Source organism: Stegostoma tigrinum, unplaced genomic scaffold, assembly GCF_030684315.1.
Source record: "Stegostoma tigrinum isolate sSteTig4 unplaced genomic scaffold, sSteTig4.hap1 scaffold_458, whole genome shotgun sequence".
NCBI classification, from domain to species: Eukaryota; Metazoa; Chordata; class Chondrichthyes; order Orectolobiformes; family Stegostomatidae; genus Stegostoma; species Stegostoma tigrinum.
The window spans coordinates 5,492-70,809 of record NW_026728386.1 but is presented as its reverse complement, the minus strand read 5'-3'; the positions used below and the strand labels follow the sequence as shown (position 1 = coordinate 70,809).

Genomic DNA, 65,318 nt, shown 5'->3' with positions numbered 1-65,318 from the left:
CATGTCCATCATGGGCCTCCTGCACTGCCACAATGATGCCACCCGAAGGTTGCAGGAACAGCAACTCATATTCCGCCTGGGAACCCTGCAGCCATATGGTATCAATGTGGACTTCACCAGTTTCAAAATCTTCCCTTCCCCCACCGCATCCCTAAACCAGCCCAGTTCGTCCCCTCCCCCCACTGCACCACACAACCAGCCCAGCTCTTCCCCCCCCCACCCACTGCATCCCAAAACCAGTCCAACCTGTCTCTGCCTCCCTAACCGGTTCTTCCTCTCACCCATCCCTTCCTCCCACCCAAAGCTGCACCCCCAGCTACCTACTAACCTCATCCCACCTCCTTGACCTGTCCGTCTTCCCTGGACTGACCTATCCCCTCCCTCCCTCCCCACCTACACTCTCTCCACCTATCTTCTTTACTCTCCATCTTCGGTCCTCCTCCCCCTCTCTCCCTATTTATTCCAGTTCCCTGTCCCCATCCCCCTCTCTGAAGAAGGGTCTAGGCCCGAAACGTCAGCTTTTGTGCTCCTGAGATGCTGCTTGGCCTCCTGTGTTCATCCAGCCTCACATTTTATTATCTATGTCTTTTGCCAGGACACTTGTCCCAAAATGATTCTGATCGAGTCTGTACCACCAGAACAACTCCCTCCTTCCCCAAAGCGATGCCCATGTCCCATGAATTCAAACACCTTTCTGCCATGCCACCATTTGAACAATGCATTTACATCTTTAATTTTGTTCACACCGTGCCAAATTGCTCAGATAAGAATCCAGAGATTATAACCTTTCAGGTTCTGCTTTCTCATTCAGCACCTCGGTGCTCATAATCCCTCAGCAGAACCTCTTTCCTCTTTCTTCCATATCAATGGTACATGTGTGTACCACGATAGCTGGATTTCTACTCCTCCCACTTCAAGTTCCTTTGTTGCCGAGATGGAATATCCTGAACCTGGGCACCAGGCAGGCAACACTACTTGCGAGACTCTCGATCCTAGTCACAACGAACAGTGTTCATTCCCCTAACTACACTGCCTCTGATTATAACTACATAGAACATAGAAAAGCACAGCATAGTGCAGGCCCTTCAGCCCACGATGTTGTGCCGTGGAATATTCCTAATCCAAAAATAAAATAACCTAACCTACATTCCCCTCAATTCACTGCTGTCCATGTGCATGTCCAGGAGTTGCTTAAATGTCACTACCGACTCCGCTTCCACGACTACCACTGGTAAACTATTCCATGCGCTCACAACTCTCTGGGTGAAGAACCTCCCTCTGACGTCTCCTCTAGACCTTCCTCCGACCACCTTAAAACTATGACCCCTCGAGGCAGGCAAACCTGCCCTGGGGAAAAGTCTCTGCCTATCGACTCTATCCATGCCTCTCATTATCTTGTGATCAGGTCACCTCTCTTCCTCCTTCTCTCCAGAGAGAAAAGTCCAAGCTCAGTCAACCTCTCCTCGTAAGACAAGCCCTCCAGTCCAGGCAGCTCCTGGAAAGCCTCCTTTGCATCCTCTCCAAAGCCTCCACATCTTTCCTATAACAGGACGACCAGAACTGGACACAATAATCCAAGTGTGGTCTCACCAGGGTTTTGTACAGCTGCAGCATAACCTCACGGCTCTTAAACTCGATCCCCCTGTTAACGAAAGCCAAAACACCATATGCCTTCTTAACAACCTTATCCACTTGTGTGGCAACTTTGAGTGAGCTATGCACTTGAACACCAAGATCCCGCTGTTTCTCCACAGTGCCGAGAATCCTGCCTTTAATCCTATATTCAGCATTTAAGTTCAACCTTCCAAAATGCATCACTTCGCATTTATACAGGGTGAACTCCATCTGCCATTTCTCAGCCCAGCTCTGCATACTGTCAATGTCTCGCTGAAGCCTGCAATCGCCCTCAATACTATCAACGGCACCTCCAACCTTTGTGTCATCAGTAAACATACTCACCCACCCCTCAACCTCCTCGTCCAAGTCATTCATAAAAACTACAATCTGCAGAGGCCCAAGAACAGAGCCTTGCGGGACACCACTCAGCACTGACCTCCAGGCAGAATACTTACTATCTACAACCACTCTCTGCCTCCTGTCAGCCAACCAATTCTGAATCCAGACAGCTAAATCACCCTGTATCCCATACCTCCTGGCTTTATGAATGAGCCTGCCATGGGGAACCTGATCAAATGCCTCGCTCAAGTCCATGTACACCACATCCACTGCTCGACCCTCGTCAACCTGTCTCGTGACTTCCTCAAAGAACGCAATAAGATTTGTAAGGCATGACCTGCCCCTCACAAAGCCATGCTGACTCCCTTTAATCATGCTATGCTTTTCCAAATAGTCATCAATCCTATCCCTCAGAATTCTCTCCAAAATCTTGTTGACCGCAGACCTAAGACGGACGACTGACTGGTCTGTAATTTTCAAGCATTTCCCTATTCCTTTTCTTGCAAAAAGGAACAACATTTGCCTCCTTCCAATCTTCCGATACGACTCCCATGGAAAACGAGCAAGCAAAGATCTTGGCCAGCGGCTTAGCAACCTCCTTTCTCGCTTTCCGGAGCAACTTAGGATAAATCTGATCTGGCCCTGGGGACTTATCAATCTTAATGTTTGCCAAAATTCCAGCACATCAACTTCCTCAATCTTGATCTGTTCAAGCCTGTTTTCCTGCTCCTCAAAGTTCTCATTCACAACAACGTCCCTTTCCTTAGTGAAAACCGAAGCAAAAAACTCATTTTGGGCTTCCACTATCTGCTCAGACTCCACGCACAAGTTCCCTATGCTATCCCTGATCAGCCCTACCTTCTCCCTGATCATTCTCTTATTCCTCACGTATGAGTAAAATGCCTTCGGGTTCGCCCTAATCCTTCCTGCCAAGCCTTTTTCCTGCCCCCTCCTGGCCCTCCTCAGTCCACTTTTGAGCTCCTTCCGAGCAAGCCTGTAATCCTCTAAAGCTGTGCTGGACCCTTGCTTCCTCCACCTTACGAACGCTGCCTTTTGCTTTTTGACAAGAAGCACCTCTGTACCCGTCATCCAAGGTTCTTTAATCTTACCCCTTCTTACCTGTCTCAGAGGAACAAATTTATACATCACTCGCAACAACTGCTCCTTAAACCGCCTCCACATGTCTGCTGTGCCCTTTCTGTGGAACAATTGCTCCCAATCTCTACTTCCCAACTCCTGTCTGATAGCGTCATAGTTTCCTTTTCCCCCGTTAAATATCTTCCCCTGGTAACTGCTCCTTTCCCTTTCCATGGCTATGGTAAATGTCAGGCTGTTGTGGTCACTGTCGCCAAAGTGTTCTCCCACCACGAGATCTGACACCTGTCCTGGCTCATTGCCGAGCACCAAATCCAAAATGGCCTCCCCCATCGTTGGCCTGTCCACATACTGAGTAAGGAAACCCTCCTGAACACACCTGACAAAAACGGCTCCATCCAAACCATCTGCACGAAGGAGGTTCCAATCTACATTGGGAAAGTTGAAGTCACTCATAACAACAACCCTGCTACGTTTGCACTTTTCAACAATAGGCCGGCCAGTGAGTTCTTCGATCTCCCTACTGTGATTTGGGGGTCTGTAGAACACCCCCAGTGAGGTGGCTGCTCCCTTGCTGTTCCTAACTTCCACCCATACTGACTCAGTCGATAACCCTTCCTCGGCAACCTCAGTCCATACCACCTCAAAAGACGAGTCCTCCTCAAAAGTTCTTTCAGCCACCGTTATACGTTCATAGAACATAGATCATTACAGCACAGCACAGGTCCTTTGGCCCTCGATGTTGTGACGACCTGTCATACCGATCTGAAACCCATCTAACCTACACTATTCCATGTACGTCCATATGCTTATCCAATGATGACTTAAATGTACCTGAAGTTGGCAAATCTATTACCGTTGCATGCAAAGCATTCCATTCCCTTACTACTCTGAGTAAAGAAACTACCTCTGACGTCTGTCCTATATCTTTCACCCCTCAATTTAAAGCTGTGCCCCCTCGTGCTCACCGTCACCATCCTAGGAAAAACGCTCTCATATCCACCCTATCTAACCCTCTGATTATTTTATATGTTTCAATTGTCACCTCTCAACCTTCTTCTCTCTCACAAAAACATCCTCAGGTCCCTCAGCCTTTCCTCCATACCAGGCAACATCCTAGTAAATCTCCTCTGCACCCTTTCCAAAGCTTCCACATCCTTCTTATAATGCAGCGACCAGAACTGTACAAAATACTCCAAGTGCGGCCGCACCAGAGTTTTGTACAGCTTCACCATAAGCTCTTGGTTCCGGAACTCGATCCCTCTGTCAATAAAAGGTAAAACACTGTATTCCTTCTTAACAGCCCTGTCAACCTGGGTGGCAACTTTCAAGGATCTGTGTACATGGACACCAAAATCTCTCTGCTCATCTGCAATACAAAGAATCTTACCATTAGCCCAGAACTTTGCCTTTCGGTTACTCCTACCAAAGTGCATCACCTCACACTTGTCTGCATCAAACACCATTTGCCACCTCTCAGCCCAGCTCTGCAGCTTATCTATGTCTCTCTGCAACCTACAGCATCCTTCGTCACTATCCACAACTCCACCGACCTTCGTGTCGTCTGCAAATTTACTAACCCATCCTTCTGTGCCCTCATCCAGGTCATTTAAAAAAATGACAAACAGCGGTGGACCCTACACCGCCCCTTGCGGTACACCACTAGTAACTGGTCTCCAGGATGAACATTTCTCACCAACTGCAACCCTCTGTCTTCTTTCAGCAAGCCAATTTCCGATCCAAACTGCTATATCTCCCACAATCCCATTCCTCTGCATTTTGCAAAATAGCCTACTGTGGGGAACCTTATCAAACACCTTGCTGACATCCATATACACGACATCAACCGGTTGACTCTGATCTGTCTTTCACCAACAAAGCCACACCTCCCCCTCTTTTACCACCTTCCCTTACCTTAATGAAAGATCTAAACCCTGGAACCTGCAACATCCATTCCTGACCCTGCTCCATCCATGTCTCTGAAATGGCCACAACATCGAAGTCGCTGACTTGGGAGCAGGTCAGGACTGCAGAGTCATGTCGCTGGGAGCGGGTCAGGACTGCAAGGGCATGTCGCTGGGAGCGGGTCAGGACTGCAAGGGCATGTCGCTGGGAGCGGGTCAGGACTGCAAGGGCATGTCGCTGGGAGCGGGTCATGGCTGCAGAGGCAAGTCGCTGTGAGCGGGTCAGGACAGAGGGGGCAAGTCGCTGTAAGCAGGTCAGGACAGAGGGGGCAAATCACTGTGAGCGGGTCAGGACAGAGGGGGCAAATCGCTGTTAGTGGGTCAGGGCTGCAGGTGAAATTTGTTCAGGTGAATTCAAATATGAAATTACACGAAAGACAGCAAGGAATTTGAAGCATCAAGAGGAAAGGGATTTGGAATAGAGCATTAGTTCGTGGGGATGGAGCAGCGCTTGGAATATTGCCTTCAGTTTTGGTCGCTTCATTATAGGGAGGATGTGGAAGCTTTAGAGGGGGTGTAGAGGAGATTTAGCAGGATGCTGCATGGAATGGACGGCACGTCTTATGAGGTAGGGTTGAGGGGGCGAGGACTTTTTTCATTGGAGCAAAGAAGAATGATAGGTGACTTGGTAGAGGTATGCAAGATGATGAGAGGCATAGCTGGAGTGGATAGTCAGAGATTTTTTCCCAGAGCAGAAATGACTATTACGAGGGGGAGAAATTTTAAGGTGACTGGAGGAAGGAATAGGGGAGATGTCAGAGGTAGGTTCTTTACACAGAGAGTGTGTGGAATGCACTGCTGGCAGTGGGAGTGGAGTCAGATACATTTAGAGACTCTTAAGCGACTCTTGGATAGGCACATGAAGGATAGTAAAATGAAGGGTATGCAGGGTAGTTTGATCTGAGTGGGATAATAGGTCGGCACAACATTGCGGGCTGAAGGCCTGTACTGTTCTTTGTTCTATGTTCAGCCAAAGGTTCTTTTCTTTTGAGGAGAGGGTAATTGATTGTCGTTTTTAAAGACAGAACTGGAGGACAGAGAAAGATATCAAGGAAGGTTGCACGTTAGTGACAGTATCAACAAGTCCACAGCAGATGCACTCTGAGTAACTACACTGCTTTCAAGGCGAGAGGACCAATGATATCAGTTAAGCCCCCCTTGTTTTTGTATTGTGTACTTCTGATATATGCGCAAATGGACAACCTCACTCTCCTGCTAAGCTGCAGAATGAATAATGCGGCAATATTTGTCAACCCCCAAATGGGCATTGATACATTAGTAAATCTCACATCAATAAACTTACATCTCAAGGTTCTCACCTTCTAGGACTGTTTGTAGTGGTAAATAACCCAAGCGAGGATGTTTGGCAAAGTATTTCTTTGATCTGAAGTTATTTTTCAGCACCTTGGTGAAATCACACACATCTTCACCTGATGTGGTCTAAAAATGTAATATAAATCAAATTTAGTAAAGAATTAATAATGAAACAATCTACTCAACTCACTCTATAATCCACGCTATCCCTGCTAAATGTCTTTGAGGATGTAAAATTAAAGAGTCCAGGCGGAATATGAGTTGCTGTTCCTGCAACCTACGGGTGGCATCATTGTGGCACTGCAGGAGGCCCATGATGGACATGTCATCTAAAGAATGGGAGGGGGAGTGGAAGTGGTTTGCAACTGGGAGGTGCAGTTGTCTGTTGCGATTCATTGTGGCACTGCAGGAGGGAACCTGGGAACCCTGCTGCCTAATGGTATCAATGTGGACTTCACCAGTTTCAAAATCTCCCCTTCCCCCACCGCATCCCGAAACCAGCCCAGTTCGTCCCCTCCCCCCACTGCACCACACAACCAGCCCAGCTCTTCCCCCCCCCACCCACTGCATCCCAAAACCAGTCCAACCTGTCTCTGCCTCCCTAACCTGTTCTTCCTCTCACCCATCCCTTCCTCCCACCCCAAGCCGCACCCCCATCTACCTACTAACCTCATCCCACCTCCTTTGCCTGTCCGTCTTCCCTGGACTGACCTATCCCCTCACTACCTCCCCACCTATACTCTCTCCACCTTCGGTCCGCCTCCCCATCTCTCCCTATTTATTCCAGAACCCTCACCCCATCCCCCTCTCTGATGAAGGGTCTAGGCCCGAAACGTCAGCTTTTGTGCTCCTGAGATGCTGCTTGGCCTGCTGTGTTCATCCAGCCTCACATTTTATTATCTTGGATTCTCCAGCATCTGCAGTTCCCATTATCCTTGAAGGTGGCAGGACAGGTTAACACGATGATTAAGAATGCGTGCTGAGAACTTGCCTTTATCAGTCATGGCACAGATGGTTTCAGCTGGAAGGTTAAGTTGGAATTGTATAGAACTTTGGTTAAGCCAAAGTTGGAATACTGTATGCAGTTCTCATCACCATGCTGTTGGAAGGATGTGATTGAATTGGAGAGGGTGCAGAGATTATTCACTCGGATATTGCCTGGGGCGGAGCACTTCAGCTATGAAGACTGGCTGGATAAGCTCAGTTTGTCGTCTTTAGAGCAGAGAAGGCTGAGGAGGGACGTGACTGATGTGCAGAAGATTAGGAGGGGCAAGGTCAGCAAGCAGCTGTATCCTTAGTTGAAGGGTCAATAACAAGGAGACACAATTATGAGGTGAAGGGCAGGAGATGTAGAGGGGATTTGAGGAAAAATATTTTTACCCAGAGGGTGGTGGTAATCTGGAATGCACTACCCAGAAGGGTCGTTGAGACAAGAGAGCTCACAACTTGTAGAAAAGTACTGGGATGAGCACATGAAATTAAAGGTTATTCTCCAAGTGCTGCAAAGTGGGATTAGTGCAGTTAGGTTTGCATAGACTTGATTGGCTGAAGGGCCTTCTGTATGCCATATTCCCAAATTCAAATCATGTATCTATCTCCAAAAATCAGTGTCCTAATACTTGGGAAACTGCTAATAGCGATCTTCTCATCTATTTATCATAACTTGCTGCTTCTGTCCTTCAGCCATCTTTTTTAACCAAATTTGATAGTGACCTATATATTCCATGAATCTCAATTTTATAAATCAGTCTTTTATGTGCACCTTCCCCTCATCCTTATCTAGGAAAGATTGCATTGCTTCATGAAGGCAGGCTGAAGTAATTCAGCATTACAGCCATACTCTGGTAGTATAATGACAGCATCAGTGACAGTACAATAAGTGCCTTATATCAATTGTTTCAAAACTGGGTTCTACAGTAGAGAGGTAATTGGAGATCTACAAACCAAATCATCTGTCATAACTACAGATTAAATATATTGGAAAAAAGCATACTAACTAACGCGAGCTTCAATGGTGATAAATTAAATGTAACTAATTGGAACAGTAATATTCCTCATCCAACCTTGCTAAGCACTGCCTTTCTGCACTGATAGGCTGGAAAGCTGCAGTCAAGAAAAGATATTCACTATTTATCATCAAGTCGAAACAATTCTGGAATGCTTTTATCTATCATGCATGTTTAATTATTGCAGTTTGAAACTCTCAACTATATGTAAATCATGAATATGTGATGTGAAAAATATACAAAAGGATCCAGCCCTTTTCTTGATTTATCAGGCTAACAATAGAAGAGCATTTGGATAAAGTGGATATACATTATGAGTGCCCGTATCAAACACCAGTCCAGGGACTAACAGATATCACAGTTGGAAGCAAATACACACATCGGGGCAGCACAGTGGCTCAGCGGGTTAGCACTGCAGCCTCACAGCACCTAGTACCCGGGTTCGATTCCAGCCTCAAGTAACTGTCTGTGTGGAGTTTGCACATTCTCCCCGTGTCTGCGTGGGTTTCCTCCGGGTGCTCCGGTTTCCTCCCACGGTCCAAAGATGCGCTGACTTGGTGGATTGGGCATGCTAAATTTCCCATGGTGTTCAGGGTGGTGTGTCGGTGATAGGGGGATGGGTCTGGGTGGGATGCTACAAGGGCCGGTGTGGACTTCTTAGGCTGAAGCGCCTGTTTCCACACTGTAGGGAATCTAATCTCATCTCCATGATAAGCGTCAGGAAGGAGCTTTTTAAAAAGATGATTAGAACACTTCTTTACACGTAGCCCTTTGTATTATGAATATGCAATTAATAATAGATAGGTTAGTGATTGCTATTAATATGTAGGCATTCAATCAAAAAGGTTCGAGAACGATTGCCTACCTTAAAAGGTTAAACACTGGAAGGGGCTCACATTTAGAAGGTAGAAGGAACAATGCAAAACCCATCAGATACTTAGAGAATCACCAAGCAATACAAAATATACACTGCTCCTCAAACGGATTCAAAGAGGAAATTGGTTAATATGTTAAAGCATGTACAGTCATAGCAACAAGGAGCAGGAATAGCAAGGACAGGATTTGCTGCCCATCCATAGTTCCTCCAAATTGTTTGACTATTTCAGAGTGCAGTTAAGTGTCAACCACATTATTGTGGATCTGGAGTCATATGGAGGTGAGATCAAATAAGAATGGCAGAGCTCCTTTCTTAAAGAACATCGGTGAATGAGTCAAGTTTTTATAACAGTGAATAGTTTAACAGTGACAGTGTAACCGTCACTGAGACCAGCTTTGTTTATGATTATATCAATTTGAGCATGTGTTGGATAACTGGCCCCCTCAAGCCTGCTTCACCATTCAATAAGGTCGTGGCTGACTTGACTGCAATGTCGGCTCCACATTCCTACCTACCCCCAAAATTATATTGAACTGAATTCAAATTCCATCAGCTGTTACAGTGGAATTTACGCCTATACTCTACAGCATTGTCCCAGGCCTCCAGATTACTAATCCTGTGACATTAATAGTGCTTCACTGACTACCCCAGCATGTCAATCCCCGTTCTGAGCATACTTCTTGGCTGAGGCGCCACATTTTCTGGAGTACAGAATTACAAAGTTCACCTCTCTGTGAGTGAAGAGGTTCCTCATCTATCGCTGTTGTTACATTTTATTCTGAGATTGATCTCAGGTTCTACAGCCTGATCTCTTAATTCAAATTACAATAACTTGGCTTTTCAAACGCCCTGTCACATTATCCTTGCCAAGAGATTGAATGTTAATGTTATATATACAGCAGAAGAAATGTCCATGTTGATTTTTCTTCATTTAAGTGCCGTCACCAATCTTATAGTCACCATTCTTATACAAGTGCATTTTGTCATGGGAGAGGTTGAAGGAGCAAAATCGGACCTTCATTTCTTCCCCACCCCAGCCTCAAAAAGTTTTGTCTTCATTTCAAATTTTTCACATCCAATGGATAATTCTGTACCTTTCTGGTCGCTTCAAGAAGTGCATCCTACCCAAATTGTCCCAAGCGTCTCATCTTAAAAATGAGAATATCTTTTGACATCCTCACTGTCGAACTAATCCATTATATACTTAACATAGGATTCAGGTCAAGGTTTTTTTCCCCCCCACTGTTTGTTTAACTTCCTGGCCAATGCCCCACGATTTCTCAAGAAACTATTAGTCTCTCTCTCTGTATCAGAACATTCTTCAAAAAACTAATACTTTCTCCAAATCTTGATATAACAACTGGCCAGTTTCGGTGCGAGATGAGTTCCACAGCGCAAACTCATACTTGAACCTTTTAGCCATATAAATCATTTGACAAGCAGATTCTAGGGAGTCAATCTGCAGGATCAAGTGACATCTGAAATGCTGTACATTTACTGCAAACAGTCAAGTTCAGTTTTTCTGGCATCCACAAATCTTTGACAGCATGGCTGTGGGTGTGAATCACCTAGGTCTGGCCAAATCAGTAAAATCCCACTCCTTTTCTCATCTGAACACTGCCCCAGAGCAATATCATGTGAATGCACTGCACTTTCCACATACATGGTGGCAATGCCCAGGTCTATCTCACCACCCCCTCATGCATTTCTTCCACTGTCTCTACATAACCGGACAGTTTCCATCTATTAAATCTGGTACAGAACGAAGCCATTATCTTTGGTCCTTGAAAGGACGTCTGCTTGCTAGCTACTGGTTTTCGTTGTACCCTTTGTTATTTTGACCCAGAGTTTAAATTCTGGCCACATAGGCCTGATGTCACAAAGTCTACTTATTTTCACATCCACAACATTTGGCCCCAGGTAAGTCCGTTAGTTTTGAAACCCGACCGCATTGATTAACTCTGAACATGACCATTCTTATGAATATCAAGTTGGCCTCCCAAGTTCTCCTTTTCTTTAACATGGCATCATTTCAAAGTCCATTGACTCTGTCTTAACACGCACCAAGTTCCATTCACCCAACTTTCTCTGCGCACTCTGATCTACAATGGCTCACAGTTAAGCAGTGCCTTGGTTTTCACATTGCTGTCCTGGCTTTCATATCCCTCCCTGACCTGGCAACACCCATGCACATCCCCTGACAATGTCGAACTCATAGCCCCTCTAGGCACATTTACGCCTTTCATTCCAGCCTCTCAACACAATTTGTGCTGTTCCATCATCGACAGCTTTACATTCAACTTCTTGGAGCCTAAGCTTTATAGAATTACCTTGCTGAACCTCTGCATCATTCTTTCCTCCTTCAAAACAGTCCTTAAAATCTACCTCTTTGATGAGGTTTTAATCAATCTACCTTCGGATCTCTTTCAATACTCAGTATCAAATTTTACTCTATAAAGCTCCTATGACATGCCTTGGGATGTTTTATAAAGTCATGTCATAGAAGCTGTTGTGGCAATTGCTCAGAATATGGTTTTATTCGGGGCTGAAATTCTCCATGACACTCATCATTGAAGTATTTTTCTGTTATAAAATGGGTAAATAGTACAGTGACTTCAGGCCAAGGGATGATGTGGTTAAACGCCAAAGTTGCACTCCGTGCTATTGGCATCATGAAGACAGTGTCTCCCTTTCATTTGAAGAAATCTTCTGTATTTTCTCAAATACTTTCTTCATTGTACTTTTGTTGTTGATGGTTTCCAATGAACATAAACCATTACTTGCCTTTTCAATTTCAACCTTCCTTACGTTCTCTTAATTTCTTTTGCTGTACCTGATTTGAAACAAACCATTCCTCTTTTAATTCACTGTCCTCCTCGGTCCTTCATGTGGTTGTTTCCCAATCATTAAGAAGACATCCTGTTGCTTTCCTCATTCACTCTAGTCTAAGATGCCTGGCTGCCCTTATCAGATTGCATTTTCAGCAACTTTATAGACAAACGTCCTTTGAGTGGAAGGTTGTAAGGTCATGCCGAACTGATGTCTCAACAACTGCAAAACCAAGCTAATTGTAATCAATGACATCTGACAACAGGCAAGCAAGGATGCTCACAACAAAACACAGCACGAGATTACAAATTCTGCAATGTGTGAATGTACTCACAACAGAGTGCTTTCTGGAGTCGGCGGATCTTCATTGCTGGCCGATATGCAGAAAAACGCACGGTGTTTAAATCACCTGCATTCAAAAAAATCTTTAGATACATTTTTCCTAACTGTTAGTACAAACCATTTCAATTGGAACACATTCTCAACTACTCTGCAATGAATACAGGGGGATAAATATCTGCTGAAGAATACAAGGCACAGTAAAAGGACATGATAACTACTAGGTTCAATTTATTTCCACATATTTTCAAGGATGGGAACATCACTGACAGGACCAGCATTTGTTACCCATTCCTCATGTAGGTGGTCAAAAGCTACATGAAATTCATGTCATAACTGGCAAACAGCATCTGGTGAATACAGTGGAACTCACGGAAGTCTCACTGTCAGCTTTATAGTAGGAGAGAAAAGATTCAGATAATCATGCTTGGTGTAAAGTCTGCAATCTCGCCGCCTGGTTTTTCAGGGCCACAAAGGGTTTTGAGATCTGAAATTGTATATTTGACTCATGAGCACACATCAAATGCAAGTTGCCATGGATGCTATTCTGACAATTCTATGTTGCATGCAGCAAATATCTGATGAAATGATGTCGAGGAGGCAAGATATTGCCAATACTGTGATATCAGAGCTCAATGCTTAAAGTCCCTCAATGACACATTGCTGAACGTATGATCACCAGGAACATGAATAATCCCTCTGCCAGAGTTATTTAAAGACACTGTCAGCTACTTGCAGATTAATTACTGATGGATTCATAGAGCATACAAACATACAACAGTACAGCACAGGACTGGCCCTTCAGCCCACAGTGTTGTGCTGAGCTTTTACCCTCAACCTAACGTCTAGCTAACCTCCACCCTTACCTTATACTATCATCCATATGCCTGTCTAATAGCTGCTTAAATGCTCCTAATGAAGCTGACTCCACTCCCCTCTCTGGCAATGCATTCCACGCTTCTGCCACTCTCTGAGTAAAGAACCTACTTCTCACGTCTACCCGAGATCTATCTCCACTTACTTTTAAACTATGCCTCCTCATAAGAGCTACCTTCACCCTCGGAAAAAGTCTCTGGCTATCCACTCTCTATCGATGTTCATACCTGTTATTGCCAAAATGGATGTGTGTTGATATTTTTTAGACTTCTTTAAAGTTGCCAAGGTCCACATCTAAGTTCTGAAGGACTCTGTGAAAACTTCATGGCTGCTACGCAAATCATTCACAGACATGGATGCAGTAATAGACATCTGCAAAAAACCATGTAGGTCAATGATTCACATCCTGGCCAATGTCATAATGCTTTCAAGTTGCAAGTCTGCTTTGCCAGCCACTTTGGGCCATCAAAAAATTAAGGGATAGCTACTGAGCTAAAGAGCCAAGCCAATAACAACTGGGCTTCTGACTCTTACACACAACATAGAACATAGAAAAGTATAGCACAGCACAGGCCCTTCGGCCCACCATGTTGTGCCGTGGAATAATCCCACTCCAAAAATAACCTAACCTAATTTACATTCCCCTCAATTCACTGCTGTCCATGTGCATGTCCAGCAGTTGCTTAAATGTCACTAATGGCTCTGCTTCCACCACTACCACTGGCAAAGTATTCCATGCACTCACAACTCTCTGGGTGAAGAACCTCCCTCTGACATCTCCTCTATACCTTCCTCCTAACACCTTAAAACTATGCCTCGTGGCAGTCAATCCTGCCCTGGGGAAAAGTCTCTGGCTATCGACTCTATCCATTCCTCTCATTACCTTGTACACCTTGAGCAGGTCACCTCTCTTCCTCCTTCTCTCCAGAGAGCAAAGTCCAAGCTCAGTCAACCTTCTCAACCTGGTAAACCTCCTTTGCACTCTCTCCAAAGCCTCCACATCTTTCCTATAATAGGGCAACCGGAACTGGACACAATATTCCAGTGTGGTCTCACCAGGGTTTTGTACAGCTGCAGCATAACCTCGCGGCTCTAAAACTCGATCCCCCTGTCAATGAAAGCCAAAACACCATATGCTTTCTTAACAACCTTATCCACTTGTGTGGCAACTTTGAGGGAGCTATGCACTTGAACACCAAGATTCCGCGATTCCTATACACTGCCGAGCATCTGCCTTTAATCCTAGATTCAGCATCTAAATTCGACCTTCCAAAATGCATCACCTCGCATTTATCCAGGTTGAACTCCATCTGCCATTTCTCAGCCCACCTCTGCATCCTGTCAATATCTCGCTGAAGCCTGCAATAGCCCTCAATACTATCAACGGCACCTCCAACCTTTGTGTCAGCAGCAAACATACTAACCCACCCCTCAACCTCCACATCCAAGTCATTTCTAAAAACTACAAAGAGCAGAGGCCCAAGAACAGAGCCCAGCGGGTCACCACTCAGCACTGACCTCCAGGCAGAATATTTACCATCTACAACCACTCTCTGCCTCCTGTCAGCCAACCAATTCTGAATCCAGACAGCCAAGTCACCCTGATTTCCATACCTCCTGACTTCATCAAAGTGCCTGCCGTGGGGAACCTTATCAAATGCTTTGCTGATGTCCATGTACACCACATCCACTGCTCGCCCCTCGTCAACCGGTCTCATGACCTCCTCAAAGAACCCAATCAGATTTGTAAGGCATGACCCGCCCGTCACAAAGCCATGCTGACTCCCTTTAATCACGCTCTGTGCATGTGCAACAGCACATCCACATGAAATTTGACAGGGCAGGTCCTCGTCTTCCTGAAACAAATTTTCTGCTGTCTGGATAACTCTGGGGAGGCTTCCAGCGCTTGGCAGGGGCAGCAATTGACAGAGTTGCATGATTGGGACTACAGTAGGTGAAAATAAAGGCATCACCTACTCACTAACACTCAGTTGGGTTTCTACCAGGGCCACCCAGCTCCTGGCCTCATTGATGCCCTGGTTCAAAAATGGACAAACGAGGTGAGGGAGTGAGGGCGACAGTCATTGTTCTTGACATCAAGGCCACACTTGACCAAATGTGGCATCCAGGGAACCGAGCAAAACTGGTTTTAACGGGAATGGGGGGGAAAGCTCCCTGCTCGTAGGAGTCAGATTGAGCGCAAAGAAGATGGATATGTTTGTCTGGAGTTAGAATCTTGGTGGCACACTGCATGGAAATAAGCCTTTCTGCCCAACACATTATGCATCCAGAGATTATGACATTGAAGGCTCTGCTTCATGGTGCCAAATTCCTCATTACAACTATTCACAAACTCTTTTTTTGTCCTGCCTACAATGTCTGGATTCTCCACCTCCCACCGCAAGGTCTTTTCCCGTCTGAGCAAATAAGACCCGAAGATATATGAGCAGAATTAGGCCATTCTGCACACTGAGTCTGCTCTGTCATTCAAGCACGGCTGACATACTTCTGAACCCCATTCTCCTGCCTTCTCCCCATAACCCTTGATGCACTTACTTGTCCACAAACCTATTTATCTCTGTCTTAAATACACTCAATGACTTAGCCTTCGCAGTCTTCTGTGGCAATGGCTTCCACAGTTACAGACTCTCACTCTTTGCTACACAGAATAGTGTCAATCCCACTGATTATACTACATTGCGTTTATCAAGCCCCTTTGAAAGTGTGTTTTTTACCACAGTGCGATAGTCAATTTGCACATCCACCCTAAAGCTCAGGCATTCTAGTTCCGCTATCAGCCTCATTCAGTCACAGAAGAACATGGAAACTAGAAGCAGGAATAAGCCAATCAGCCCTTCAAGCCAAGTCCACCATTCAATAAGATCATGGCTGATCTTACATCTCGATATCATATTCCCACTTTCCTGTATACTTATTGAATCTTTTAACATCTAAAAATCTATCACAAAATCAAAGAATCCCTACAATGCAAAATGTTTTCAGCTGATTAAGTCGACACTGACCCTTCGAAGTGCATCGTGTCCAAGACTGGCCCCTCCATCCTTGCCCCGTAACTATGCATTTACCATGCCTTATCCACTTGGCCTGCATATTTTTGGACTGTGGGAAGAAACCGGAGCACCTGGTGGAAACCCACACTGACACAGGGAGAATGTACAAACTCCACACGGATAGTTACCCAAGAGTGGAATCAAAACAGGTCAGTGGCACTGTGAGGCAGCAGTGGTGAGCCACCGAGCCACCTTGTCTTGTTCTTGAATACATTCAGTGATGGCCCCCATGGTCTTCTGTGGTTGAAAATTTCACAGATTCACTCTGCTTGAATGACGAGATGTTGTCCTCATCCTAGTCCTAACTGATCTACCCCAAATTCTGAGACTGTGACCCCTGGTCCTAGCACCACAAACAGGGAAAATAGCTTCCCTGCATTGAGTTCATCTGGCTCAGTTCCAACTTTCTATATTTCAATCAGATCCCCCCCTCATCTTTTTAAACTCTCATGAACACAGGCCCAGTTGAATCCATAACTCACCACAGGACAGTCCTACTTTCCCCAGTATTAGCGTAATGAACCTCCACCATCGACCTCTCCTGCGCCTGAAGACTGACCAAATCAGACAAACACAAACTTAAGGGCTGTGACTGCCTCTTGGTGCAAAGAATCCTTCTGATGTGTCCCAGCATCCCTAGATCAGCCTCCAGCTCATAAACACAAGCTACTCAAACATTAAGTGCTTACAGCAAACATGCTTGCACCAGACCATACTGGAACACAGGAGCTCTTACATGTTGTAGCCGAGTTCTAATTAATGACTTTGCTATTTTTATTTAATTATATATATTTACTTATGTTTTCATAAAGCTTATTAACTTTACCATCAGTTGCATCATGTTAAACCATGGGAAGAGAATAAGCCACAATCACCACTTCTTCTCTAGCACTGGAAGAATCAATTACTGAAGGCTGAGAAGTTAGAAAAGGCAATCGTAATTTTTTTTCTTGATTCAACCTCGGGATGAGGGCGTCACTGGCGAGCCAGCATTTATTGCCCAGCCCTGATTACCCAAAGGGCAGTTAAAAGTCAACCACATTGCTGTGGGTCTGGAGTCACATGCAGACCAGGCCAGGTAAGGATGGCAGTTTCCTTCCCTAAAAGGCATTAGTGAACCTGTTGAGCTTTTCCAACAAGCAACAACGGATTCATGGTCATCATCAGATTGTGAATTCTGGATATTTATTGAATTCAAATTCCACCATCTGCCACAGCGGGATTTGAATCCAGGTCCCCAGAACATGATTTGTCTCTCTGGATGAACAGTCCAGTGACAATACCGTGAGGCCATCGCCTCCCCTAAGATGGACAATTTATACATCCCTAACACAAAAGGCTGAGTTAACTCAGTTGAGACTTGGGTTCATCAAGCCCAAACGCTCTTCAAAGGTGAATTTGTTAAAACTCCACTTAAAATTGGGAACTTCTGAACTTAAATTGCACAATTCAGTTATTGCTAATAAATTACAAATAAAATTAGGTTTGTCCAAAGGGTTAAGACTTTCTTACCCACAAACCACCTGTATTCAGTTCAGTGGATCTACATTCTGGCCAACACTTAGCATTCAATCAATATCACAAAGTAAGTGGTCATTTTTACAGTTCTGTTTGTGAAAGCCTTCTGCGCATATATTTGTTGCTGTGTTTCCGACATTACAAACATACTTCAAAAAATTACTTCATTGGTTATACAGTGCTTTTAGTTGTTTAGTGCCTGTCGAAGCTGAAATATGAACCAAAGTTCTTTGTTCTTGTTTTTCATTTAATGTCACAGATGTTGTCTGTCACTCCTAATTATACATTATTTCAAGTATTTTTAGCCGACATGAATGCATCTAAATAGATCTAAACACATAGGTATATTTGCCTAGAATCCAGAATTTACTTTGGTACCTTTTGGAGTCACAATGATCTGACAGTGGCACAGAACCAGAGTCCTATTATCAATCTACTGACCGAATGAGTGAAAATATTCAGTCATTTTTGGATGGTCCCAACAGGTACTCTGAGTCTGGTGGCTAGATAGAGGATGCACAAAACATAGAAGCTTCCACTATAACACTCTGAAAACATTTCTTATCAGAAGTATTATCTATTAATATATGAGATTCAATGGCAAGCCATTCAGAACTGAAATCAGGAAGCACTTGTATCTTAATACAAACAACAGTCAAGATCTCAAATACTCTCTCATAAAAGAATGTGGGTGCTGGATCAATAACAATGAGTGTAACTGAAATTATTTTTGATAGCTAAGGCTATGAAAGGACATAGAAGAAAGGGAGGTAAACAGACTGACGACAAAAAATGCCGGAGACCACAGTAGGTCAGGCAAGCAGCCATGGAGAGAAAGCAAGCTAATGTTTTCAGTCGACATGACTTTTCAGCAGGTAAACAGAGTTGAAGCTCAGACTAGCTGTGGTTTAACTGAATGGTTTATGCACAGAACAGCAAAACCGGTCTGCTTCTGCACCCATTTAGAATGGTTCCTTCTGTTTTATGTACTGTTTTTCGAACCAAACTTAACCACTTCACAATTTTCTGTATTACATTTAATCTACAACATCAACTGGTGCCTCTCCTCACCTTGACCTCCAACTTGCAGCCTCTCTCCACTCCCAAACCTCTGGGTTGTGCCCTCTCCTGCTTCTCAATCTCCAAGTAAGAGCCTCTTTTCCTTCCCTCCGTGACCTCAGGGTTGCAGTCTCTGCCTCCTCACCTCCTGCTGCTATTCAACAATAAATAAAACACAGAACACAGAACATTACAGCACAGTACAGGCCCTTCGGCCCTTGATGTTGTGTCGACCTGTCAGACCGATCTCAAGCCCATCTAACCAACACTATTCCATGTACGTCCATATGCTTATCCAACGACGACTTGAATGTACCTGAAGTTGGCAAATCTACTACCATTGCAGGCCAAGCGGTCCATTCCCTTACTACTCTCCGAGTCGAGAAACTACCTCTGACATCTGTCCTGTATCTTTCACCCCTCAATTTAAAGCTATGCCCCGTCGTGCTCGCCGTCACCATCCAGAAAAAAGGCTCTCCCTATCCACCTCATCTAACCCTCTGATTATTTTATATGTTTCAATTAAGTCACCTCTCAGCCTTCTTCTCTCTAATGAAAACAGCCTCAAGTCCCTCAGCCTTTCCTCGTAAGACCTCGTAATGTGGCAGGGGGATGGGAGCCAAATGCACAGGTTAGTGGGCAGTAACAAGATAATAACTACAGCCTGTAAGGAACTAGATAATGAAGTCAGTGTGACTAAGAGGAAGAGTAGACACAGAGCAGATGATGAACGCTGATGGACAGGTAGTCTGAGGTACATTTGTTTCAATGCAAGAAGTGTGTAGTGAGCTATCAACGCAAGGTAGCTCAACTGTGGGGTCCTGACAAAAGTTCTCAAAACTGAACGAGTTGAACTGCTGGGACAGGACAGATTTAGCAAATATCATGTGTGGCACAGCACAATTTTTGACAAAACAAATCTGAATTCTCAGACAAAGATGCATGAAAACTGATGCTATCATAAATCAGGAACTATATTCAGAATTCTCAGAAAGCTCAATGAGAAACTATGAAGAACTACTGCAATATTTATATTTTATTATCTACAATCTGATTTAAGTATTTCACAAACAATGAAAACGCATATTTTTTCACATTTTTCATTTCAGTGGTTCAGCCAGTTATTTTCTAACCACCATCTTTATCAGGCCGAAAAGCCATAACTAGTGGAGTGCCACAGGGATCAGTCCAAGGACGAGAATTATTTACTCTCTATATTCCTAACTTAGAGGAGGGGACAAGGCATAAATTCATTCAAATTTGCTGATGCTACAAAAATAGAGTAAGGGAATGTTGTCATGAGGACAGAAAGAATCTGCAAGGGGATAGACAGGTCAAGCAAGTCGGAAAAAAGTTGGCAGAGAGAGTTTAATGTCGGAAAGTACACTTTGGTAGGAAGGATCAAAAGATAGACTCTAAAGAAAATGCATGGTAGGGGACTTGGATGCTCTCGTCCATGAAACACATACTAGCATGCAGGTGAATGATTGCTTTGTTGCTGACACATGTACTGAGATACTGTGAAAAGTGTTGATTTGCATGCTGTGTAGGCAAATCACACCGTACAAAGTGCAGAATAGTGTTACAGCCAGAGAGAAGAGGCTGAGAGAGAGAGATCAGAATTAACATTTGAGAGGTCCATTCAAAAGTCACAACAGGAAAGTGGCTGTTCTTAAATCTATTTGTACGCTTATTCAAACTGATATCCTCTGCCCGACAGAAGAGGACGGAAGAGAGTATAATCAGAGTGAGGGGGTATTTTGATTATGTTGGTTGCTTTCTCAAGGTAGTGGGAAGTGTAGATGGAGTCAATGGATGGAAGGCTAGTTTGCGTGACGGATTGGGCTGTGCTCATGATTCTCTTTCGCTTCTTGCAGTCTTGGGAACAGCAACTGCCATACCACACAGTGATGCATCCAGATAGGATGCATCTACAAAAACAGGTAGGGTCCTCATGGACATGCTGAATTTCCTTAGCCTCCTTGACCATCATGTCGACATGGATTGGCCAGGACAGATTGTTGGTGAGCAACATTCCCAGGAACTTCACACTATCAACCATCTCCACCTCAGCACCATTGCTGCAGACAGAAGCTTCCTGAAAAAAATGACCAGCTCCTCCATTTTGCTTATGCTGATGGACAGATTGTTATCTTTCCATCATGCCAGCAAGCACTCAATTGCTTTTCCTGTAATCTCACTTATTGTTGTTTGAGGTCCGACCTACAATGGAAGCGTCATCAGCAAACTTGTAAATGGAGTTGGGGCCACGCAGTCATGATTGCATAAGGAGTATAGAGTAGGGGCAGCTTTGCTGGGCACCGGTGTTGAGGCTTACGGTGGAGCAAGTGTTGTCATCTATCCTTACTGATTGTGGTCTCTGGGTCAGGAAGTCGAGAATCCTGTTACACAGAGGGATGCTGAGGCGCAGGTCTCAGAGTTTAGAGAGGAGTTTGTTTGGAATTACAGTGTGGAAGGTGGTGCTCTGATCAATAAGTAACAGACTGATGTAGGTATCCTTGTTATCCAGACATTCCAGGGATGACTGTCAGGCCAGGGAGACGGTATCAGCTGGAGACCTGTTGCAGTGGTAGGTGAATTGCAAAGGATCAAAGCACTTTGGTAGGTTGGAGTTGATGTGAGCCATGACGATGGTGATGCAAGTAATTAAGAAGGCAAATGGAATTTTGGCCTTTATTGTAAGGAGGTTTCAGTTTAAAAATGGGCAAGTGTTTTTGCAACTGATCAGGCTATTGAGGAGGTCACACTTGGAGAAATACAAGAAAGGATACACAGCCATAGGAAGCAGTTCAAAAGAGACTCACTGGGCTGATTCATCGGATCATGATTTATCAAGAATGGTTGCACAGAAGGTCTTTATTCATTCAAGTTTAGAAGAATGAGGGGTGATCTTACTGAAACACAAAATTTTGAGAGGGCTTGACAGGCTAGATGTGAAGACAATGTTTCCATTACTGTGGAAATCTCAAACTCAGCAACATAGTTACAGAAGAAGGGAACATTTATTGAAACCTGAGATGCAAAGGAATTTCTTCTTTCAGCAGGTAGCGATTGTTTAGAATACAAGAGAATTGTGAAAGGTAGATCACTGGAAGTATTTAAAGAAGGTGGTAGATAAGATTTTTGAAATAGAGAACTTGAGCGGTCTGAGAAGCTGGTATAGAAGAGGAGTTGAGTCCTGGGCAGGTCAGCCATCTCTTATCGGATGGTGAGGTAGGGTCAAGAGGTAGAACATCCAGATCCTGGTGCTATTTATGTTTTTGTCTGCTTGCTAGAACCGATAAGGAGTTTTATTGTGCTACATGGCCAAGCGAGCTGCTGACACAGAACAAGACTGAAATAATTTGCTCAATAAAACATTTCATGCGGCTTTATGGGATAAATAAAACTTTCATCTACTACTTTGCTGACATCAATCAAAATCTGCTCAATTGAAAGAAATACATGCAGTTCAGACAACTTTATGTCATTCTTCCCTTCAATGCATCAAGTATATCTTTGTTGTAATTCATTAAAGTATGTCTTTCTCAGGGACTTAAAATATGAAACAATACATAATACTGAAGTGTACAGCAGTGAGCACAATGTTCCAATTCCAAATTCTTTTAGATGGATCGGGAAAAATACCTGCTACCTGCAGCTTCATCCTGAATATATTCAAATTGTTCCAGTCCTGAACCATTTCAGACTGTAGTTCGGATGCTCACATCTCTCACTATTTGGATTTTGTTTTGCGATTACATTCTAAAGTGCAAACTACAGACAAGAACATTGTATTTTTGAAAAAGTAATATGATAAAATTGGATAACTTCATAAACCATGATAATAAAATATTAATTGCTTGCTTCAGTTGAAAGGGTTCTTTATCTTGCTCATATATTTGAAGCCAAATTATTTGGACATACTTTCTTCAACAGATTGGCTAGTTTAGAAAATGTTTTCACTGTTACCTGTATAAATTTCAACCTCATATTTAGGTCATCAAGCTGGTGAGAAATCTTTGGAGAGAAAGAGACATCAAGCGGAGATAACTGACATCCCAGATCATTTAATATTTTGACTTCTTGTTTGACTGGGGCAATTTCTTCTTTAAAAACCTAATGGAGAGGAAGCGTATAAAATCTGAGAAACATCCTGAAATTAATGATTAAATGTTAATAAGAAATTAAGTTAAAACTAAAATCCTAATATTAAATATAATATACAAAAGCATCTGCTGGAAATGACATTTAATTAATAAAGATCTCGAGTTAAAAGTAACAGTGACGATGAAACTATCATAAATTATTTTAACAGAAAACTGAATTCACTAATCTATTCTTTCGGGAAGGGAATCTGCATCCCTTCACAATTCTGGTATCTGACTTCAAATTCACAGGAATATGGTTGACTCTCTACTGACTTCCAAAATGGCCTACCAAGCCATTCCTGGATGGGAAATGAATGTTAGCCTTGCTATCAGTGCCCTCATCCTGTGAAAGAATGCTTTAAAAAATGTGGATTTAATAAATGTAAAAGTAAGGAACAAAACAGGACAAATCAACTCAACAAGGCTTTGAAGGATAATACTACTTAGTCCTGTTCTTCTTTCTTACGTTACGTTCTCTCGCATGAAGGGTCGAGGCCCGAAATGTCAACTTTTGTGCTCCTGAGATGCTGCTTGGCCTGCTGTGTTCATCCAGCTCCACACATTGTTATCTCGCATTCTCTAGCATCTGCAGTTACCATTATCTCTCGCAAGCAAAGGTTGATGTGTTTCAAAACCCAATCTCAGATTTTGCAGGCAGTCCTTAACCTGAAAAAATACCAAATATGTACAAAGAAGAAAACTGGAGGTGAAACCATTCAAACAATTTTCATTGGCACAACAAATGTTCAAACTGTAAAAGCAGGTTAAGCACCTGTATATGAGGACACTGTACTCAAACTTTAAACAGACACTTACAGCCAACAAATGCGAGAAACATCCATTTCTTTCTGGATTACCAATTTTGCTGTTGAGAAAATAGGCCTAGACTTAGCAATGTAAATTCAAACAAGATAGCACCCTCTCAGATCTCAACACTCACAGTCATAGAGTTCTGTTTTCACAGGTTGGAGTATAATAGCATCAAGTACAATACACCAAATCTTCTTTGGTACCTTTTCCTTCCATAAAACTGCTTGTAATAGATGCGCACAGAATTCATTTTATACACATTTAAATGTTTCTAAGTTCAAGAGGCCAGTTCCAGCACTTTGACTTGCATCTTCTTCATCATCACAACAGAACAAAATAAAGACCCACTCTTTCTAAGTCACGTTTTCAATTGTTAGTGACAAGGTGAAGTGCGAGAACTGCTCACTCGATGTTAAAATCACTTAACTATGTACCTATATATTTCAATCCTGTGAAATATGTGGAATGAATTCGAGAAAAGGATTAATTTTTTTGCTCTGGGAGAGAGCTGGTACAGATAAAATAGGTTGAATGGCCTTCTCCCATGCTAAAAATGTCCATAACTGTTCTTGGCGCTGCTAAATTAAAGTGGGCATCCTTTCATTATGACTGTGAGGCGCAGCATGTTATGATAGATGGCATAATGGAGAAATCCTTTGTTATTAATAAACTTTTCAGCACGAGGCATCCTTCCGAAGTCAAATGTTCGACCTATGCCTGTTGCACTGACTTGGTTCCAAACACTTATAATGTGGAGGTGCTGGTGTTGGACTAGGATGGACAAAGTCAGAAGCCACATGGCATCAGGTTATAATCTGACAGGTTTATTTGAAATCACACAAGCTTTTGAAGTGCAGTCCCTTCATCACGTGCGGTCAGAGAGGAAAACACACAGGCACACAATTTATAAGCAGACAGATCAAAAGATCATACAACTGGTGTGAGTGGAGTGTCAGATAATAAGTCTTCATCCAGGATGTTTGTTTAGTTGCAGATATTTTGTTGAAGAAACACACAGCTTGTAGTCACAGTCAGTGTGGTGTGTTATAAATTCCTGGTTTTGAAATAAAGGTTAAAACTCTAAGACAGATTCTGAACACAAGCCTCTAAACTACAAGTCAGAGTCTGACCCGAGATGTCACCTTGTACATTCCAGTTGCGCTGCCTGATTATCATGACAGCACAGCACTGACATTGACTTTATAAACACTTTACTTGCTTATACAGGCTACCAAGAGTGTTAGAGAGTTATTATCTGACACTCCACTCAGGCCAATTCTATGATCTTTTGATCTCTCTGCTTATAAATTGTTTGTCTGTGTGGTCACCTCACCAACTGCACCTGATGAAGGGGCTGCACTCCAAAAGCTTGTGTGACTTGAAATGAGCCTGTTGGACGATAAGCTGGTGTCATGTGACTTCAAACAGTCATAGACTGTGTTTTCAGTCCTACCGTGACTTGACAAGAAGCCAACTTCTTAAAATTTAGAAAATGAGAAGTATGTCGAGCCTTGAGCCTTTAAAAAAGGAAATATTACAACCATAGTACAGTCAGACAGTAAAGACAGAAGGAATGATTTAATCAACTGTGTCTGACACCACACAATTAATCCCCCTGATGGAAGAAAGGTTGGCTGTGTTCTCTTTCTTCAGGAACATTCAGCTAATACCACCTTACTACTGCTTGTTTTATTCATCTGGTGTTCCATATAATTCCTTTCAGTCTTGGTCAAACCTTCATGTAATTTATTTAAATTTTCAAGAAAATAAATTTAACTTTATATTCCACAATTTTAACATTTCCTTTGAAGGTTTGAATGGTTCACTTAGTACACTTCACATGTGGTGTTCATAATTGGAGAAGATGGTGGAAAAATCAAGATATATTAACAAGTAAACAAATGGCTAACTTCTGTTTTCTTGTCAGTAATGCCTTTTGAACAGAACATAAAGTTGCGGAACTATGTAGAGATAACAATTTAAAACTGGGAAGACCACTGTTTGTGGTCCCCACACCAACCTCTATTCACTGCCTACTGACTGCATTACTCCGCCTTGGCAACAATGTAATGTTACGCTTGTCTCAGCACAACCTTGGCATCTTGTTTATCCCACGATGAACGTCCGACCACACATTCATGCAATCCCTGAAGCTGTCTCTTTCCATCTTTTCAATCCTGCCTACCTGTCTCTTGTCTTGGCTCATTAGCAGTGAAACCTTCATCTGGAACTACTTCACTCTGGGCCTGACAATACCAATGCATTCCCTGCTGGAGTCCCACTTTTGCCCATTGAACACTTGAGGTCATCTAAAACTCCAGTGCATGAGTCTCATCTTGAACCAAGTCCTATTCTCTGTACTTTCCACCTAACTGATACTATTAACAGTAATTTTATTGAATTCTCATTTTTGTTTACAAATCGTTCCTTGGCTATGCCTATCGCTACTTTGGTAATCCCCACCAATCCAACCATACTTGAGGATATCGGCACTCGTCTAATTACGTCCTCTTGCCCACTCTTGATTTCAAACGGCCCACTACTGGTTGCCAAACATTTAATTGTGTAGGCTTCAAACCCAAGAAGAGACTTCCTCCACCTTCAGCGAGCAAACTCGCATCCAGAACCTCAACCTGAGCACAAATCTTTCAAAACTCACTAACTTCCTACACCTCTTAGCCTCTGTACATTTCCTCTTTTAAGGCACTTTTTCAAACAATCCTCTTTGATCAAGCTCTTGATCATCTGAACTAACAACTTAATAAGGCTCAGTTGTATTCTGGGATCGTTAATACTCCTTTCAGATGTCTTCAAAGTATCCCTCCATTAAAGAGATTTTATAAGTGGTTGAAGTCATTGCCAAGCAGAGGGGGACGAATTGGGGAGTTATTTCAAAGAGCTATGATATGCCAAATGACCTCCTTCCACACTGGCCAACTCTGATTGCACAAAAACAAAAATGATTTTCAGACTTGGGAAGATCCTTCAAAAATGTCACAAGTAACCAGCTTTTGGGCAGAGTCAAGCTGCTGAGATGATAGACCAGGATTTAGGGGTACCAGGAGTGATAATATGCTGAACACAATCAAATTTTGAGGTTGTACAAGGATGTGTTCTTCAGCATTTTTGACACTTGGACCATCTTCCTTCCTTTCCACTGAACAAGTCAAATAGCGGCAGCACAATGTTGCATGGCCGCTCAAGCTTGCTCCACCATTGATGATGATTGTGGCTGGTCTTCCACATCAATTAAACTTTTGCTCATATCTCATCCGCTTTTCAAAACATCGATCTATTCAGTAGTATCCCTCTCGTGTAGTATCCCTCTCGCTAACTTCATGAGAATTCTATTCAAATTCCGTGGGCTGAACAGTTGGTTTGTGATGCAGAGTGATGCCCTGCAGAGAGGGCTCAATTGCCACACCAGTGACCTTACCACAAAGGATCTTCGCCTCAACCCCTTTACTTGCCCGAGGCATGGTGATCTTCAGGTTAAATCATAACCAGTTGTGTCTCTCTAAGGAGTGGCCAAATGGCGTGGTCAGACTTCACCTTTAGTCCTGATAACATGGCAACAAGCAGATAACTCACTTGATGTCACTGACCAATAAAATCCTCAATTATACTCATATTACCAATGTGATATCATCAGAAGGCATGCTCAACTAAGTTTTAATTTACAAATTAAGTTAACAACCATTCAATCAATATTACTTCACTACTCATATTACTGATCGTCTCGATACAACATTGCGGTTACATCTGTTCATAAGTGAAGTGTAAAGTAATTGCACTTACTGTGGTTTTATCCATGTGATCCTGCAATGCGTCAATAAACAGGTCATTCACAGGTTGCCAATCAATGTGGACCCCCTCAGCTGTTATCACATGAGACTCAAGATCATCCAGAGCTTTCTGCAGTTCTTGAAGTTTCTCTAACGCCTTTTCCACCTTGTTCTGCCAGTTGCTCGCATGGGTTTTCAATTGCTCCCAATTTTCCTTCACGTCAATTGACTGCTTGCAGACAGCTTTGGCAATTCTCTGGGCTCTCTCTTCCGGGGTAGATTCTGGAAATATGAAGTGCAAATAATTTATCAACTATTCATGACTTGGATCTATAGAACTTAAGTGTTCTTTCTAAACCCCTTTCCTTTAAAAGGTCTCTGGACTTTCTCCTGAAATTGGGAATACATAGTATAAGACTAAAGATTTTATGACAGGCACATCAATGATAAATTCTGTAATTAGCTAGCAGGTCACGGAGCCATTAACGGGGAATCACGGAGAACCAATACAAAGCCGAATAAAATTCGGCCGATATTTGAAATTTATGACTACCAAGCAAACTTTAAAAAAGGAAAAGGATTAGAGTGACTAAACGGGTAAAATTCTCAACAAAAGATATGAAAAATCCTTTCAGGATATCTTTCATAGCTATGAAACAAACATCCAAAATAAACCAACTTTCATCTTTCAGGACAGGCAAGTTAGAATGACAAACCCTAAGTCTCCCCTGCATAGTTCTCTCCAGAACTCACTTAATGAGGTTGTTAAGACACATCGAGATCACAAAGTGTGCAGCTGGACGAACACAGCAGGCCAAGCAGCATCTCGGGAGCACAAAAGCTTAGATGTTGGGCTGAGACCTTTCATCAGAAAAGGGGAAGGGGGAGAGGGTTCTGAAATAAATAGGGAGAGAGGGGGAGGCGGATTGAAGATGGATAGAGGAGAAGATAGGTGGAAAGGAGACAGACAAGTTAAAGAGGTGTGGATGGAGCCAGTAGAGATGAGTGTAGGTGAGGAGGTAGAGAGCGGATAGGTCAGTCCGGGGAGGACGAACAAGTCAAGGAGACGGGACGAGGTTAGTCGGTACGAAATGGAGGTGCGGCTTGAGGTGGGAGGAGGGGATAGGTGAGAGGAAGAACAGGTTAGGGAGGTGGGACAAGCTGGGCTGGTTTTGGGATGCAGTTGGGCTCGTTTTGGGATGCAGTGGGGGAAGGGGAGACTTTGAAGCTTGTGAAGTTCACATTGATACCATTGGGCTGCAGGGTTCCCAAGCGGAATATGAGTTGCTGCTCCTGCCCCCTTCAGGTGGCATCATTGTGGCACTGCAGGAGGCCCATGATGGACATGCCGTCTAAGGAATGGGAGGGGGAGTTAAAGGAGTTAAAATGGTTGGCGACTGGAAGGTGCTGTTGTTGATTGCGAACCGAGCGGAGGTGTTCTGCAAAGCAAACATGAGATTTTTGTCTTCAACCTTGCACTCACTGGAGCACTGCAGCAAGCCTGAGACAGAGATTTTGGCCAGGGATCATGATGGGGTGCTCAAGTGACAGGCAATTGGAAACCTGGGGCCATTTTTATGGACAGAATATAGGTGTTCAGCCAAGTGGTTGGTCAGTCTGTGTTTCGTCTCCCCGATGCAGAGCGAGACAATATTGAGAGCAGTGAATACAGTAGACTAGATTGAGTGAAGTGTGGGTAAATCGCTGCTTCCCCTGGAAGCCTTGGATAGTGAAGCGGGAGGAAGTAAATGGGCAGATGTTATGCCTTCTGTGGTGGCATGCAAAGTGCTGTCGGGTTATGGGGAGGTGTTGTGAACGGATCAGGAGTGGACCGAGGTGTCCTGATGGAATGGTCCCTGCGGAAGGCTGACAAGGGAGGGGAGGGGAATATATGCCTGGTGGTGGGATCTTGTTAGAAATCGTGGCTGATGTTCTTCTCGATGTGGATATTGATGGGTTGGTCATTGAGGACCAGGGTACCTCATCAGGGGTGAGGCCAAAGTGTAGGACATGGGTTGGACATGGCCGAGAGCTCTGTCAACCACGAACGCAAGGAATGCTCAGTTGAGGAAGAATGCAGACATTTCGGAAGCCCTCCAACAGAAGACGATATCATGAGAACAAGTGGATCTGTCTGGACAGTCCTGTTTGAAGATTTTAGGAAGTAAGACTCTGTTGTTTGTCATAAAGGATATGGTTAAGTGATCATATTCAAACTGAAGAGACCAAGAATGTGAGCCTGCAGAATGGGTGGAGAACCATGCCTCTAGGAATTCCTCTGCGTGTCTACACTTGGCTTGGGCTACTATGGTTACCTTGTCCCAGTTTCATATGAGTGGCGTGATTCTCCACCCATAATGCAACCAACAAACAGATACAATTGGACTGCACATACAAACCCATACAGATCAAAACCCGAAATGACAGTACTCATGGTAACAGACCGGACAGTATAAATTCCAGACAGAGTAAAGTAACATTGTTTCGTTGGAGGCTCTACTGGTGATGTCACCAATCATGGTGACGAAACGTCTCAATGAAAACAAGCCAGCTCGGCGAGCAAAGTCAACAACCTCAATTTGAGCTACCTTGTTCAAGTGTTTCATTTTTGATCTTGAATGTTAAATCTCGCTCCAACACAGGGACGGAGGATTACTGTTAACAGCTGCATTCTAACTAATTCAAATCGAATCATTGTTTTGACCAGTCCAGAGATGTGCAGGTTAGGTGGATTGGGAATGCTGAATTACCCACATTGCCCACATACGTGTAGGTTAGGTATATTAGCCATGGGAAATGCAGGCTGACAGGGATAGAGTAGGGAATGGGGATGGGTCTGGGTGGGATGCTCTTTGTAGGGTTGCTGTGGACTTCTTGAACTGAATGGCCTGTTTCCACACTGGGGATTCTATAAAACTAGGTTTTACTGAATTAGTGAGAAAGTGAGTTTATCAATTGCTAAACGCAAGAAGTCATAAGGCACCACAAATACACACAAGTTAGAAACAAGAAATTAGCTCAAAAAACATAACCGTTAAGAGGGATACGGATAGTTCAGCCTTTGGATTGTTTGTGAGGAATAGAAAGTGGGATGTTGTGGCCACTACATTGGGCGATCCCCGGAATGCTTATGTGAATTCAGCAGTTAATTTTGAGATTCTTGTTGAAACTTTTGACCTTGGTTCCTTTTTGACATTGCCCTGGTTTGCAGAGCTCAGAGCAAGAGATTTTCTTTTCTTCTTACCTGCAGCAGAGGCCTATGAAATGGCTGTCCTAGAACTGTGACCTCCACAACTCCGTAGACCACACGAGCATAGTCGCCCAGGAATACACACACACTGACATTAAAGAACTATTGGGATAACAATACTCAGCATGGGACTGGAAAAGACTGCATGTAGAAACAGAAAACAGCTGTAAATAGTGTCAAGAGGTGAAATAAAGTTATAAATCAAAATTAATGACTCTTTGCTTGCGTGCTCATTGTATTCAGAACAAAATCAACAAATTCGTAGCACACATACAGGTTGACGGGCATGATTTGAGAGCTATTACAAAGACATGGTTATAAGGCGATCAACACTGGAGGTAAATGTGCAGGGCTACGTGACATTCCAAAAAGACAGGCAAGAGGGAAACTGACTAAGCGATGAAATTACTGTGAGAACAAGAAACGATCTTCAATCGGAAGACATAGAATCCAATTTTATTTATTTGCTAATGGGAGGACGACATCACTAGCTCGGCAGTGTTTATTGTCCATCCCGAATTGCCCAGGGGACAGTTCAGAGTCAATCATCTGGCTGTGGGTCTGCAGTCACATGTAGGCCAGACCATGTAAGGATGGCAGTTTCCTTTCCGAAAGGACATCAGTGAAGCAGGTGGGTTTTTCTGACATTTGACAATGGATTCATGGTCATCATTAGATTCTTCATTCATGATTTTCTTTTGTATTCAATTCAAATTCCACCACCTGCTGTGCTGGGATTTGAACACAGGTCCCCAGAATGTTATCTAAGTCTCTGAATTAACAGTCCAGCAATAATACCAATCGGCTATTTCCTCCCCAACCTTGGAACAAGAAAACCTGTAGTTGACTCCCACATGGGGAAAAACACTGAACCAGGAGCTTCTTAAACGGGGTGATCGCCTCTCCTTACATTTTAAGATAGCTATGAATAATCAGGACCTTGGGGGAAGCTACGAAATTGTGGGAAGGAAAATTACATCAGTATTAGGTAGGAGCTGAGCAGTATTAATTGGGAGGAGCTTTGATTGAACAAGTCGGCATTTGATACGCGGGAGATATTTAAAGACCTACTGATCAGCGTTCAGAACTGGCCTATTCCAGGGAAGGAGGAATGACAAGGATGGCAATCTAAGGACATATGGACAGAAGAAATAAAGGAGTAGGTCATCTGTCTCTTCCAGCTCGCTCCGCCATTCAATAAGGTCATCGCTGATCTTTTTGCGGACTCAGTTCCACTTACCCTCCCATTCACCATAACACTCAATTCCTTTCCTGTTCAAAGATCTATCTGTCTTGGCCTTTAAAACATTCAACCAGGGAACCTTGACTGTTTCACTGAGCAGAGAATTCCACAGATTCACAACCCTTTGGATGAAGAAGCTCATCCTCAACTCAGTCTTCAAACTGTTCACCCTTATTTTGAGGCTGTGCTGCCTGGTTGTAATTTCACCCATCAGCGGAAACAACTTCCGTGTTTCTTTCCTATCTATTTCTTTCATCATTTTAAAAGGTGCTATTAGAACACCCCTCATTCTTCGAAGTCTCAGAGAGTGCAATCCAAGTCTCCTCAATCTCTCCCCATACAGCAACATTTTCAATTGTGGAATCAATCTTGTGAAGCTCCTTTGCACCCCCTCCACTGCCAGCACATCCTTTCTCAAGTGAGGAGACTAAAACTGTACAAACTATTCGACATCAAGCCTCACCAGCACCCTATACAACTTAAGCATCCCCTCCCGATTTTTAAACTCAATTCCTTTGCTGTTCAAAGATCTGTCTGTCTTGGCCTTTAAAACATTCAACCGGGGAATAGCAGCATGCTACAATTTTTCACCATTTAACTAATACTCCATTTTGCCCTAATTGCTACCAAAATGGAGTCTCACATTTACCATCGTTGCACTCCATCTGCCATTGTCCATTCACTGACACTTTCTGCGTCCTTCTGCAGATGTTCATTATCCTTTTCACACAACACTAAAATGAGTGGTAGAGTAATCTGTGAACTGTAACTGAACATAGAAGAACACAACGCAGAACAGGCCCTTCGGCTCTCCATGTTACGCCGACCTGTGAACTAATCGAAGCCCATTCCCCTGCACTATCCTATTGTCAAACATATGCTGATCCAAGGGCTGTTTAAATGCCCCTCATGTGGCCGAGTTAACTTCATTGGCAGGCAGGGCATTCCACGCCCTTACCACTCTCTGAGTAAAGAACCTGCCTCTGACATCTGTCTTAAATCCATCACCCCTCAATGTGTAGCTGCACCCCCTTGTACAAGCTGAAGTCATCATCCTCGGAAAAAGACTCTCACTGTGCACCCTATCTAATCCACTGACCATCTTGTATATCTCTATTAAATCCCCCTGAGCCTCCTTCTCTCCAATGAGAAGGGACCCAAGTTCCTCAGCCTTTCTTCATGAGACCTTCGCTCCAGACCAGGCAACATTCTGGTAAATCTCCTCTGCACCTGTTCCAACGATTCCACATCCTTCCTGTAATGGAGCGACCACGCAATATTCGAACCGAGGCCGCACTAGCGTTTTGTAGAGTTGCAGCATGACATCACGTCTCCGCAACTCAATCCCTCTACCAATGAAACCTAAAACACCATCAGACTTCTGAACAGCACTATCAACCTGGGTGGCAATTTTCAGGAATCTATGTAGATGGACACCAAGATCCCTCTGCTCATCTACACTGCCAATAATCTTTCCGTTGACCCGGTGTTCTGCCTTCCTATTATTCCTCCCAAAGTGAATCACCTCACATTTATCCATATTAATCTCCATTTGCCAAATTTCGGGACAATTCTGCAGTTTATCCAAGTCTCCCTGCAACCTGCAACATTCTTCCACACTGTCCACCACTCCACCGACTTTAGTGTCATCTGCAAACTCACAAACCCATCCACCAATTCCTGCGTCCAAGTCATTTATACAAATGACAAACAGCAGTGGTCACAAAACAGATCCTTGAGGCACACCACGCGTAACCGGACTCCAGGCTGAATATTTTCCATCAACCACCACTTGTTGCCTTCTTACCGAAAGCCAGTTTCTAATCCAAATGGCTAAATCTCCCTCAATCCCGAGCCTCTGTATTTTCTCCGAGAGCCTACCATGGGGAAACTTATCAAAGACTTTACTGAAGTCCATGTACACCACGCCAACTGCCCGACCCTCATCCACATGTTTGGTCACCTTCTCAAAAAACTCAGTGAGGTTTGTGAGACACGACCTGCCCTTGACGAATCCATGCTGACTATCTCCAATCAAGTTGTTGCTTGTTGGATGATTATAAATCCTGTCTCTTATAATCCTTTCCAAAATTTTTCCTGCAACACACCTAAGGCTCACAGGTCTATAATTGCCTGGGTCATTCCTACTGCCCCTCTTGAACAAGGGCACAACATTTGCAATCCTCCACTCCTCTGGTACGAAACCTGTAGATAATGAGGACTCCAAGATCAAGGCCAAAGGCTCCACCACCTCCTCCCTAGCATCCCAGACAATCCTCGGAAAAATCCTATCAGGCCCAGGGGCTTTACCTACCGTCACACGTTGTGGAATTGATGACACTTCCTCCTTACTAACCTTAACCCTTTCAATTCTAGTAGCCTCTAACTCAGTCACCTCCTCTACAATATTCTCCTGTCCCTCAGTGAAAACAGATGAGAAACATTAATTTAGCACCTCTCCAATCTCCACAGCGTCCACACACAACTTCCCACTTCTGTCTTTGACTGGCCCTATGCCTACCCAAGTCATCCTCTTATTCCTCACATACCTATCGAAAGCTTTCGGGGTCTCCTTTATTTACCTGCCAGTGTCTGCTCGTGTACCCTCCTTGCTCTTCTTAACTCTCTCTTTAAATCCTTCCTAACTAATCTGTAGCTCTCCATCACCTCATGTGAACCATCTGGTCTCATCGTCACATCAGCCTCCCTCTTCTGCTTAACAAGAGATACAATTTTTTTAGTAAACCACGGTTCCCTTAGCTGATCGCTTCCTCCCTGCCTGACAGGGACGTACCTATCAAGGACACGCAATATCTGCTCCTTAAACCAGCTCCACAATTCAATTGTCCCCATTGCCCTGCATTTTGCTAACCCATTCTATGCCTCCTTAGTCTTGCCTAATCGCACTACAAGGGAGGAATGGAGAAGCCGATAGTGAAGGGGACTATCAGAGGTTACAGCAGAACATAGGTAGACTGGAGAGTTGGGCAGATAAATGGCAGATGGAGTTCAATCCGGGCAAATGCAGGGTGATGCATTTTGGAAGATCAAATTCAAGGACGAACTATACAGTAAATGGAAAAGTCTTGGGGAAAATTGATGAACAGAGAGATCTGGGTGTTCAGGTCCATTGTTCCCTGAAGGTGACAACGCAGGTCAATAGGGTGGTCTCGAAGGCATATGGCATACTTTCCTTCATTGGATGGGGTATTGAGTACAAGACTTGCCAAGGTCATGTTGCAGTTGTATCGGACTTTGGTTTGGCCACATTTGGACTACTGTGCACAGTTCCAGTCGCCACATTACCAAAAGGATGTGGATGCTTTGGAGAGGGTGCAGAGGAGGTTCACCAGGATGCTGCCTTGTATGGAGGGTGCTCGCCATGAAGAGAGGTTGAGTAGACTAGGATTATTTTCATGAGAAAGATGGAGATTGGGGGGGACCTGATTGAGGTCCACAAAATCATGAGGGTATAGACAGGGTGAACAGCAAAAAGCTTTTTACCCACAGAGTGGAGGACTCAATTACGAGGGGTCATGAGTTCAAAGTGAGAGGAGCAAAGTTTAAGGGACATATGCATGGAAAGTTCTTTACACAGAGGTTGGTGGGCACCTGGAACGTGTTGCCAGCGGAGGTGGGAGACGCAGACACGTTAGCGTCTTTTAAGATATATTTGGACAGGCACGTGGATGGGCAGGGAGCAAATGGACACAGACCGTGAGAAAATAGGTGACAGGTGAGACAGAGGATCTTGATCGGCGCAGGCTTGGAGGGCTGAAGGACCTGTTCCTGTGCTGTAATTTTCTTAGTTGTTTTGACTGACTAGAGGGAGCGAGGGAGGGAGGAATGGATGGCTGGTGGGAGGGAGCGAGGGAGGGAGGGAGCGAGGACTGACTGGAAGAAGGAATGGATGAATGGAGGGAGCAAGAGGAAGGGGGGGCAAAGGGGCAGGAGGAGGAGGGGGGGCAAAGGGGCAGGAGGAGGAGGGGGGGCAAAGGGGCAGGAGGAGGAGGGGGGGCAAAGGGGCAGGAGGAGTGGGGGCAAAGGGGCAGGAGGAGTGGGGGCAAAGGGGCAGGAGGATGAGGGGGTGGGGGGGCAAAGGGGCAGCAGGAGGGGGGCAAAGGGGCAGGAGGAGGGGGGGAACGGAGGAAGGGAGATGAACACAGCAGACAGGCTGACATCAGCTTCCCTGGCCTCTGATGCTGCATGTCCTGCTGTTTCATGCTCATGAACACCTCGTTACCTCCCATTCTCTTTTGTTTGTGTTTTATCACTCTTCCTCCCTCACTCTGATTCTCTCCCCCTCTCTCACCTCTGCTGGCCCTAATTTCACTCCCTTGTCATGCTCCTTTATTTCCATCTTTCTGTCCCTTTTCTCTCTCCCACCACAAACTCTCTCTCTCTCACTCTGGCTTTATTCACAGGGGGAGAGAGTACAAGAGCAAAGGAAACCAAAGCACGCAGCGCCTTCGGCTGAGAGAGAAATGAAGCACTGCCGGAGATTTTCCAAACCCTGACACAGGGGTTGCCTCTCTCTCTCTCTCGACAGTCTCTGTGACTGCCCCATCAAACCCCACACCCATTCCCTTCCCATGGTGTCTCTCCACAAACCCACCTCCGGGTAGAAATGCAAACACAAGTTGCTGAAAATGCTCAGCATCTGTGAAGAAAAAGTACCGAGATAACGTTTTGGATGCGATGACCCTTTCCCTCAGAGCTCCGGCTAGAAATGCTCCAGCCTCTGAGACAGGGTCCCCTTGTAGTCGGAGAGCTGCGGGTCGATCTCGGCTGGTCGCTTGGTGCAGGGCATCAAGAGCTCCCCATAGCCCCTGGAAGGGGTCTGTTCAGCCCCTAACCTTATACTGACCCTGGTTCTGTCCTTCCCTCATCCCCAGGAGCCCCTCCTGCCTTCCCACCTTGTCGTCGGAGTGCTGTGCGATAAAGATCCTACTTCCCACAGCGGCGGGGTGAGGGAGCATCCCCTCACTCCGAAAACACCTTCTCCCATCTCATCTTGTGGCAGTAGCTGTTCAGCTGCAGAAAGCAGCTCTGCCCGTGACCCCAAACCTCCCTACAACACCCCTCTCCTAAACCGACCCTTTTGCAGTAGCTGTAAGCCATTCAGTCACTGGGCTGTACAATAGTGACTCTCACCATGTCCTCTCACTTCCAGGACGGCTATCCTCGAAACCCCACCCCATTCCAACCCCCTCCTTCCCTTTACCTTGTAGTACGAGAGCAGTAGGCTGTTCGGCTACGGAAACCCGCGCAGGGCTGTATAATAGACACCCTCCCAATGTCCCCAGCCTTCCCTCACCCGAGGAGGGCTATTCTCACCCCCAAAACATACATTCCCAACCCCTCGCCTTGTGATAGGAGCGGCGCAGGATGTGAAACAGGGACCGTGCTCATGTCCCCAGTCCTCCCTTCACCCCAAACCCCGCTCTCACCTTGCAGTAGGAGATAGTTTTCGGCTACTCAGCCCCGGAAGGCGTCGCGGACCCGCGGCCGGGTGCTCGGGGAGCGCAGGCTCGGTGCCAGGCAGCTGTTCAGGCAGGTAGCTGTGCCCAGGAGCCGGGCGAAGAGGCCTTCTCCCACCTCGGATCCCCGCTCCCGGCAAAGGCGGCGCAGGGCTGAGCCACTGAGCAGCGAGCGCTCCGGCAGCCCGGATGCCTGCTCCTAGCCCGGTGGTCATGCTGGAGGCCGCTGGAGAACAGGAGGTTGTAGGGGTCCAGGAGCGTGGTGCGATGATCCCCGCTGCCGAACCGCTGGGTCCTCAGCCCACTCCTGGGTAAAGGGATCCAGACAGCGGACTCATCGCCGAGGCAGAGTCGGGGGGTGGGAAAAGGCGTGAGTAGGACCAGGAGAGGAAGGGGATTGACTGAAAGGGAGAAAGAGACAGTGTGTGTGTGTGTGTGTGAGAGAGAGAGAGAGAGAGAGAGAGAGGGGGGGGGGGGGGGGATTAGAAATGCAGTCTGATTGCGGATGGGTTGGGTTCAAACAGAGATCTTTAAACTTTGTTCGAAAGAAACTCACAACGCTCCCTGCTGAGCGGGTGGAGAGGCTCGGCTAGAGAGTAAGAGAGATGGAGGAAAAGGCGGGGGGAGGGGCGGCGCAGAGTGGGTGGGGGGTCGACGGAGAGAGAGAAAGGCAGAAGCACATACAGAGGGAGGCAGAGACAGAGAGGGGCACACACACACAAAGACCAAAGAGACAGTGAAAGAGAAGGAGAGAGACAGAGAAGTGCACAGCGAGAGAGAGAGAGACACACAGACAGACAGAGAGTGAGGCGCACACACACAGAGATGGAGAGACAGAGATTGTGTGTGTGGTGGGGGGTGGGTCTGGAGCAAATGAGAGAGGGGGAGGGGGAGACAAAGAGACAGAGTCGCAGAGTTGTACAGCAGGGAAACAAACCCTTCAGGCCGACCAGATATCGTAACTGACTAGTTCCATTTGCCAGCATGTTGCCCATATCCCTCCAGACCCTTCCTATTCATGTGTCCATGCAGGTGACTTTTAAATACTGTGAGTATAATAGCCTCTGGCAGTTCATTCCATACACAAACTACACCAGGGAGGACACATTGGCTCCAAATCCATCTCCCATCCTCTGAGAGAAAGAACAGGAAATGACATCACCAACCCAAGGAAACCGAAACACTTGAAGAGAAAGCGGGACCGAACTCCAGCGCTTCACCGGAGGCTCACTGATGATTTTACCTGGAATGGTGACGAATCATCTGAAAACTAACCTTCCAGCTCATTGAGCAATCTTACATCCAGAACCTGAACCCTGAGCTACAAATCTTCTCAAAACTCGATAATGCTTTGCCACTTGATTAACAGATGCATCCTATTTTTTTAAAAAAATAAAGTTTTCTTGCTGGATGTATGACTGACTGATCAATGTTTGTTGTCCTTCCTTAACTGAGCCTTGGGAACTCTGCAGCCCAATGCTATCAATGTGGATTTCACAAGCTTCAAAATCTCCACTCCCACCACTGCATCCCAAAACTAGCCCATCTCGTCCCCACCTCCCTAATCTGTTCTTCCTCTTACCCATCTGCTCCTCCCAGCTCAAGCCAAGCCCCATTCCCTACCTATGAAGCTCCTCCCACCCCCTTGACCTGTTCGTCCTCCCCAGAGTGACCTATCCCCTCCCTCCCTCCCCACCTACACTCACCTCTAATGGCTTCATGTCCAGCCCCTTAAGACCACAAGATACAAGTCGAAGTTGGGCCATTTGGCCCATGAAGTCCACTCCGCCATTTAAATCATGGATGATGGGCATTTCAACACCACTTCCCTGCACTCTCCCCGCAGCCCTTGATTCCTTTTGAGATCAAGAATTTGTCGATCTCTGCCTTGAAGGCATCCAACAACCCGGCCTCCATGCACTCTGCGGCAATGAATTCCACAAGCCCACCACTCTCTGGCTGAAGAAATGTTGTCTCATTTCAGTTTTAAATTTACCCCCTCTAATTTTAAGTCTGTGCCCACGGGTCCTCGTCTCCCCTCCTAACGGAAACAACTTCCGAGCGTCCACCCCTTCTAAACCATTCATTATCTTGTAAGTTTCTATTAGATCTCCCCTCGACCTTCTAAACTTTAATGAGTACAATCCCAGGATCCTCAGCCGTTCATCATACGCTAAACCTACCATTCCAGGGATCATCCATGTGAATCTACGCTGGACACGCTCCAGGGCTAGAATGTCCTTCCTGAAGCATGGGGCCCAAAATTGGACACAGTATTCTAAATGGGGCCTAACGAGAGCCTTATAAAGCCTCAGAGGCACATTGCTGCTTTTATATTCCAACCCTCTTGAGATAAACGACATTACATGCGCTTTCTTAATTACTGACTCTAGGGACTATTAACGTTGTCCTACTATGAACAAACGGAGAGAGGAACAGACCAAGAAATTTATGGCCAGTCAGAATAATCTCAGCACTGGAGAAGCTATAAAGAGGCATTCTTAGGGGTAGAATGTACTTGCATGAATTAATCAGGGATAGTCAGTATGGATTTGTTAAGATGAGGTCACATTTCAGAAATTTGATCCTTTTTTGAGGAGATGTTGGAGTGTTGATGAGCTTATGCATTTGATGTGGACTTAGTAAAGCCCCCCTTGGCAGAGTGATCAAGAAAACAGCAGTCAACGGGATCAAAGGCAAAGAGGCACACTGGAGCCAAAACTGGCTGAGGCAGAGAGCACAGGGTGATTGACGGTAGAGAGATATCTATCTGACAGGATGTTTGCTTTGAGTGGGGTTGTGCAGGGCTTGCCACAAGGGCCCTTGAAATTTGTCAATGAGATTCATCATTTCAGCTTAAACACAGAGTGTATGACCGTGTCGCTAGCAAATCACTAATTCAGTGAGGAGGATATCGGTGGAATGGTCATGTAAATAACAGCCATGGGATCAAAGGCAAAGTGGCACACTGGATCTAAAATTGGTTGACAGGCAGGATGAATAAACTTCAGGAGGAGATCAACTGACTGGTCAGCTGGGCACAGCAATTGGAACTCAACCAGGAAAAATGTGGGCTAACGAACTCTGGAGGGCTAACAAGGCCTAATGGGTGGTGACCAAAACGCCACACACGACTCCAGCTGTGGCCGAAACAAACTTTTAAACAGCTCCAAAGTGACCTCCCCATTCTTAGAATCTACGCCACGACTGATAAAGGGAGATGTCCCATATGTCTTTGTAACAACCCTTACTAGCCTGTCCTGACCCCTTCAGGAATTTATGAACAAGCACCCCAGCATCCCTTTTCTCCTCTAAGCTTCCCAGTGTCCTGCTATGCATTAGATTTAGATTTAGGTTTTATTATCACATGTATTCAATACACGGTACAAGAGTACAATGTCACCTCAGACGGTGTCATCTCAGGGACAAAGTACCTTGGTATGAAATTTTAGTTGCAGAAGTAGAAAAGGTATCCATCCTTCTTTACTCAGAGTCGTAGGGGAGTGGAATGCAATGCCGGAGAGGGTAGTGAAGTCAGCCTCATTAGGGGCATTTAATTGGCTATTAGACAAGCAAATGGATGACAATATAAGGTAGGGGTGGCGATTAGATAGACCTTAGGATGAGGGTAAAAGTTTGATACAACATCGTGGGCCGAAGGGCCTGTACTGCGCTGTACCGTTCCACGTTCTATGTTAGAAAAATAAATGAATAAGTTAAAAAGTTCAGCACGACAGTCTTCTTAGTATAACAGTAGAAAAATAAAAACAAAAGTTTAAAAAGTCAAACATTACAGTCCTTTCTTAAGCCACGAATTTGCAGACACTCTGAACGAGGCTTCCCCCGTGACGGTTTGTATTCCCCTGCGTTGGGCTAGGGCCCGCCCATCCTTGCCGGTGGACTTCTCTGCTGACTGCCATTGCTGACCTCCATCGGGCACGACAGGCTTTGCCACGTTAAGTACTCTCATCTTATTCCTTCTTCAGGCTACATCAATCCGCCACTGACCTGCCCATCTGACCGATGCCAAGATTGGAGCAGACTAGGGGACATGGTGAAGGTGTTTAAGATTTTGAAGGACATGGAAAGGTTAACTGGAAGTTGCTTTTTCCATTCGTAGACATGTCAATAAACAGGGGGCACAGATTGAAGTTCACAGGTAGAAAGCTAAGAGGGGAGCTGAGGAGAACCTATTTTCCCAGTGTGGTGGGAGTCCTGAGCTCACTGACTGAAAGTGTGACTGATTCAGAAAGTGTCTGAATATTTAAGCAGTATTTAGATGTTCACTTGTGTTGCCGTAGGCTCCAGGGCTATGGGCCAAACAATCAAAACGGAAATCAATGCCATGTGAGTTCAATGTAGACAGAGCTTTGTTGAGCAGTGCAGGAACTACGGACCGCACGGCCTCCTCCTGTGCACCAAACATCCATGAGTCTATAATTACACAGCTTTTCTTTGAGGCATTTCTCCACTTGACTGATTCTTTGTAAATGCAAGGCCGACAAAATAAATCCTTTTATTAAAAGCTTCCATCTCACTGAGAAAGCTTCAGGCCAATTTGATAATCTGCTCTCAAAAATCTGCTCATATTTTGATAGTTATGACAAATTCTACTATCAGGGCTGACACAATCCACAACATTCTAAATCAATCAACAATATTCCAGAAAGATGATCATTTGCCGTTCCTACCAATTTTAACAGATGCTTTAGAAAATAGAGAAATAAATCTAGATCTGTCAAGAACTAATCAGTTCTTCCTTGGACCATACTCATATGTATCAGTTTTCAATGAAATATGCCCATTAGTTTGTGAGTTACATTGCTGACCAACAGAACAACAAATGGGCAAAAACATGACCTCACATTAAGTGTTATCACTGCTGCAAGTGAGCAGTAGAGTCATACCACACTTCTGAATATTTTTCCCAGTATTCTAATGATGAAAACATGATTGGGAACAAAAACAGCTGCTGAGGCTAGTGTCTTTGAGAAACAATAGCATCATACATATGTAGCGCATCATTTATCTTGCAGGAATGCACTGTGCACATTCTGCACAGACCAAGTTATGATTTAACACTCATCGTGGCAGTGACTAAATACAGAAATATACTAATACAGCAAACCTTTTGTTAAACAGCACCTGTGGTCCCAGGAATGTGCTGAATAATCAAAAATTCCAGTTGATCAATAGGTCCACACACACAAAAAACACACACTCGATAATAGGAACATAATGCACAGGATATACACATCACTGTTCTCCTTCATTTACAGCATAAATAACTTCAGTAATGATGCAACTTTGCGTGAACTAAAACTTACTGGCAGAGAGCCTTCTCACTTGCACCCTCACCAGACATCACAGAGATTATGAGAAGACAGTAAACATCTGGTATGTAATTTTTGTCAGTTTATTGAGTGTGCTAGTTTATTAAACAAAGTTTACCTCCAGTTAAACCTACAGTTTACAAGTGTATCAGCAATGATAGATTTAGTACTGACACTTGTATTTTTCCTCCAGTTGACGCTTGGATGGACAGATCAAGACAATTTTCAAAGAAAGCACTCTGATTCTTCGACTCCAACCCCTGGAAAAGGAAATTGCAGAATGTCACTGACTCACTTTACTGATTTGAATACAGCATAAGATACATAGAACATCGAACAGTACAGGCCCTTCAGCCCACGATGTTGTGCCGAACTTTTACCCTAAACCTCAGGTCTATCAAACCTCCACCCCTATCTTATATTACCATCCATATGCCTGTCTAATAGTCACTTAAATGCCCCTAATGAGGACGATTCCGCGACCCACTCGAGCTAAAACAAAGATCTCTTTGAATTGTCATTTGTCAGACATGTATTGAATCAAAAAACAAATTTCTCACTTCCATAGATTTCTATAGCACCTTAATATGATTTGTGAAAATTAATATTTCACCCTTTCATTTTATAAATACAACTTTAAACAAAATGCTACTATATAGAACTTCTATGTTGGTATTTGCGCATATGCCATTTCAGTTTGTGTGATCTGTTTCTATACAACGAGTGATAAACACTTCGATTAAAATGGTTGAGAGCAGTGTATGTGAGATTTAATACCATGCTTTATCGGCAGACAGTCCATGAGCGGGTAGTTATTCACGAGACTCAACTGACATCATGTCTCAGGGGGGCTTGTGGCCTCTGGGTTACGTACTGTTTGACCATTGCCTACTGGTCACTGGTTGAGAGCAAAGAGAACTACTGGCTGCTATCCATTTTCAACAAGTGATCACGATAATCTACCTGCGTTTCAATGTCCCATCAACATTCAAGAATTGTTGCTCGAAGAGGCTACTGTGTAACAAACAGGAGCAGAATCAAGATCAACCAGAGATAATGGGAACTGCAGATGCTGGAGATTCCAAGATAATAAAATGTGAGGCTGGATGAACACAGCAGGCCAAGCAGCATCTCAGGAGCACAAAAGCTGACGTTTCGGGCCTAGGCCCTTCATCAAGATCAACCATGTTCTTTTCCCTATCTGAACAAGCTGCCAACACCAGAAATATGGGACCGTCTGAATCAATCTTATACAATTAACTTTTACAGTAGACAACAGGTGCAGAAGTAGGCCATTCAGCCCTTCGAGCCAGCACCACCATTCATTATAATCATGGCTGATCATCCACAATCAGTATCCTGTTCTTGCCTTATCCCCATAACCCTTGATTCCATTATCTTTAAGAGCTCTATCCATCTCTTTCTTGAAACGATCCAGAGACTTGTGCCTCTATTGCCTTCTGGGGCTGAGCATTCCATACATCCACCGCTCTCTGGGTGAAGAAGTTTTTTTCTCAACTCTGTTCTAAATGCCCTACTCCTTATTTTTAAACTGTGTCCTCTGGTTCTGGACTCACCCGTCAGCGGAAACATGGTTCCTGCCTCCAGAGTGTCCAATCCTTTAATAATCTTATACATCTCAATCAGACCCCCTCTCATCCTTGTAAGCCAGGGCCCTGTACAGCTGCAGAAGGACCTCTTTGCTCCGATACTCAATTCCTCTTGTTATGAATGCCAGCATGCCATGAGCTTTCTTCACTGCCTGCTGTACCTGCGTGCTTGTTTTCATTGACTTCTGTACAAGAACACCTAGATCTCGTTGTACTTCCCCTTTACCTAACTTGACTCCATTTTGATAGTTATCTGCCTTCCTGTTCTTTCCACCAAGGTGGATAACCACACATTTGTCCACATTAAACTGCATCTGCCATGCATCCGTCCACTCACCTCGCCTGTCCAAGTCACCCTGTATTCTCATAACATCCTCCTCACATTTCACACTGCCGCCCAGCTTTGTGTCATTGACAAATCTGCTAATATTACTTTTAGTGCCTTCATCTATATCATTAATGTATATTGTAAACAGCTGCAGTCCCAGCACCGAACCTTGTGGTACCCCACTGGTCACCGCCTGCCATTCCCAAAGGGACCCGTTTATCACTACTCTCTGCTTCCTGTCAGACAGCCAATTTTCAATCCAACTCAGTATTTTGCCCCCAATAACATGTGCCCTAATTTTGCTCACTAATCTCCTCTGTGGAAATTTATCAAAGGCTTTCTGAAAGTCCTGGTCCACTCCATCCACTGGTTCTCGCTTGTCCATCTTCACAGTTACATCCTCAAAAAATTCCAGAAGATTAGTCAAGCGCAATTTCCCCTTCGTAAATCCATGCTGGCTCTGACCTATCCTGTTACGGCTATCCAAATGAGTTGTAATTTCATCTTTTATAATTCACTCCAGCATCGTTCCCACCACTGACGTCAGGCTAACCGGTCTATAATTTCCTGTTTTGTCTCTCCCTCCTTTCTTGAAAAGTGGGACAACATTAGCCACCCTCCAACCTGCAGGAACTGATCCTGAATCTGTAGAACATGGGAAAATGATTACCAATCCGTTCACGATTTCTAGAGCCACCTCCTTAAGTCCCCTGGGATGCAGACCATCAGGTACCGGGGACTTAGCAGCCTTCAGACCCAACACCATTTCCTGATGAATATAAATACCCTTCAGTTCATCCATTACCCTACGTCCTTCAGCCACCATTACATCTGGGAGATTGCTTGTGTCTTCCCTAGTGAAGACAGATCCAAAGTACCTATTCAACTCTTCTGCTATTTCCTTGATCCCCATAATAAATTCACTCTTTTCTGTCTTCAAGGGCCCAATTCTAGTCTTAACCATTTTTTTTTCACATACCTTTTTCTATCCTCCTTGATAATGGGAACTGCAGATGCTGAAGAATCCAAGATAACAAAGTGTGGAGCTGGATGAACACAGCAGGCCAAGCAGCATCTCAGGAGCACAAAAGCTGATGTTTCGGGCCTAGACCCTTCATCGAGGCCCGAAACATCAGCTTTTGTGCTCCTGAGATGCTGCTTGGCCTGCTGTGTTCATCCAGCTCCACACTTTGTTATCCTTACTATCCTCCTTAATATTTTTGGTCAGTTTTCCTTTGTACCTCATTTTTTTCTCTGCGTATTGCCTTTTTAGTCAACTTCTTTTGCTCTTGAAAACCTTCCCAGTCCTCCGGCTTCCCACTCATCTTTGCTATGTTATACTTCTCTTTTATCTTTATAGAGTCCTTAACTTCCCTCGTCAGCCATGGCCGTCCCTGCCTCCCCTTAGGATCTTTCTTGCTCTTTGGAATGAACTGATCCTACACCTTGTGCATTATATCCAGAAATACCTGCCATTGTTGTTCCACTGCCATCCCTGCTACGGTATTGAACCATTGAACTTTAGACAGCTCCTCCCTCATCGCTCCATAGTTCCCTTTGTTCAACTACAATACTGACACTTCCGATTCTCCCTTCTCCGTCTCAAATTGCTGATTAAAACTTATCATATTATCATCACTACCTCTAATGGCTTCCTTACTTCGAGGTCCCTGATCAAATCCAGTTCGTTGCCCAACACCAGATCCAGAATTGCCTCCTCCCTGGTAGGCTCCATACTGACTCTGCATCTCCTGATTCTATGTCTCCACTCGCAAGGGGCTGAAGATTTTATATTTCTTTACATTCATAATTTCATATTCATTTTACTATTTACTATTTCTTTATTATTTCATTTTCTTTACTTCTGACTATTTTAAATACGACATGTTTTCTTATGCTACATCAGTGACGACATTTCAAAAGTAGTTTAGCTGCCTATAAAGTACTTTTTATACCGGAGACCATAAAATATGCTACATAAATGCAGTTCTTTCTTTTATTAACTGCTGTAGTTGTGTGCTTCTTTGCCAATGGAGGATTGGCTACAATTACGCAGAGGAGCATAAGTGAAATACATTTCCCATGACAAAATTCCAAACCAAAGTTACGAAATTAGAATAATAAAATATTGCCTGTTTGCAACTGAACTGTAGATGAGCAAAGGTCACTTAGTCAGTAAAGTACAAATTAACTATGTTCCCGACATGGAGAATACAAATGAAAACTACGGTAATGCTCACAGGAACTTGGACAATGTTCTACTTTATGATCATAGCAATGCCATATCATCAACACAGGTTTTAATAGATAATAAGTCAATCTGGGATATTTATTCATTTGTTTTATATCCTCAAGATCATCTTCGCAAATCCTGTGAACAGGGACCACTGAACAGCTGACTTAGAATTTTTTTCCACCTATAATATCCATGTTTTATCCTTCTCCCCTCGAAGTTTGTCTGCAGGAAGATGAGTTTACAGGGGCCTTACAGTTTTAATTTGTACATATATGTGTCCAATCTTTGTAAATATCTGTCTGTAGTGAGAATCCATGCATTTGCAATAAATAGGCATTCTTGTTAAGAACAGAAACCTGGACCGTGGTCTTCATCAGTTTGGATCTAAAAGACAGGTAAATTAGGGAAATTTACATACTTTTTAAAATCTTCCACATTGGGATTACTCTGGAAACAGCAGGCTCGAATTGCAGCATGGTACCCTTCTGAATGTAACACCTGAAATCACGAAAGTAATAAATTCCTTGAAAACGAACACAGATTCTATACATGAAGGTTACACAAATCCACGAGCTACAACATGGGGAAAAATACAGTGGATGCTATTTTTAACGAACAGTGTGACTACATCAACTGTTCTGTCTGAGAGTGAAATCTGAGAAATGAAAAGTGAAAACTGCCGGGTTAGAAAGATCCAGTTACGTGCTTACCTGATGGAAATGCATTGATTGTGATATTAATATATATATGATTGTTAATTGAGAGTACTGATGAATTTTGCTTATTGTTTCTGTGATCATCTCAACAATCCATTTGTCAACACAATAAAGTAGATATTGTTATCGTAAAACACCCCTGTAAATCCAAAGAAAATTTCAAGAGGGGCCAAATAAGTAGTGTTGGGGAACAAAGAAATGGCAGAGGAACTGAACAAGTATTTTGCATCAGTCTTCAGGTTGGAAGGCACCAGTAGTAGAACTTTAAGGGAGTCTGAAGCAGAAGTGAGTGCGGTGGCCATCACTAAGGAGAAGGTACAGGGGAAGCTGAAGGGTCTGTGTGGAATTTGTACATTCTCCCCATGTCCGCACGGGTCTCCGCCAGGTGCTCTGATTTCCATCCACAGTCCAAAGATGTGCAGGCAAGGTGGATCAGCCATGGCAAATGTGAGCTTGCCGGGACACAGTACAGGGCTGGGTCTTGGTGGGATGTTCTTGACGGAGATGGTGCAGACCCAATGGCCTCTTTCCGCTCTGTAGGAATTCTATAATTCCGAGAAGATGGTAAATTACATGGACCAGATGGACTGCCCCCCAGAGTTCTGAAGGAGATAAGTAAGAAGACCATGCAGGTATTGATGATCTTTCAGGAATTACTGGAGTCAGGGTGGGTCCCAAAGGAGTACAAAATGGCAAATATAACACCCCTGTTTAAAATGGAGGGAGGCAAAAGACAAGAAATTAAAAGACGAGAAAAACCTGTTAGCCTGTCATTAGGTCAGATTTTAGAATCCATTATTAAGGATGAGATCGGAGAGTACTTGGAAGGACATGGTAATACTTGGAACTACATGTTAAATTGGGCTGAGAAAACACAACTTTGTCAAGGGAAGGTCTCTGTTAGATTCTTTGAGAATGTAACCAGTGAGTAAAAACAAAAGAGAGCCATTGAACTTTATCTGTTTGGATTTTCAGAAAGCCTTTGACAAGGTGCCACACAGGACGCTTCAAAATAAAAAAAATGAGCTTATGGTGTTAGGGAGTAGGTACTGGCATGGATAGAGGATCGGCTAACTGGCAGAATGCAGAGAGTGGCAATAAAAGGGTCTTTTGCAGGATGGCAGCCAGCAACTACAGGAGTTCCACAGTCATCAGAGTTCAGACTACAGCCATTCACGTTATACATTAGCAATCTGGACAAAGGAACTAATGGTATTGTTGTCCACAGGGGGTTGTTGCTAAGTTTGCAGATGACATTTCGATAGGTGGAGAGGCAAGTAGAACATAGAACATAGAACATAGAACATAGAACAGTACAGCACAGAACAGGCCCTTCAGCCCACAATGTTGTGCCGACCATTGATCCTCATGTATGCACCCTCAAATTTCTGTGACCATATACATGTCCAGCAGTCTCTCAAATGACCCCAATGACCTTGCTTCCACAACTGCTGCTGGCAACGCATTCCATGCTCCCACAACTCTCTGCGTAAAGAACCTGCCTCTGACATCCCCTCTATACTTTCCTCCAAACAGCTTAAAACTATGACCCCTCGTGCTAGCCATTTCTGCCCTGGGAAATAGTCTCTGGCTATCAACTCTATCTATGCCTCTCATTATCTTGTATACCTCAATTAGGTCCCCTCTCCTCCTCCTTTTCTCCAATGAAAAGAGACCGAGCTCAGTCAACCTCTCTTCATAAGATAAGCCCTCCAGTCCAGGCAGCATCCTGGTAAACCTCCTCTGAACCCTCTCCAAAGCATCCACATCTTTCCTATAATAGGGCGCCCAGAACTGGATGCAGTATTCCAAGTGCGGTCTAACCAAAGTTTTATAGAGCTGCAACAAGATCTCACGACTCTTAAACTCAATCCCCCTGTTAATGAAAGCCAAAACACCATATGCTTTCTTAACAACCCTGTCCACTTGGGTGGCCATTTTAAGGGATCTATGTATCTGCACACCAAGATCCCTCTGTTCCTCCACGCTGCCAAGAATCCTATCCTTAATCCTGTACTCAGCTTTCAAATTCGACCTTCCAAAATGCATCACCTCGCATTTATCCAGGTTGAACTCCATCTGCCACCTCTCAGCCCATCTCTGCATCCTGTCAATGTCCCGCTGCAGCCTACAACAGCCCTCTACACTGTCAACGACACCGCCGACCTTTGTGTCGTCTGCAAACTTGCTGACCCATCCTTCAATCCCCTCGTCCAAGTCATTAATAAAAATTACAAACAGTAGAGGCCCAAGGACAGAGCCCTGTGGAACTCCACTCACCACTGACTTCCAGGCAGAATATTTTCCTTCTACTACCACTCGCTGTCTTCTGTTGGCCAGCCAATTCTGTATCCAAGCAGCTAAGTTCCCCTGTATCCCATTCCTCCTGACCTTCTGAATGAGCCTACCATGGGGAACCTTATCAAATGCCTTACTGAAGTCCATATACACCACATCCACAGCTCGACCCTCATCAACTTGAGGCAAGTAGTGTTGAGGAAGTGGGGAGGTCACAGAGAGTCTGTAGAGAAGTGGCAGTACAGGCATAGGCTATTTTCGAAATGGGGAAAGGCTTCAGAAATCTGAAGCACAAAGATGCCCCAGTTCAGGATTCTTTTAACATGCAGGTTCAGTTGGCAGTTGGGAAGGCAAATGCAATGTCAGCATTCATTTCCATACGGCAAAAATACAAGAGCAGAGATGTATTGCTGAGGCTGTGTAAGGCTCTGGTCATATTGCATTTGGAATATTAAGAGCAGTTTTTGGCCATCTGTCTAAGGAAGGATGTGCGGGCCTTTGTCAGGGTCTAGAGGAGGTTCTCAAACATAATCCTGGCGATGAAGGGACTGTCATGTGAGGAATGGCTGAGAACTCTGGGTCTGTACTCGATGGAGTTTAGAAGGATGAAGGGGGTCACACTGAAGGTAATTCAGGCCTGGATAGAGTGGTCATGGAGATGATGTTTCCACGAGTAGGAGAGACCAGGACCTGGGGGCACAGCCTCAGAGTCAAAGGGACTACCCTTCAGGATGGAGATGAGGAGGAATTTCTTCAGTCAGAAAGTTGTGAATCTGTGGAACTCGTTGATGCAGAAACCTGTGAAGGCCAAGTCAGAGTTGATTTCAGGCGTAGATAGATATGTTCTTGCTTAGTATGGACACAGGAGAATGGGATTGAGAATGATTGATCCCACTCAATGGGCTGAATGGTCTAATTCTGTTCTTAAATCTTCAGGTCTAAAACACTGGAATGAATCAGTTCAGTGTCATTTTTATTGCACTGCAAGGACAGTAGCTCTCCAAAAGACCGAACAGATTTTCTCACGCTGTTGTGGCAAACCTATTCAATAACTGGCAACAATGCTCCTATTGTGCCTCTCTCAGCCGATGCTAGTTAGTTCTCCTACTCATCGTAACTGGACCATCCTGGTATTACTGGCACTAGTGCCATGTTTAAAGGCTATTGTGAACCAGTAAAATGCTCAGAATCCAGAACTGCCTTGTACAGTTCATAGCATTTGTCCCAGACAGGGTAGGAAAGGGGAAATTAGCACCTTATTTTACAGTTAGGGACCTGGAAGTCCTGGTGGATGGATTGGTGCAGTGCAGAACTGTCCTCTTTCCCAAGGACAAGCACAGGAGGCCATGACACAAGACTCGGCCAGACTCATCTGAGGCTGTCCAGTGTCAATGCAGTCTCAACCACCAAAAGAACCATCCAGCATTGCTGCAAGATCAGTGACCCCTGCTCCAACAGAAGAAGAGCCTCATTGTTCTGTGCTACCTCACATTCACACTCTCTCTAATTCTGCACCACCCTTCAGCACAGCTCATGTAATACCATTCTCACCAAAGCATTCAATGTCTGTCTTCGCTTGCTCTCGTCTACTTGAGGCCCCAAGGCTATTATTCCTGTATGTTCTCTGTGCCTCTTGCTCTCACCCAGGAGACCTCACCTCCCTTCCCAAACATACATGAGCACTAACAAATGCACCAGCTCATTTCATCTCACTCAATCCCTCCCTTTGTTTCATTCCAGGAAAAACAGCCCACAGTAGGGCAGAAAGAGCCAACACAGGTAGTGAGGTGTCTAACGTTTGACTTCTCACAACCTATGAGGATAGTGTCCTGACCATGATCATTCTGAGCAGCCAACTGATTGCATCCAAGCCCCTCGAGTGATATCAGACAATGCCCTGGAGTTAGCTAGATCTGCTGCCTGAAACTGCCTCCCTTGACTGGAGACCATTCCCCTCAGAACATGAAGCATGACCATGAGGTTGGAGACAATGCAACGCATTCTGTGCTTCTGCAGCTGGCACATGCTGCAGGTGTGAGATCAACATATCACGGTGCTGAACGGCAACACATCCACTCCTTTGATTGATGACTGCTGACAAACATGACAAGCTGTCTGGCTTGGTCTCGATGCCAAAAAGTTAATCAATATACTAGCATTATGAGTCTGTGAGATGTGGCAGAGGGGGCAACCCATAAAAAGACAAGGCAAATGAAGACAAGGCAGAGGAGCTGTTAGCATTCATGCGGGGACAAAATGAGAGTGGAGAGCTCAAGCAAGGTGTCCTGATGTGTAACGTGGCCCAATACACGAATGGGTGCCTGTTCCTGCATATAAAAGTGCCCTGGCAGCAGCACTGCAATGAGGGGGGCTGCTGCAATCCAAAATTCAGCAATGAAGTACAGAAGAGTACTGAAAGCAGATCTGAGATGTGCCATGATGTGCTGAGGCTGGAACATGCCACATGTCAAAACTGTGGACATGGGGTGCTACTGATGGGTGTGGCTGGAGATGCTGGTGACTAGTGTCCAAGTTGGGGATCCAGAGGAGCATTGAGCAATGTGGAAGCACCACACACCCACTCTGAATTTCATTTCGGTAATTCTCAGCATCTAGTTCCTGTCTGGCAGGTAGAAAAAGGGAATAATTATTAATGAGGGTGGTACTGAGAAATAATCTATGCCTTTTTGTGCTCCCTAGCGCGAATTTCTGCTCAATGTCTGCAATTTTACTGCAAAATGAAACATTTTGGTTTTGACATCCAGAAGGAACTTGAGCTGCAATCAATATGACGGGTACTCACCAAATGAAGAATGTCAAAATTGACAGTCGCAAAAATGATTTAATATTGGAACACATCTCATGCAGACAAAGCTCAACTTTATACAAATGAAAAATTGGAGGTCATGTCGGGTGCAGAGAAGGACACCGAAAGATTAACCCCGGACTTTCATCTCCAAGTCCTAGAATTATATCCAGCTTGGACTGAAGGAAAATAAAATTCTCTCCGCTTGCAAGGATTCCCCAATATACTGTCACAGTCTTAATACATTTCCAAGTGAAGTGCATAACATTATTCCGGAATGGAGTTTACTAAACAATCTGACTGAGATAAGCTGAAGGACAATTAGCCTGGAAAATACCACAATGGCACAGTTAATGCTCTTCAAGATACTGGCTAGGTTAAAAAGTCTCAGTTATGAGATAGACTGGTATGCTGGGTTTGTTTTCCTTGGAGCAGAGGAGGCGGAGGTGTGGGTGGGGATCTGATTGACGCATAGAAAATTATGACAGGCACGGGCAGAATACATGGTGAGAATCCATTCCCCATGGCACATGTGTCTAAGACCAGATGGCACAAGTTTAAGGTGAGGATTAAATGCTTTGGAGGAAGTCTGAGGAAAAGCTTTTTCATCTAAAAAGTGGCAGACATATGGAGCACACTGCCTGAGAGGGTTTTTGATGCAGGTATTCTCAACATTTAAAAAGCATCTGGGATGAGCATTTAAAATGCTAGGTCAAAGTAGGCTCTGGACCAAGTGTTGACAAATGAGATTAGTGCAGCTTGGTGTTTGTTGGTAGGCATAGATATGGTGTTTCTATGCTGTATGACTCTATGAGATTGAGGGTCATATGAAAATTTATTCTACATCTGGCCGTTTATTCCTTGACATTAACTGGATGATGTTCATATTGTGTATTTTATACACGTCATTCTCTAGCACTAACATTTGTCACCGTGAAGAGCATTACAATCAGAATGTCAAGATGTCTACATGATCCTGGGCAGATCTGACCAAATGGAATCAAAAGTATATCAGTTTCAATTTTATTGATTTAAAACAAAAGTCGCTAAAACTGTCAACTACTTTATCTGTTGAACTGAAATGAAACTAGAACATACTGAAACCTTATGTCAACAATACTCGGATTGATTTTAATCAGTCGACAATCTTCACATTTACTTAACTGATCCTGTACATATCAAAATCCAATATGTCGCATGCAGTTTAGTGCACCTTAGGACAATCTAAACTTACTACATTAAAGTGTAAATCATACATAGGTATCAAAGACGTTCAGCAGCTAGTTCAGACACATTTCGACACAGAGTGGCACGTTGACCAAGTCCTTGTGATTTTGTTCCAAACCATCATAAATGGTCATTAAACGGTTGATTACTTCAGTCACATTTAGAAGTTGCTCATTTTGTGTCAATTTGTGTTGAGCCAAGACGCGTTGTGCTGTGTGCAACTCCAACAGATACACGACAAAGGAGGAAGAAAACTAACTTCGATTACAGTTTTAACTTATTGGAGCTATTAAATAAAATTAATTCCTGTATTTGGCCCAGAAATAAATACAAGGATTCACAAAAGTACTCTGGAATGATGGAAACAGGCCATTTCCTTCTCAAATGCAACATGTCAAATCCAACGAGGGAACCGTCAGTGATGCTGGTCATATACTGTTGTTTGGTTCAGTAATTCCTGCAGAACAATGGTGGAGGAACAGTAGCTTTGTATGTCATGAAGCCCTCCTTTGTATTTATGAAGCAGGACTCAGAACAATTTAACCTGAAACATCCATCTTTTTCAAGCGATGTTCATTCTCACTACATCCAAATCCAAAGTACAATCTAATTGGCTCTTTCTCCGTTTCAAATAGTGGATCTTACAACCCTTATTTCACTTCTGGTCATCAGCATTCTTTTAAATCACACTATGCCACAGCTATTAAGTGTGTTAATTATATGTTCTTGTTAATTTTAAAAAGGTGCTCTGTTACCTCGGTTTTGAACTAGATTTCTCTTGTAATTTTGCTATTTTGTCATACATATGGTATGTTCTACAGCGTCTACCAAAAATAATTAGTAGTTAAGCAAGTATCAATTCAATGTTAGTTCACATGATGCCAACAAAATCTGGCAAACTTTGTCAAAACATCGAATGCCAGTCAAACCACTCTAAATATAACAGAACCTCCATAAATAAAATCTAATGGCAATATGAGGAACGAAGCTCCCAGAGATATGCATTCATGTGACTGAAATCATTTATTTTCTCGGCTTCTAACCCTTCCACAGGCAGCAAGATCCTGGCCCATGAACCTTCACTGCTTGAAAAAAATTCCTCCTAACATCCCCCTACATCTTTTCCCCAAAACATCAATGTATTCCATTCTCCTTGTAACATCATCCATCAGCCATGGGAACACAGACTTTCCACGTTTATCTTATCCCAACCAATCATAATCCTTTATGTCTCCATTCACTACTTATTAATCCCCTGTACTCCAATGAAAATAGCATTAGTTAAATTTGTTGATAAAATGTCACATTCTTAAAACAAGTTGGGTAAATTTCATCATTATTACTCAATATTACCAAAATTATTACTCTTTAAGTTTAGTCACCAGATTTGGGTGTATCATTCCAGTCCTATTTCAAGGTTCAGGATAACTTCTTTGTTTTAGCACTGCATGAGCTACATTATAAAGCCCCATCCCACAGATACGAAAGTGGGAAGAAACACATAAAATCTGGAGGGCACTGTGTGTACATGTGTGGAAGTTCTGGGGAACTGTCAAGCAGCCTGCCTATCCTTTGACCTCCTGAGACTAATTGATGGCAATTTAAGGGATCCCCTCTATTGCGTAAGGAGATAGATGTCAATCAGGAAGGCAGTCAGCTTTACATGCACAATCCAGCCTCGAAAAACTGAGTTGGTAGGGGATCCTCATCCACAGGCCCCTTGGCCTGATCCAAGGCACTTCACGCCCTTAAACTCTCATCCAACGTTTCAACAACCCCGAACAACCCTCGACCACTCCGCACCTCTAGTCCGGGACCTGCCATCCAGCCATCAGCAACTTCAGACTCTTCTGGGCTCTAAGTGGCCAGGAGTTCTACAAGGTAGAACTTCCATCCAAGAGGGCGCCCCATGTCCTGCCTCCAGCCATTTAATGCTGCAGGGCAGCTGTGAAGAGCATGGGCAGGGTCCCATTTGGCATTTCAACTGGGAGACACCTGAGCAGGAGTGGGGGCAACAGCACCATGTCGAGTACTATTCACCAGACCAAAACTTCCATATCCTCAGCATTCTCTCCAATGTTCTGCCAATTCAACAGTCAGTGCCCAAGGTTAGTGGGAAACCAGAAATAAGGAAAGATTTCAAAGCCGAGAAATAGAAAAGAAACCGACAATAAGAGCTTATTTAAACAAATGAAAAGGAAGGAAGAGGTCAAAGAGAACGCAGATCCCTTAAAGAATGGAGGCTGCAAAAATAATAATGGGGAATCAGGAAATGGCAAATGAGACAAATAATTACTTCATATGAGTCTCCATAGCAAAAGAAACAAATACAATCTCAAAATTACTTACTTAACAAGGTACAAAAAGCAGACAGGAAATATCACCAGAGAAAAGGTGCTCGGGAAACTAATGGGGCTAAAGGTCAATAGGTATCCTGGACCTGATGTACCCTGCACTAGGATATTAAAAGATGTAGCTCCAGAGATACTGGATGCACTAGCAGTAATCTTCCAAATATCCCGGGAATCTGGAACATTTCAAGCAGTAGATTGGAATACTGCCAATGTAACAACTTCATATGAAAAGGAAGGATGACAAAAAATAGGCAACCTCTCATTAGGAAAATATTGCAGTCTGTTATAAAAGATGCAACAGCAGGTCATGTGGTCTGGCAATACTATGGCTTTAAGAGGTGTATTTTGTCCTGGCTTGTGTTCTTCTCTAAACCAATAAACAGCTCGAGAGGCCTTGGGGATGGGTAACTTCCGAAGGAGGGTCTCGACCCAAAACATCAGCTTTCCTGCTCCTCTGATGCTGCTTGGCCTGTTGTGTTCATGCAGCTCTACACCTTGTTATCCAAGATTCTCCAGCATCGGCAGTTCTTACTATCTCAGTATGAATGGGTCATGTCAGGCTCCCACAGAACCAAGGTTTTAGTTTAGATTTCGACAGTTGTTGAGGTTTGAAGTTGGCCGTGGAAGCTGTTATCTCTCTCCGTATCTCCCCATCTCTCTCTGCGTTACAGCTAAAAGCAGGGGTTCTCTTTCTGTGACCAGAATCATGTGAGACAATCTGTTTTACTGACTTTGTCTTTGCCAAGGTGTGTTTATGGGATATTATTATATTGGAACAGTTGTTGTTTGGTAGTTAAGTAATATATTATTCAATTAAGTTTTCCAGTAGAGTTAAACTAATCTCAATTCTTCTTTCTTTTGTTTGCATTTTAACTAGGGGGAAAGTGGTTTTGCTTAAATCTGAGTGGTGTGCCTAATCGATTTACATCTAGAACACAGCACCCGAGACTTGTCTTTAAATAAAAGTTGGAGTCTAGGTTATCTCCTTGATACATATGTGTTGGGGACTTGGTCTAGTCCATAACTGTGGAAGTAGATAATATAATCAAGCAAAGTCAGCATGGCTTCATGGTGGGGAAATTGTGCCTGACAATTTTTTAAAAATTCTTTGAGTAAGTAACAGACAGGATGGATAAAACAGAACCAGTAGAAGTATTGTGTTTGGATTTTAAAATGGCACTTGAAAAAATATCGCCCTAAGTTTACCTAATATGAGAAAAAAAACACATAATTTTGGGATAGTATATTAGCATGTTTTCAGAATTGGTCAAAGAATAGAAAATAGGCAGTTGGGCTGAAGGGAGAGATAATGGGAACTGCAGATGCTGGAGAATCCAAGATAACAAAGTGTGAAGCTGGATGAACACAACAGGCCAAGTAGCAGTGACAATGGGAACTGCAGATGCTGGAGAATCCAAGATAATAAACTCTGATGAAGGGTCTAGGCCCGAAACGTCAGCTTTTGTGCTCCTGAGACGCTGCTGGGCCTGCTGTGTTCATCCAGCCTCATATTTTATTGTCTAGGCCAAGTAGCATCTTAGGAGCACAAAAGCTGAAGTTTTGGGCCGACACTGTTCATCAGAGATGGGGATGGGGAGAGGGTTCTGAAATAAATAGGGAGAGAGGGGGAGGCGGACCGAAGATGGATAGAGGAGAAGATAGGTGGAGAGGAGAGTGTAGGTGGGGAGGTGGAGAGGGGATAGGTCAGTCCAGGGAGGACAGACAGATCAAGGAGGCGGGATGAGGTTAGTAAGTGGTAAATGGAGGTGTGGCTTGAGGTGGGAGGAGGGGTTAGGTGAGAGGAAGAACAGGTTAGGTAGGCGGGGATGAGCTGGGCTGGTTTTGGGATGCAGTGGGGGGAGGGGATGAGCTGGGCTGGTTTTGGGGTGCAGTGGGGGAGGGGGAGATTTTAAAACTTATGCAGCCCACATTCATACCATTGGGCTGTAGGGTTCCCAAGCGGAATATGAGTGGCTGTTCCTGCAACCTTCGGGTGGCATCATTATGGCACTGCAGGACGCCCATGATGGACATGTCGTCTAAGGAATGGGAGGGGGAGTTAAAATGGTTCGCAACTGGGGGGTGTACGTGTTTATAGAACAGAGAACATTACAGCACAGTACAGGCCGTTCGGCCCTTGATGTTGTGCCGACCTGTCATACTGATCTGAAGCCCATCTAACCTACACTATTCCATGTATGTCCATATGCTTATCCAATGACGACTTAAATGTACCTAAAGTTGGTGAATCTACTACTGTTGCAGGCAAAGCGTACCATTCCCTTACTACTCTCTGAGTAAAGAAACCACCACTGACATCTGTCCGGTATCTTTCACCCCTCAATTTAAAGCTATGCCCCCTCGTGCTTGCCGGATAAAGGATAAAGGCTCCAACTCTCTGATTATTTTATATGTTTCAATGAAGTCACCTCTCAAACTTTTTCTCTCTCACGAAATTGCGAACCGAGTGGAGGTGTTCTGCAAAGCGCTTCCCAAGCCTCCGCTTGGTTTCCCCAATGTAGAGGAAGCTACACCGGGTACAGTGGATACAGTATACTACATTGGCAGATGTGCAGGTGAGCATCTGCTTAATATGGAAAGTCATCTTGGGGCCTTGGATGGGGGTGAGGGAGGAGGTGTGGGAGCAAGTGTAGCACTTCCTGCGTTTGCACGGGAACGTGCTGGGTGTGGTGGGATTGGAGGGGAGTGTGCAGTGGACAAGGGAGTCACTCGGGAAGGCAGACAAGGGTGGGGATGGAAAAATGTCTTGGGTGCTGGGGTCGGATCGTAGATGGCGGAAGTGTTAGTTGGGCTGAAGGGAGGTGTAACTAATGGAGTACCACAGGGATCAGTGCTGGATCCATACTTATTGTCAAAATATTACTGACTTATATACTTGAAGCAAACATACTATTGCCAGGTTTGCAGATGACATAAAAATAAGTGGGAAGGCTATTCAGTTCCAAGAACGACCAGGAGGCTGAAATGTTCAAAAGCAGAAGCTTGATTATGAAACAAAAAAACTCAACAGGCCTGGCAGCATCAGTGAAGAGAAAACAAAGCCAATGCTTTGAGTCCAACAATCCAAAGTTAGAACATAGAACAGACAACAGTACAGCACAGAACAGGCCCTTCAGCCCACGATGTTGTGCCGGCCATTGATCCTCATGTATGCACCCTCAAATTTCTGTGACCATATGCATGTCCAGCAGTCTCTTACATGTCCCCAATGACCTTGCTTCCACAACTGCTGCTGGCAACGCATTCCATGCTCTCACAACTCTCTGTGTAAAGAACCCTCCTCTGACATCCCCTCTTTACTTTCCTCCAACCAACTTAAAACTATGACCCCTCGTGTTAGCCATTTCTGCCCTGGGAAATAGTCTCTGGCTATCAACTCTATCTATGCCTCTCATTATCTTGTATACCTCAATTAGGTCCCCTTTCCTCCTCCTCCTTTTCTCCAATGAACAAAGTCCGAACTCAGTCAAACTCTCTTCGTCAGATAAGCCCTCCAGTCCAAGCAGCATCCTGGTAAACCTCCCCTGAACCCACTCCAAAGCATCCATATCTTTCCTACAATAGGGTGACCAGAACTGGATGCAGTATTCCAAGTGCGGTCCAACCAAAGTTTTATAGAGCTGCAACAAGATCTCACAACTGTTAAACTCAATCCCCCTGCTAATCAAAGCCAAAACACCATATGCTTTCTTAACAACCCTGTCCACTTGGGTGGCCATTTTCAGGGATCTATGTATCTGCACACCAAGATCCCTCTGTTCCTCCACACTGCCAAGAATCCTATCCTTAATCCTGTACTCAGCTTTCAAATTTGACCTTCCAAAATGCATCACCTCGCATTTATCCAGGTTGAACTCCATCTGCCACCTCTCAGCCCATCTCTGCATCCTGTCAATGTCCCGCTGCAGCCTACAACAGCCCTCTATACTGTCAACAACACCTCCGACCTTCGTGTCGTCTGCAAACTTGCTGACCCATCCTTCAATCCCCTCATCCAAGTCCTGTATCCAGACAGGTACGTTCCCCTGTATCCCATTCCTCCTGACCTTCTGAATGAGCCTACCATGGGGAACCTTATCAAATGCCTTGCTGAAGTCCATATACACCACATCCACAGCTCGACCCTCATCAACTTTTCTAGTCACATCCTCAAAGAACTCGATAAGGTTTGTGAGGCATGACCTGCCCCTCACAAAGCTGTGTTGACTGCATTTAATCAAGACATGCTCTTCCAGATGGTCTTAAATCCTATCCCTCAGAATCCTTTCTAACACCTTGCAGATGACAGACATGAGACTTACTGGTCTGTAATTGCCGGGGATTTCCCTATTTCCTTTCTTGAAGAGAGGAATTACATTTGCCTCTCTCTAGTCCTCAGGTACGACTCCAGTGGAGAGCGAGGATGCAAAGATCTTCGCAAGTGGCGAAGCAATTGCATTTCTCGTTTCCCAAAGCAGCCGGGGACAAATCTGGTCCAGGCCTGGCGGCTTGTCAATCTTAATGTTTGACAAAATTTTCAGCACATCAGCTTCCTCTATCTCTCTCCATTCCAGCAAGCACACCTGCTCTTCAAAGGTTTCATTCACTACAAAGTTCGTTTCTTTCGTAAAGACAGAAGCAAAAAACTCATTTAGGGCTTCCCCTACCTCCTCAGACTCCACACACACAAGTTCCCTATGCTATCCCTGATCGGCCCGACTCTTTCTTTGACCATTCTCTTATTCCTCACCTAAGTGTAAAATGCCTTTGTGTTCTCCCTAATCCGTTCTGCCAAGCCTTTCTCGTGCCCCCTCCTGGCTCTCCTCAGACCATTTTTGAGCTCTTTCCTCGCCTGCCTGTAATCCTCTAGAGCTGAGCTTGCCCCTAGCTTCCTCCACCTAATGTAAGCTACCTCCTTCCTTTTCACTAGAAGCTCCACCGCTCTCGTCATCCAAGGTTCCTTTATCTTACCCCTTCTTGCCTGTCTCAGAGGGAAATATTTATTCTTCACTCGCAACAACTGTTCCTTAAACCATCTCCACATGTCTATAGGGCCTTTACCATGCAACAACTGCTCCCAGTCCATGCTTCCTAACTCATGTCCAATCGCATCATAGTTTCCTCTTCCCCAATTAAATATCCTCCCATTTTGCCTAATCCTCTCCGTCTCCATAGCTCTGTAGAATGTGAGGCAGTTATGGTCACTATCACCAAAATGCTCTCCACCACAAGATCTGATACCTGCCCCGGCTCGTTTCCGAGCACCAAGTCTAGAATGGCCTCTCCCCTCATCGGCCTGTCAACGTACTGAGTTAGGAAACCCTCCTGAACACACCTTACAAAAACAGCTCCATTCAAATCTTCTGCTCGAAGGAAGTTCCAATCAATATTGGGAAAGTTAAAGTCACCCATGACAACAACATGACTACGTCCGCACTTGTCCAAAATCTGCCGACCTCTGCTTTCTTCAATCTCCCTGCTGCTATTGGGGGGCCTGTAGTAAACCCCTAACGAGGTGACTACTCCCTTGCTGTTCCCAATTTCCACCCATACTGACTCAGTAGGCAGATCTTCTTCGACAATGGAAGCTTCTGTAGCTGTGATACCATCTCTGATTAGTAGTGCTACACTCCCTCCTCTTTCTCCCCCCTCCCTATTCTTTTTAAATGTTCTAAACCCTGGAACATCCAGCAACCATTCCTGCCCCTGAGAAACCCATGTCTCTGTTATGGCCACAACAACATAGCACCAGGTACTGATTCATGCTCTAAGTTCATCACTTTTATTCCTGATACTCCTTGCATTAAAGCAAACACACTTGAACTGATCCCTTGGTTCCTTCCCAGGAAAATCCTTCCCACTAGCTGGTCTACCTCTTGCTACTGCCTCACCTGCATCAACTCTCCCCTCTGGTATACAGCTCAGGTTCCCAACCCCCTGCCATACTAGTTTAAACCGTCTCGAACTACTCGAGCAAACCTTCCACCCAGGACATTGGTCCCCTTCCAGTTCAGATGCAACCCGTCCGTCTTGTACACGTCCCACCTTCCCCAGAAGGCATCCCAATTGTCTACATAACTGAAGCCCTCCCTCCTACACCAGCTGCGCTGCCACGTGTTAAGCTGCGCCCGCTCCCTGTTCCTCGCCTCGCTATCTCGTGGCACCGGTAGTAAACGAGAGAACACTACTCTGTTCGTCCTGCTTTGCAGCTTCCATCTTAACTCCCTGAAATCACTTTTTATATCCTCAATCCTTTTTCTGGCTTTATCATTAGTGCCAATACGTAACACGATTTCTGGCTGTTCGCCCTCCCCTTTTAGAACCTTATACACCTGATCGGAGACGTCCCGGACCCTGGCACCAGGGAGGCAACATACCTTCCGGGAATCCCGATCCTGACCTTTAAACATGCGTTTCCTTAGCTGTGATGGAGTGATGACCCTCATTCCCCACAGGAGACCTCCTCCTTGTATAGATAGTTCTAGCTTCCACGTGACAAATGGTTTCAGTTCCGGTTGCTCCCTTTGCAGTACCACACCCACCACTCACGTAGTCGTGGGTCATTTTGACTGTCTCTCTTAATTTGTCCTACCGTTGCCAAAGAGTGTTCCCTACTTGCTCGAAGTAGAAAATGTCTACATAGGGACTGTTCGTTGTCAACTCATTTGGCAAAGGTAATCTAAAATCCTTCAGCAATCTCTCAGTTTCTGATTTACAGCATCCCACAGTGAACTTCAGTTTTTACTTTTGAAGGGGGCTTGTATAATCCCACGGCATCAATGATATGGCCTTAGTATTGTATGGAAATTATTTTTTAAAATCATAGTCATTTTTCCTCACTTCTTCAAATCTAACTTGTGAGGGTGCTCTTTTTTAGGTTCTCCCTGTGAGTAAAATATTGTCTTGGCAACACTAGACTCCTTTCAATCCACTTCAAATCTGATCCATGGCATGTTAGAATAATCCAAGCAAGGATGGATTTCAAATGGAAATCTCTTGTTATTGAATACTACTTTACGTGTTACAATAATCAAGTATTTCCGTGACTCAGGAACTCTATTAATCTGGAGATAGATTTGACTAAGTTCAATCTTACTGAAAAGCAGACCTCTAGCTGGTCCAACAAGTAGGTCATCGATTACAAGCAAAGCATACTGCTCAGCACATAGTGCTGGATTAGTAGCGAACTTGTAAGCAGCGCAGATGTATACTCCATCTATCAGTGGAATGATAGGTGTGGGCCAATCATTTTTGGATTCAAGGATTCCCATCTTGACCAGTGTCACTCAATTATGGTCATAGTGTCATAGAGACGTACAGCATGGAAACAGAACACTTTGGTCCAACTCATCTACGTGAACAGAATATCCTTATTTTTCTAATCCCATTTACCAGTATTTGGCCCATATCCTCTAAACCCTTCCTATTCATGTACCCATCCAAGTGCTTTTTAAATATTCTAATTGTACCTGCTTCCGCCAGTTCCTCCAGCAGCTCATTCCTTACACACACCATCCTCGGCTTGGAAAACGTTGCCCCTTACGTTCATTTTAAATCTTTCCCCCTCACCTTAAAGCTATGCCCTCTAGTTTTTGACTCCCCTACTCGAAGGAAAAGACCTTGGCTATTCATCCTCTCCATGCCCCTCATGATTTCATAAACCTCCAAGTTCACCCCTCAGCCTCCAAAACTGCAGGGAAAGTAGTCTATTCAGCCTCCCCATAGCTCAAATCCTCCACCCTGGCAACATCATTGGAAATCCTTTCTGAGCCCTGTCAAGTAGGTTTAATTCTGCCTCAAGCTTTAGTCTGATTGCACGAGGCACTGATCTTGCCTTGCAACATTTTGCTGGACTCTCACACTTGATTTTCAATTCGACAGATGTCTTCTCCATGTCTCCCAGATCCCGATGAAAATAATTGCACGCTTCTTTAGAATTTTGCAATGAATCAGTTTCAGAATCTGACAAGCAACTTAGTTCAACCCAACTGAGTTTGATTTTTTTTCCAGCCATGGTCCTCCCAGTGAAACTAGCAGATTATCCATGCTGTCATTGTTACATGTAGATTTTTTTCCAACTCTTCACTTTCAGTACTTTTGCTGTACACTGTTCATATTTCTTTCTCAAACACACCCATTCAATGGGCCCTTTATTGCCGCAGTTTCTGCATACGACTAATTTATACCAGCAATTTGCTGTTGATTGAAGTGCTCTTTCGCACCAATGGCAGTTGTGAGTCTGTGTTGGTGCTCATCTCTCAGCTGCCACTATTCCTACCATTTCTTCATAAGTTTTGAAACCCGGTTTCTCTAGCGGTACCAGGCTCCTCAGGCAACGAAGGACATTCCCACACCCTGCCATAATACCAGGAACAATGGATTCTCTGGGTGGAGGAATTTCAGGTCTCTTTACTATAAAATATTTAACAGCTGAACTGTGGCAAGATCAAACAGGGACAGCATGGATTTATGAAAGGGATAGAGGGAAATCATACTTGACAATCTTTTGGGATTCTTTGTGGATGTAACTCATTCAGTTGATGAGGGGGGAACCACTAGATGTGGCTTCTTTGGGCTTTCAGAAGGCTTTTAACAAAATCCCACACAAGAGATTAGTGCTTTAAATTAAAGCCCATGGGATTGTCGCAATATACTGAGATGGAAATAAAACTGGTCAGCAAGTATCAAAGGATAGGAATAAATGGTCTTTTTCCAAAGGCAGAGACAGGTGGTGTGTCGCAAGGATCTGTGCTCAGACTCCGGCTACCCACCTATTCAAACGAAGGA

General features: G+C 44.3%; 1 long non-coding RNA gene across 9 annotated transcripts; it reads right to left on the bottom strand.

The window, feature by feature from the left end:
- Nucleotides 1-6,333: 6,333 nt before the first annotated feature.
- LOC132208534 (uncharacterized) lies at nucleotides 6,334-39,193 on the bottom strand. 9 transcript variants are annotated; one of them, XR_009444648.1, is made up of 9 exons: nucleotides 37,594-39,193; nucleotides 30,895-31,041; nucleotides 27,664-27,932; nucleotides 23,522-23,721; nucleotides 22,877-23,023; nucleotides 22,553-22,681; nucleotides 18,917-19,058; nucleotides 12,376-12,450; nucleotides 6,334-6,455 (listed from the first exon to the last, which is right to left on the bottom strand). It is a non-coding gene; the product is annotated as an uncharacterized LOC132208534 (long non-coding RNA). The 9 variants fall into 9 exon arrangements; XR_009444649.1 differs by having other exon boundaries at nucleotides 22,553-22,669; XR_009444646.1 differs by lacking the exon at nucleotides 22,553-22,681 and adding an exon at nucleotides 18,224-18,348 and having other exon boundaries at nucleotides 37,594-39,192.
- Between the last annotated feature and the right edge of the window lie 26,125 nt (nucleotides 39,194-65,318).